We start from the raw sequence: 70,690 nt of genomic DNA, 5'->3' as shown, positions 1-70,690 counted from the left end.
TCGTAGCATCAATAATCTGATCAATACGAGGGAGAGCAAAAGGATCAGTCAGACATGCTTTGTTTAAGTCTGTGTAATCCACACACATACACCAAGTGCTATTCTTCTTAAGTACCAGCACCTGGTTATCCAACCACTCAGGATGAAAAACTTTAATGATAAACCCAGCTGCCAAGAGCCAGGCTACTTCTTCTCCAATGGCCTTCCGTCTCTCCTCATTAAAACGGCGAAGAAACTTCTTGACCGGTTTAAACTTTGGATCAATATTAAGAGTGTGCTCAATGAGTTCTCTCGGTACACCCGGCATGTCTGAGGGCTTCCATGCAAAGATGTCCCGGTTCTCACGGATGAACTCGATGAGTGCGCTTTCCTATTTCGGATCCAGATTAGCACTGATGCTGAACTGCTTAGATGAGTCGCCAGGGACAAAGTCAACCATCTTGGTGTCATCTGCCGACTTAAATTTTAAGACTGGATCATGCTCTGTTGTTGGTTTTTTCAAAGACGTCATATCTGTCGGGTCAACATTATCATTATAAAACTTTAACTCCTCCATTGCAAAGACCGACTCAGCATAAGCCACATCATCCTCTTCACACTCCAAGGCTATCTTCCGGCTCCCATGCACTGTGATGGTCCCCTTATGACCCGGCATCTTGAGCTGCAGATAAACATAACAGGGCCTTGCCATGAACTTAGCATAAGCCGGCCGTCCGAACAGGGCATGATAAGGGCTCTTGATTTTCACCACCTCAAAGGTTAATGTCTCTGATCTACAGTCATGATCATCTCCGAAAGCAACTTCCAGAGCTATCTTACCAACCGAATATGCCGATTTACCAGGCACCACACCGTGGAAAATAGTGTTTGACGGCTTAAGATTTTTATCTGTCAACCCCGTGCGACGGAAGGTCTCATAATAAAGGATATTGATGCTGCTCCATTCGTCCATGAGCATTTTGGTGAACTTATACTCTTTAACCTAAGGTGCGACCACCAATGTTAGATGACCCGGATTATCAACCCTGGGTGGATGATCCTCTTGACTCCACACAATGGGCTGCTCAGACCAGCACAAGTAACGGAGTACTATCGGTTCGACCGAGTTTACTGCCCTTTTATGAAGCTTCTGATCCCATTTTCACAAACTCGTGATGAAGACGTGGTACTGCTCACTATTCAATTGTTTCGGGTTACTCTGATATCCGGATTGCTGCTGCTGACTCCCCTGACCTGGCTGTTGATGGTAGCTACCAAGATTGCTTTGATTGCCTTGATGACCTTGGAACCTAGAGTTTGAACCGCCACCACCATAACCCGGACCTTGAGAACCGGATCCTCGACCGCCACCCGGTCCATGGTTGCCTTGAAAGGAAATTGAATTTTTGAAGTCCTTCATAATGAAACAATCCTTCCAGAGATGAGTAGACGGTCTCTGTCGCGTACCATGCCTTGGGCAGGGCTGATTCAACATATGCTCAAGATTAATGCCTGATCCTCCAGTCTGCGGGGGTGGTCTACCCTTACGACCCTGGACATTATTTTGTGCATTGGTATTTACCACAAAGTCCAAGCTGTTATCAGCTTTGCGCTTACCATTACCTCCTTGATTCGCCGCCGGGTTATGCTGTTATCCTTTGGCATTGCTGATCCTCTTCCCCTTTCCTGCCTTATCATCCTCAACCTTAGGGTCTTTGGTACTATCAGGGTCAGCATATTTAACCAGAGCGCCATGAGTGTCCCCATGTCATTACAATGACGTTTGAGCCGCCCCAGTTTCTGCTTCAAGGTGTGAAGCGACAATTGTTTTCCAACATCAACACAACTGAGTCGGCATTGACATGATCCGACGAGTGCAAGATCGTTGAGACCCGGCACCCAATGGGTTGTTGATTCGGTGGCTCACGAGGGCCCGAAATACTGTCGCCATCAGAACAGCCCCCAAGCCAGCCATCTGGCAGTTGATACAAAGACTCTGTCTCACCGGTGGATGACTCGCCATCAGAATAAACAACGGTTGACGGTGTCCTGGACTAGGGGGTACTCACCACGTCGTCTCCCGATCAGTTGGATTGGGCCGAAGACCCCCAGGGCCATTTAATCATGGGCCAGTTCGGACAGCTGATGACATGCACAAGGAAGATTCCACAAGACTTGGTGATCAAGACAAAGACTCCTCTCCACCGGCGTATTCGACTAGGACTCTTGTTATCCTAGGCCTCTGGTGCATTATATAAGCCAAGGTCAGGCTAGTCGATAGATCATTATGATATTACTCATCATACCTCTAGGGTTTAGACCACAACATGTGATCTCGAGGTAGATCAACTCTTGTAATCCTTATATTCATCAAGATCAATCAAGCAGGACGTAGGGTATTACCTCCATAGAAAGGGCCCGAACCTGGGTAAACATCGTGTCCCCTGTCTCCTGTTACCATCGACCTTAGACGCACAGTTCGGGACCCCCTACCTGAGATCCGTCGGTTTTGACACCAACATTGGTGCTTTCATTGAGAGTTCCGTTGTGTGGTCGGCAAAAGGATCGATGGCTCGTCTACAGACCAACTGCGACGTCGGCGTCTTCGTCGCCACCTCGACTGGTCACCTTGGCTTGACCGAGGACTGTGCCCCACCACAATCATTATGTTCGGACGAGGGCCTTCATCAACATCAACTCCGATCTCTATCATGATCATGGAGGAATTATCCTCGGAGCTCGGGGGCTCAACGTCAACATTGCCCTCGGGCGACCGTGCTGTTTTTCAGGACAGCAAACTTGTATCCACTGCCACCATCTCCTTGAGCATAGCTTTGACGATTCCTTCGGTGGAATTGTGTGGAATTAAGTCTACAATAGCCATGCAAAATTTTATCGAGTTCCGATGGAGGAATCTCCGGCAATCTACGATATACCGGAGCTCTGTCAAATCTGGACGGGAATCCAGGAGAGTTTAGGGAGTGGTCTCCAGAGCCTAGATCGGAGGTCCTTTGGAAGATCCAACCGTTCATCTGCTGCGGAATTCCCATATCCAACACCCCTTCAATTTCAGCTCGATCCGATGGTTCAAACTCCGGGAACCTTCCGATGAGTGGACCGCTTTTTCAGATCTGTTTTCTGCGCGAGAACGAATCTGACCCGAGTTCATCTTTTTTATGAACGCGATTTCGGACATCCTTTTTTAAGGAAGTTTTGTGTGGGGTATTGTGTTTTGTTCCCAAACACATCCCACTAATTTTAAGGTCTTTTCTAATATGATCTTCACCATCGCGCAGGTGTCAAACCAGCCCGTCAACGTTGCTCAATGGCTACCGACCTGCGCTAGACATGTTGTCGCTTTGTTGAGCCGATCTCAACTTCTCCGGATCATCATCTGGGCAAGAACAAGAGTTCGACATTGCGAAGGATAAATCATCACCAACATCACTACCCCACGGATTACACGGAGCGGGCACATCGGCATCGCCGCACGGTCACTTCATCAAGCCGGCATTGACCGCGTCACAAGTTACGACCTGCGCCGGCATGGCCGCACTGTTGCTTTTTCAAGCCGATGTCCATCACGCCAAACTGCTTCAACACCTCGGCTGACATGGCAGCTGCAACATCTCCTTACCGACCTACTTTGTCACCTCGGCTGGACCGGGGGCTTCGCCATCCCTTCTTCAACCTACTTCAGAGACTTCGGCGTCGTCAGCCGACCAGCTTCGTCACGTTAGCTAGACCGGGGGCTTTGCCTTGGCGAGCCAACCTTTACCAGCATCGTCATACCATCACTTCATCGCCCATCATGCAATGGGTGCATGGATCGATTCCCAATTTTTGGAGTCACTTTTCTTCGGACTGCTACAACAAATAAACCAGGTCTATCAAATGATGACCGCATTAACGACGGTCGTGTGGTGGTTCGGTCAGTTTCGTACATAGTTCGGCGAACGCCGCATCCGGAACTCGGACCGACCTGTGAATTCAGATTTTGCCACGCCTTTAACGCATCACGCCGACGTCCTGCATGGACATTGACTTCGGCGCCAGGCCACATATCTTTAAATGGATTATTTTGCATAAATTAATTACACGAGGATTTTTATATATTTATATTATTATTGTTGGCCTGCACTATTTTACATGTGCAGGTAATGGACTTCGATTGCGTCACGTGGTCTCTTCGGCAAGCCGACGCCGTCATCCCAATCAGCGTAAATCAGCTCGCGTGATCACCTTGATGGTCGTGTTGCCATACCGACGTGTTCGGTTGCCTCGGTGACTTCGGCATCGCCGAGAGAGCTCTAGCTCATCGAGTGTTTGGCACACAGGCCATATTTCCTTTATTACTCACTTTGCATAAATTATTTATTATGCAACAATTTTTTTAATTTATTATTATTACTATTATCTCTGGTTTGCATTATTTTTTGTGCACATGCAAATGATCCGGGTCTGGCAGTGTTGTCACCTCGGCTGGACGGGGGGCTTCGTCAATACTTCATTAACCCATGTCGGGGACTTCAGCGTCACTCTGTCGGCCTGCATTGGTCGTGCTATGTCACCACTTCGGAGTGCCAAGCTCTTTGCTCCGCCAACTCAGGACCGGCTTGGAGAATGGAATCTTGTCCCACATCAAGCTCAGACCGCGTCATCAATGTCGAACACATTGACCAGCTAAGTCTCTTTCATGCTCAAAAACTTTCAATTTTAAATTTTGTTCGGTTCGACCAAGCATTGTACTTTTTTGGCAAAAAGTTATTTATGAAAAACTTCCTTGTCAAAACTTTGTTTGTGACACAAAAATTCAAATACCCCGTTTATTTAGGGGCTTCCTTTATGAAGTCTTTCCTCTTGCATATGATTATACTTGTATGGCTTCGTTCCTTGTTCGTGTATTACGCCATAATATGCACCGTGTTGACTTAAGTGTTTCACAAGCTGGGTTGCCTGGCTCCTGTGCTTACCCCCATGTCCCCGATTATTCGGCTAGGGAGTAAAGGGGGCACCTCTATGATTGTCACGATCGGGTCATCCGAGCTCGGACCTCAGACTGGGTGAAGCCGAAAGCTAGTGCTCTTATTGTTTTCAATTATGGTCGGCACACAACGGAACTCATGAATACAAAAAATCTATTGCACAAGTCTCATAGTAACAATGAGCAACCGAAGAAAGGTATCGGTGGAGGTACTATTTTCTTCGAACATGCTTCTTACACTTCGTCAGTAATATAGCATAAGTTCCCTCAGGTTATCGGAAACACCGTCGATATTCTCGGCAGGTGGAGTACATAACACTTTTCGGCCCTTGACCGAAGAGGGAGAAGCCGACGGTCGGTTAAGACGCGTTTAAAGTTTGGGTGAACACAGATATGATATCAGTACTTCGGTACAAACAATCATTATACATAAAATTCTTTTACCCAAGTCACTTGGGGGCTCTTAAAATTTATATGAGTTATTTTATAGTAAATGTGTTTTCTTCTTGGTCATTGCAAAGTCTTTTTCTACCGCTCCTTTTTCGACTCGAGTGTATGGTCAATAACCGGATAGCATGTCTTCTCTCTTAAAGCCGCTCGAGTTTAGTTTGCCAAACTGACCTCGGAGGAGTACTCCGCCTTTGGGATAAGGATCTTGAAGCGGTAGGCTGGCCCGCGTGAAGTCTTGAGATCGGATGTGCCATGTTAAAGCACGACAGAAGCACAATTCTTTTCCAATTTTTGGATTGGCACCGAACACTTGATCTTGTTCGGGCGTCAAGTTTTTACTAATGTTTTTTGGTTTTCCAAGCTTATGGCACTTTTAAACTATTTGTGTGTTTCCAGCATAAGTCTCATAGTGCAATGCTGGACACCTTTAGAGATTCGGCAAAAACATTCTCGGATATTGCTATACATGCATCGGTTTCAAATTGTGTCTTCGGTCAAATAGTTGGGTTGCCTGGCTCCTGTGCTTGCCTCCTACATTCCACGTTGTTCGGCTAGGTGTGCAAAGGGAGAACCACTGCGATTGTGCTTCCGGCTTGCATGGTTAAGCACCTCGGTGGAGAAAGCCGAAAACTGACTGTCACAATAAGCGTAAACTGGTCAATGATCCGATGAATATGTTAAATGACGGGCCGATCATAACATGGGCCGAAGTGTTTACGGCTTGACCTTGGCTGTCGCCGAACACTAACCGGGGGCTCGTAGCTAGCTTCCCCAGTTTAAAAGCACATATGACTAAGTGAAAGTTATAAAGCCCGCATATCTGATTGCCTCGTTTCTGCTCACACAACTGCCTTCGAGCACCGAGACGTCGGCTAAGGGTTGTCTTGTTATCGCGGAGACACCCTGCATAGTATCTACAAAGGGGTAGAAGCCGACGATGGGTCACTTTCAAGTGATAAACGGTCGCAAGGGAGTCAAAATAAATATATCATCGGCGTTCGTATTTTATATACGAGGGAGTACCTTCCATAATCATCGTTATAAAGCCATAAATATGCATCAATCTGACTTAAGATTTTGGCCAAGCTGGGTTGCCTGGCTCCTGTGCTTACCCCTACGTTCCCGATTGTTCGGCTATGTGGTAAAGGGAGCACCTCTGTGATTGTTACTACCGGGTCATCCGAGTAAGTACCTCAGACTGGGTGAAGCCGAAAGCTAGCAATCTTAAAGGATCACATTGGTCGGCAACGACGGAAGTGAAAATTTTGGTTCATTAATACCATAGAGTTCGGGAACTTTCCCCGAACTAAATCCTCAATATTTTCTCCCACATTGATCGGAGGTGAGGTTTCATGATCATGATAAGCATGACGATCCCATGATAAGCTTATTATTACAAATATTAAAGGGGCACATCGATCCCCTGATCTGGTGTTGCCACCCGACTAGTGTCTTGGGGGCTACTGCATTGCCTATTCAATGCAGAAACTTTTAAGTGCAATACAGTTTCTGAGGAGATTATGATCCTCAAGTTGGTCGGCCACACCCAACCTGAGTCTCGAGGACTGATCACGCCGCTTTTTGTGTCCCAAAGTATTCTGCCGAGCTAGGACTTGATCCTCAAGACGATTTTGCGAATCAACCCGAGTCTCAGGGGCTACTGGGATCAACGGTTTTATGTCATCCTTCAGGTGTATCTCGGGTTTTAGACCGACACACACCTTGAGGGATACTGGTTATACATATTAACATCAAATAAATTTACACACATCAGAAATAAAATCCGCAAACAATCAGCCCATGACCGAGGTGCTGAACCACCTCGAAAGCATTTTGGGATATAGCTCGGATGCAAGTGGCTGGCTCCATAGAGGGCATTTTCGGCATTAAGCTCGGCTAAACTCCTTCAACTTTTTTGAACCAATGTGATCTATGACACCTTGGATATATTCGAGCGTTGGAGGTCGGAAGCGGTCCGACGTTGGTGCTCGGCTGCAAAAGGTACCTCGAATGCAGTCCGGCGTTGGAGCTCGGATGCAATAGGACACCGCCGCATGGGCAACACTTCAAACCCGATGTGTGGCATAAAAATAAAAAGGCATTGATAAAGGCCAAAGACTTAAAGGGCTCCTCGGATACCCGACGTGTAAACTCTTTGGATTCACTTCGGCGATCCTCAAGATTAAAGATGAGAAGATTTGTTGAACTAGTTTTCAAGACCGACGGTCGAAGATGAAGAATAGTTCGGAAGAATCGAGGAGCGTCCCCAACTTGAAGACCGGTTCAGGGGGCTACTGACGGTATCTTGGACTAGGGGGTACTCACCACGTCGTCTCCTGATCAGTTGGATTGGGCCGACGACCCCCAGGGCCATTTGATCATGGGCCAGTTCGGACAGCCGATGACATGCACAAGGAACATTCCACAAGACTTGGTGATCAAGACAAGGACTCCTCTCCACCGGCGTATTCGACTAGGACTCTTGTTATCCTAGGCCTCTGGTGCATTATATAAGCCAAGGTCAGGCTAGTTGATAGATCATTATGATATTACTCATCATACCTCTAGGGTTTAGACCACAACATGTGATCTCGAGGTAGATCAATTCTTGTAATCCTTATATTCATCAAGATCAATCAAGCAGGACGTAGGGTATTACCTCCATAGTGAGGGCCCGAACTTGGGTAAACATCGTGTCCCCTGTCTCCTGTTACCATCGACCTTAGACGCACAGTTCGGGACCCCCTACCTGAGATCCGCCGGTTTTGACACCGACAATGGTCTCATCACCAGATGCTAGCATGTCTTCAGATTCCTCTCCATGGATAAATCTCATGAAGCACGGTTCATGGCAGGCCAAACCCAGGCGGGTCTCGCACGCTGAGCCGTCTCGACGATGTCGGTGCAGATGTCCGGCTCAGGGCCCGGTTCGCCGATCTTGCCTATGAAGACGTGGATTCTGCCAAAGGGGACCTGGTACCCGTACTCAATTGAGCCGGCCTCGGGGCCCCAGCCTGCATCGTCGATGTAGAGTTTGCCGCGACGACTCTTGGTCATCCGGCCCACGGTGTATCCCTTGATCCCTTCGAAGCTGCCCTTTAAGAACTCGAAACAATCATGCGATAGCCCCATGGTGGGCGCCAACTGTCGTGGAATTGTCACGACAGATGTCCTAGTGTGAGGACTTAGTCGTGTAGCCATCGCGTTGAGGTTAGCTTAAAGGGGTTTGAGGGAGTCCTGGATTAGGGGGTGTTCAGATAGCCGGACTCCTGGACTATGAAGATACGAGATTGAAGACTTCGTCCCGTGTCCGGAAGGGACTTTCCTTGGCGTGGAAGGCAAGCTTGGCGATACGGATATGTAGATCTCCTACCATTGTAACCGACTTTGTGTAACCCTAACCCTCTCCGATGTCTATATAAACCGGAGAGTTTTAGTCCGTAGGACAACATACCCAACAACAATCATACCATAGGCTAGCTTCTAGGGTTTAGCCTCTCCGATCTCATGGTAGATCTACTCTTGTACTACCCATATCATCAATATTAATCAAGCAGGACGTAGGGTTTTACCTCCATCGAGAGGGCCCGAACCTGGGTAAAACTTCGTGCCCCTTGCCTCCTGTTACCATCCGGCCTAGACGCACAGTTCAGGACCCCCTACCCGAGATCCGCCGGTTTTGACACCGACATTGGTGCTTTCATTGAGAGTTCCTCTGTGTCATCGCCGTCAGGCTTGATGGCTCCTACGATCATCAATGGCGATGCAGTCCAGGGTGAGACCTTCCTCCCCGGACAGATCTTCGTCTTCGGCGGCTTCGCACTGCGGGCCAATTCACTTGGCCATCTGGAGCAGATCGAAAGCTATGCCCCTGGCCGTCAGGTCTGATTTGGAAGCCTAAACTACACGGTTGACATCCGCGGGGACTTGATCTTTGACGGATTCGAGCCACTGCCGAGCGCGCCGCACTGTCACGACGAGCATGATCTAGCTCTGCCGCCGAATAGTGCCCTGGAGGCCGCACCCGCATTGGCTTCGACCCTTAATTTGGAGCCAACTGCGCCGATCGAGGATGGGTGGTTGGACGCCGCCTCGGGGGCTGTGATCCCAATGGCGATCGAGCCGAACACCAGCCCCGCACTCTGCGAGACTCATGACTCCAAGGAGCCGGACTCCTCTACGGACTCCGAACCCTCCGTGCCCCTGCCGATCGAATCCGATTGGGCGCCGATCATGGAGTTTACAGCCGCGGACATCTTTCAGCACTCGCCTTTCGGCGATATTCTGAAGACACTGAAGTCTCTCTCTTTATCAGGAGAGCCCTGGCCGGACTACGGTCAGCAAGGTTGGGATTCGGACGACGAAGAAATTCAAAGCCCACCCACGACCCACTTTGTAGCCACTGTCGATGACTTAACCGACATGCTCGACTTCGACTCCGAAGACATCGACGGTATGGACGCCGATGAAGGAGACGATGAAGAACCAGCGCCTATCAGGCCCTGGAAAGCCACCTCGTCATATGACATATACATGGTGGACACAGCAAAAGAAGGAGATGGCGATGGAACAACGGAGGATGACCCCTCCAAGAAACAGCCTAAGCACCGGCATCAGCGGCGCCGCTCAAAATCCCGCCAAAACAAATACGGTGATTCCAGCACGGGAGATAATAATACTCCGGAAAGTGCCGAAGAAAACCCCCTCTAGCAAGATTTAGCACAGGAGGATGGAGAAACCAGCCCTCATGAGAGAGCGGCAGACAGAGAGGTCGAGGACGATAATTATATGCCTCCCTCCGAAGACGAGGCAAGCCTCGACGACGACGAATTCGTCGTGCCAGAGGATCCCGTCGAGCAAGAGCGTTTTCAACGCAGGCTTATGGCCACGGCAAGAAGCCTCAAGAAAAAACAGCAACAGCTTAGAGCTGATCAAGATTTGCTAGTCGACAGATGGACTGAAGTCCTTGCGGCCGAAGAGCATAAACTCAAACGCCCCTCCAAGAGCTACCCAAAGCGCAGGTTGCTACCCCGATTAGAGGAGGAAGCACTTGATGCAACTGACCGGCCACCTCGTGGCCGTGACAGAGAGGCCTCTCGGCCCTCCACTCAAGCCGCACCCCGTACCAAGTCACGGGAATATGCGCCGAACTTACGAGATATGTTGGAGGACAAGGCAAGGCAAACAAGATCGATCTACAGATCGCGTGGGCGCCCCACGGCTCGAGACGGTAACCGTCACGCCGGCCACAAATTCGGCAGGGCCGAACATAGTAGACAAAGCTCATTGGAGCTACGTCGTGATATAGCCCAGTACAGAGGCGCAGCACACCCACTATGCTTCACAGACGAAATAATGGATCATCAAATCCCCGAGGGTTTCAAACCCGTAAACATCGAATCATATGATGGCACAACAGATCCTGCGGTATGGATCGAGGATTATCTCCTTCATATCCACATGGCCCGCGGTGATGATTTCCACGCCATCAAATACCTCCCACTCAAGCTTAAAGGACCAGCTCGGCATTGGCTTAACAGCTTGTCAACAGGATCAATCAGTTGTTGGGAGGACCTGGAAGCCGCATTCCTCGACAATTTCCAGGGCACTTATGTGCGACCCCCAGACGCCGATGACCTAAGTCACGTAATTCAGCAGCCAGAGGAATCGGCCAGGCAATTCTGGACACGGTTCCTAACAAAGAAAAATCAAATAGTCGACTGTCCGGACGCTGAGGCCCTAGCAGCCTTCAAGCACAATATCCGTGACAAGTGGCTTGCCCAGCACCTTGGACAGGAAAAGCCGAAGTCTACGGCAGCACTCATGACACTCATGACCCGCTTTTGCGCGGGAGAAGACAGCTGGCTTGCTCGTAGCAACAATATGACCAAGAACCCTGGTAATTCGGATACCAGGGACAGCAGTGGCAGGTCGCGTCGCAACAAGCAGAAGCGCCGCATTAACTGCGACAGTGCTGAGGATACGGCAGTTAATGCCGGATTCAGAGGCTCTAAATCCGGTCAGCGGAAAAATCCATTCAAAAGGAATCCTAGGGGCCCGTCCAGTTTGGACCGTATACTCGATCGCTTGTGCCAGATACATGGCACCCCCGAAAAGCCGGCCAATCACACCAACAGGGATTGTTGGGTGTTCAAGCAGGCAGGCAAGTTAAATGCCGAAAATGAAGACAAGGGGCTGCATAGCGATGACGACGAGGAGCCCCGGCCGCTGAACAACAGTGGACAGAATGGTTTCCCCCCACAAGTGCGGACGGTGAACATGATATACGCAACCCACGTCCCCAAAAGGGAGCGGAAGCGCGCGTTAAGGGACGTATACGCAGTAGAGCCAGTCGCCCCAAAGTTCAACCCATGGTCCTCCTGCCCGATCACCTTTGATCGAAGGGACCATCCCACTAGCATCCATCATGGCGGATTCGCCGCATTGGTTCTAGACCCAATTATTGACGGATTTCATCTCACTAGAGTCCTTATGGACGGCGGCAGTAGCCTGAACCTGCTTTACCAGGATACAGTGCGGAAAATGGGCATAGATCCCTCGAGGATTAAGCCCACCAAAACAACCTTTAAAGGCGTAATACCAGGTGTAGAGGCCAACTGTACAGGCTCAGTCACACTTGAAGTGCTCTTCGGATCTCCGGATAATTTCCGAAGCGAGGAGTTAATCTTCGACATAGTCCCATTCCGCAGTGGCTATCACGCACTGCTCGGACGAACCGCATTCGCCAAGTTCAATGCGGTACCGCACTATGCATACCTTAAGCTCAAGATGCCAGGCCCTCGAGGAGTAATTATGGTCAATGGAAACACCAAACGCTCCCTCCGAACGGAGGAGCACACGGCGGCCCTTGCAGCAGAAGTACAAAGCAGCCTCTCCAGGCAGTTCTCCAGTCCGGCCATTAAACGACCGGACACCGTCAAGCGTGCCCAGAGTAACCTACAACAAGACCGCCTGACACGATCCGAGCAGGCGTAGCAATGCGGCCCCAACCCCAGCCCTCGCAAAAATGCGACACCAGTACTTCACGTACATAACTACGCTCTAGAAATACCATGGGTACAGGGGGAGGGGCACCATCACGGCATGCCCGAAACACGGCTTAAACCGCACCAGGGGCTGCCGATTTTTTAATTTTCTCTTACTTTCAGGACTCCACTCTTCGGAAGGCCTGTTCGGCAGTTCAATTGCCGCACAAACGATGCAAGAACCAGGGAAGCAGACAAGCCACGCCGCACTCCCAGGTGGTCTCTATCACGAGCAGTATACCTGTTTCACATACTATCCCGCAGCTTGCCCCTGGAACGGACATGTTACATAGTCCAACCTTTTGCTTATCGCATTATTTGTATCGTTCTGCTTTGATCGCAGCCCTCTTTAATAAACAGTGCATAGCTTTTGTCTATTTTTGCATTACTCTTTATATATATATATATATATATATATTCCTTAACGACATATTGCACCCGTACACTTTGGTACGGCCTAAATACGCCAGGGGCTTTAGTACCCCTCAATATGGTGTGAGAAGTCCGAACACTTTAACAAGTGCGGCACCCCGAACTTATAGCATTATATGCATCGGCTCCGAATCATGTCTTGAGTCAATAGTTGGGTTTGCCCGGCTCCTATGTTTTGGTGCCTTACATTCCGCTATATCGGCTAAGGTAGCACTAGGAGAACCACTGCGATTGTGCCCCAGTTGAGCTGGGTCGAGCACCTTAGTGGAGAAAGCTAAAACTGACTGTCATGATGAAGCGAGAGCTGGTCGCTATTCGAGAGATTTTTCGAGTCCCTAACGACTTATGCCGCTTAGAGCGAGGAGCCAACTCTATCCGGCCAAGGCATGGATAGCGCCCCGAACTCGGTCTTCCGAATACTAGGGGCTTCGCCAAAATTTAAAATTATAGAATTCTATGGCTAAGTGAGAGTGTTCACGCATTATAGTCCGATTGCCTTGTTCGTTGGGCTGAGCGCCTCCCTCGAAGGACCCAAACATGGGAAAAAGAGCGCTCAGGTTTATCCCCGAACACCCCAGCACTAGTGGCATGGGGGAAGAAGCCGACGACTTGCCATCTCTCAGAATTGATAAACAGCCGCACAGAAGGTAATATTTTAAATTCCAACAGCATTGCTTAGCGCATATGAACAAGTTTTCAGCGCACAGGACAAAACGAGCAAGTTTCACTCAAAAATTACATCCCTAGAACATTCATCCGCCACAAGGCAGGCACCCTTCAGAACATCCTTATAATAACTCTCGGGCTTGCGATGCTCTTTCCCCGGCGGTGGCCCGTCCTTCACAAGCTTCTCAGCATCCAGCTTGCCCCAGTGCACCTTAGCACGGGCAAGGGCCCTACGGCACATTCAATGCAGACGGAGCGCTTGATGACTTCGAGCCTTGGACAGGCCTCCACCAGCCGCCGCACCAGCCCAAAATAGCTCCCAGGCAGAGCCTCTCCAGGCCACAGCCGAACTATGAGGCCCTTCATGGCCTGTTCGGTCGCCTTGTGGAGCTCGACCAGTTGCTTCAGCTGGTCGCTCAGGGGCACGGGGTGTCCGGCCTCAGCATACTGAGACCAGAACACCTTCTCTGTCGAGCTGCCCTCCTCGGCTCGATAGAATGCGGTGGCATCGGACACACTCCGGGGAAGATCTGCGAACGCTTCTGGAGAGCTCCGGATTCGGGTAAGTAACAAGTAACTCACGTTTATGTGTTTGCTTTGCATAAAGAATGCCTTACCCGCCGCTATCTTCTTCACCTCATCCAACTCCTGGAGGGTCTTCTAGGATTCGGCCTTGGCAGACTTGGCATTTTCAATAGCCACCGCGAGCTCGGACGCTCGCGTCTTTGAGTCAAGCTCCAAACTCTCATGTTTTTCCATGAGAGCATGGAGCTCTTGCCGCACCTTGCCAACCTCGGCCTCATACTTCTCCCGCTCGGTGCGCTCCGTGGCTGCCCTCTTCTCGGCTTCGACCAGCGCTTGCTTAAGGGTCGCCACCTCAGACATGGCCCCTATAATAGCCATGATAATCCTGTCGTTTTTTGCAATTGCACCTTTATATATATATATATATATATATTTAAACAAGGTATTTCTTACCTTCATTGTCCTCGAGCTGCTTCTTGGCACGCCCGAGCTCTTGCTTGGACCGCTCGAGGTTCTGCTTTAGCGTGTCCACTTTCGCAGTCAGTGCGGCGGATGCAAGCAGAGAAGCCTGCATACGCATATTGACTCCTTTTTGTTAGACTCCTGCGAATTTTATTTGATCCTCTATTCGGCTTTTCTTCCCGAACGCCAAACAGAGCATCAGGGGCTACTGTCTATGCGGTAATATTATTTACACATTCTTTACTTACCTCAAAGCCTATTAAAAGGCTAGTACAATCTTCAGTCAGTCCGCTCTTGGCAGACTGAACCTTCTGGACCACTGCACTCATGATGGTGCGGTGCTCCTCATCGATGGAGGCGCCTTGGAGCACCCCCAATAGATTGTCCGACGCCTCCGGTTGGACGGGGGTCATCGGCATGGTGGGCTTTCTCCTCTTGGAAGGAGGTCCCCCGCCGGACTCTGGAACCTTTGAAGGTTTCGGAGCGGTGTCCGGCCTAGAGCCGGACTTGGAGCCCTGGGGGGTTTCATCCCCTTTACTCCTGGAGTCCGGGAGGTCGCCTTGCGGCGCCTCCAGGACCACCTCCTCCCGGCTTGGAACCTGTTGGGACAACACTTCGGTGTCGTCCGTAGGGCGGGGGGAGGAAGCTGTCGGAAGCGAGTTCACATCCGACGAGTCCAGTGAGCCGCTCGACGATGCGTCGAGCCGGTCTTTGGGTGGGCTGCATAAACATATTCGACATAAGGGAAAGTTGTGCAATAAACGAATACTATGAATTACTCTGGTATCCAGATACTTACGATTTATCCAGGGGCTTGGCCCTTGGCGGCCACTCCTCTCCACCATCGTCGGCGTCGGTGGAGTAGTCCGGAGGAAGGGTTTTCCCCTTCTTGGACCCTTCGGCCTCCCCAGCTGGGGCGGCCTTCCTTTTCTTCCCTTCCCCCGCTGGAGGGGGAGGGGTCTCTGAAGGAAATATGCCCTAGAGGCAATAATAAAGTTATTATTTATTTCCTTATATATCATGATAAAAGTTTATTATTCATGCTAGAATTGTATTAAACCGGAAACATGATACATGTGTGAATACATAGACAAACAGAGTGTCACTAGTATGCCTCTACTAGACTAGCTTGTTAATCAAAGATGGTTATGTTTCCTAACCATGGACAAAGAGTTGTCATTTGATTAACAGGATCACATCATTAGTTGAATGATCTGATTGACATGACCCATTCCATTAGCTTAGCACCCGATCGTTTAATATGTTGCTATTGCTTTCTTCATGACTTATACATGTTCCTATGACTATGAGATTATGCAACTCCCGTTTGCCGGAGGAACACTTTGTGTGCTACCAAACGTCACAACGTAACTGGGTGATTATAAAGGTGCTCTACAGGTGTCTCCAAAGGTACATGTTGGGTTGGCGTATTTCGAGATTAGGATTTGTCACTCCGATTGTCGGAGAGGTATCTCTGGGCCCTCTCGGTAATACACATCACTTAAGCCTTGCAAGCATTGCAACTAATGAGTTAGTTGCGGGATGATGTATTACGGAACAAGTAAAGAGACTTTCCGGTAACGAGATTGAACTAGGTATAGGATACCGACGATCGAATCTCGGGCAAGTAACATACCGATGACAAAGGGAACAACGTATGTTGTTATGCGGTCTGACCGATAAAAGATCTTCGTAGAATATGTAGGAGCCAATATGAGCATCCAGGTTCCGCTATTGGTTATTGACCGGAGACGTGTCTCGGTCATGTCTACATTGTTCTCGAACCTGTAGGGTCCGCACGCTTAAGGTTATGATGACAGTTATATGATGAGTTTATGCATTTTGATGTACCGAAGGTTGTTCGGAGTCCCGGATGTGATCACGGACATGACGAGGAGTCTCGAAATGGTCGAGACATAAAGATTGATATATTGGAAGCCTATGTTTGGATATCGTAAGTGTTCCGGGTGAAATCGGGATTTTACCGGAGTACCGGGAGGTTACCGGAACCCCCCGGGAGGTATATGGGCCTTAGTGGAAGAGAGGAGAGGTGGCCATAGATGGGCCGCGCGCCCCTCCCCCCCCTTGGTCCGAATAGGACAAGGAGAGGGGGCCGGCCCCCCTTCCTCCTCTCTCTCCTCTTTTCCCCCTCCGCGAATCCTATTCCAACTAGGAAAGGGGGGGAGTCCTACTCCCGGAAGGAGTAGGACTCCTCCTGGCGCACCACCTCTTGGCCGGCCACCCCCCCCCCCTTGAGCCTTTATATACAGAGGCACGGGGCACCCCTAGAGACACAAGTTGATCCACGTGATCATATTCTTAGCCGTGTGCGGTGCCCCCTTCCACCATAGTCCTCGATAATATTGTAGCGGTGCTTAGGCGAAGCCCTGCGACAGTAGTACATCAAGATCGTCACCATGCCGTCGTGCTGACGGAACTCTTCCCCGACACTTTGCTGGATCGAAGTCCGGGGATCGTCATCGAGCTGAACGTGTGCTAGAACTCGGAGGTGCCGTAGTTTTGGTGCTTGATCGGTCGGGCCGTGGAGACGTACGACTACATCAACCAAGTTAACGCTTCCGTTGTCGATCTACAAGGGTACGTAGATCACACTCTCCCCCTCTTGTTGATATGCATCACCATGATCTTGCGTGTGCGTAGGAAATTTTTTGAAATTACTACGAAACCCAACAGTCTCTTCTTCCTCCTCCTCGTCTTCATGGGAGGAGTGCGTCTTGGAGTCGTCCGATGAGGGATCTGACACCTCCAGGCGCCGGGCACTCTTTCGAGTCCCCGTGGCCCTCTTCTTGGCCTTCTTCTCCGGCACCACATGGGGTGCCGGAACCAGCAGCTTCGCCAAGCGAGCGTCCGCTGGGCCTTCGGGCAAAGGAGCCGGACAGTTGATCTGTCCGGATGTCTCCTGCCAATCCTGTCAAAGGTAAGGGAGCTTAGATCCCGCATGGAGTCAAACTATGAAAAAATGATACCCTGTAAAAGGAAAAAACAGCTTACTGCATGAGCGTGATGCTGCGTACTGAATCCGCGATCCTCAGTAGCGGATGCGGGGGCCTCGGCGCCCTTGAAAAGCACCTTCCAGGCATCTTCGTACGTCGTGTCGAAGAGCCTGCTCAGAGTTTGGTGCCGCGCCGGGTCGAACTCCCACAGGTTGAAAGCCCGTTGTTGACATGGGAGGATCAGGCGGATGAGCATAACCTGGACTACATTGACAAGTTTGAGCTTCCTGTCCACCAGGGTTTGGATGCATGTTTGGAGTTCGGTCAGCTCTCCTTTTTTACCCCACGGAGGTGAGCCGCGTAGGGGGTCCGGATCGAAACTCGGGGGCTGCGACCCATTCGGGGTCACGTGGCTCGGTGATGTAAAACCACCCCGATTGCCACCCCTTCAGGGTCTCCACAAAGGAGCCCTCGAGCCATAAGACGTTGGGCATCTTCCCCACCATGGCGCCTCCGTACTCCGCCTGGTTTCCGCGCACCACCTTCGGCTTGACATTGAAAGTCTTGAGCCATAGGCCGAAATGGGGGCGGATGTGGAGGAAAGCCTCGCACACGACGATAAACGCCGAGATGTTGAGGACAAAGTTCGGGGCCAGATCATGGAAATCCAGGCCATAGTAGAACATGAGCCCCTGGACAAATGGGTGGAGAGGGAAGCCCAGTCCACAGAGGAAATGGGGGAGGAACACTACCCTCTCATGGGGCCTAGGGGTGGGGATGAGCTGCCCCTTTTCGGGAAGCCGGTACACGATGTCGTTAGATAAGTATCCGGCCTTCCTCAGTTTTTTGATGTGTCCCTCCGTGATGGAGGAGACCATCCACTTGCCTCCCGCTCCGGACATGGCTGGAGAAGGTTGAGGTGGGGAGTGCGGACTTGGGCACTGGAGCTCGAGTGTGCGAGAATGGATAAGCAAGGGAGGAAGAAGGCGTAGGTGAAAAGGTGGATCCTTATCCCCTTATATGGGTGGACGCAACTACGTGTCCCCACCAGCCTGGTAAAACTCGCTTATCTCCAAGCGCCGTAATCAATGGCACGGTTGGGTTACCCACGTCCGTATTGATGAGAATCCCGGAATAAGGGGACACGATCTCTGCTTTAACAAGACGTGCCAAGGAAACCGCCTCGCATGACGCGCTGAGGTGGGATAATAAAACGACTCAGATAAAGGCTTGGCCGTGGTGTGTCACACTACGGAATACGTCAGCAGATTAGATTTGTGTAAATATTATTATCTCTATGGCAATATGTGGAAACTTATTTTGCAGAGATGGACACTATCTTTGTGTTCAAAATCTTCTATGAAGTACTTAGAGGAGGAACCCACCTTGCAATGCCGAAGACAATCTGCGCACCGGACTCGTCGTCATTGAAGCCTGGTTCAGGGGCTACTGAGGGAGTCCTAGATTAGGGGGTGTTCGGATAGCCGGACTATACCTTCAGCCGGACTCCTGGACTATGAAGATACGAGATTGAAGACTTCGTCTCGTGTCCGGAAGGGACTTTCCTTGGCATGGAAGGCAAGCTTGGCGATACAGATATGTAGATCTCCTACCATTGTAACCGACTTTGTGTAACCCTAACCCTCTCCGGTGTCTATATAAACCGGAGGGTTTTAGTCCATAGGACAACATACCCAACAACAATCATGCCATAGGCTAGCTTCTAGGGTTTAGCCTCTCCGATCTCGTGGTAGATCTACTCTTGTACTACCCATATCATCAATATTAATCAAGCAGGACGTAGAGTCTTACCTCCATCGAGAGGGCCCGAACCTGGGTAAAACTTCGTGTCCCTTGCCTCCTGTTACCATCCAGCCTAGACGCACAATTCGGGACCCCCTACCCGAGATCCGTCGGTTTTGACACCGATAGGGTTAATCGGGACAAAGGACACGGGGAGTTTATAATGGTTCGGCCCCTTACGATGAAGGTAAAAGCCTAGTCCAGTTTGTGGTTGGTATTGCTAGGGTTTCGATGAGCAGGGAGCAATTATGCTTTACCCGGCTCTCGATCTGTTCTTTCCTGCCCTAACCCGCTGCTAGGTCGTCCCCTTATATACACGGGTAGACGCCCTACGGCCCTCAGAGTCTCGGTCGGCTTATACAATGTATCCGGCTCGGTGACCTTTTACACATGCCTTACAATACAAGTTTACATATATGACGGTTCATACTCGTGGGCTTTAAGCCGCCTTTGGGTCTGGGCCCTTTACTAAGCCTATCTATGGATCGTCATGTGACCTTGGGCTTCATTGCGATGAATCTTCATAGGGTTGACCCGGCCCCTCCTGGGTGGGTCATACCTAATAGTCGTATCCCCAACATAGACTAAAGGCAACTTGTGCCCAAACCATTACAAGATATGAAATAAACACATGCGACTAAGTCAACTTCTTCCATAGCAACGCCTCCAAGAAAGAATAAATGCCCTTGTGCCATCATCATGTCTGGCCAGAGGCGGCCTAGACAGGGATTTTCATCCTGGTTGTCGAGGTCAGTCAATCAAGACCAGTACAACAACTAGTAGATAACACCTTCAACAAGGCAATGACGCAAGTTCGTCACCACTTCGCCCAACCAATAAAGGTCGGACCAAGAGTTTTCACTCTAAACATGAAGCGGTGTTCTAATCAGCATCTTGATGGAACGTTCGATAGTCACCTCCGCCACTACTACACACCAGGGCCGAAATGCACTAGCAGATTGATGAGATGTCTTCCCACCTTAAACCACCGTCATGGCTGTCAGGTGGACGCCATGTCTCGGCACAGAAGTGGCCGCTGCCACTCCACACCAACGTGAGTCATGCTTCAGCATCCATATCCATCTGAGCCATTGCTCTAGTGCTAGAAGCCGGCAGGGAACCATCAGTTTGCTTGCCCATCAGCGCCGAACTCTTCTGCTAGCGCCTCAAGCCTCCTTGTGCGATGGCCTTAAAGACCATGGAAAAGGGCTCTAGAAAACATGCATTGTGTTCGCATGGTGGCCATCTTCCAGATGGGGGCCACAAATATGAAAGATTGGAGTAAGATTTGGGAGGTGCTTGCTTCTATTAGTCTAAAATCTAAGGGATTTAGTTGCTAATTTCCACGTAAAGACACGAACTTTGGGGTGGGATCGGTGCTTTCAAGATAATGATATTCCATATGTTGTCGCTGCCATTTATGATAACGTTGGTACCTGCAACTTGCTCGTCATAGACAACATTAACCGCCAATATGTATGCAGAGAACATGTCGTTTCTCTCCAATATCCAAGTGATTTAGTTATCTTCTTCACGCTTGTGTAGACGAATCCTAATCACATTGTCAACATTTTTTGGTGTGAAAATTTGTCTCGCAAGGTTCTCATTCTATCAGTGGTAGTCATGGTCAATTAGCTCAGAATTCTAGCAAATCCGGGATCTAGGAGGGTTGTTGGTGATCTTCGGTTATTTCTTGAGATCCAATTGTCCCTCCAGATGAAAACTTCTTGACCATTTTAAATCCGCCAAATGCTTCCTTTCATGATGAGATCCAGTCCATGCATAATTCCTTGCCATCTGAGGATGCATTTTTTTATTAAAGGTCGTCTCTGTTAGCTCTGCATTTGGATAATACTTTGCTTTCAAAATATTTGCACACAAGTTGTCCGAGTATGTGATCAAGCAACATACCCTTTTGGATCTTTGAAGCCCATCCCTCCTTGACCTTTGCGGCGGGTGAGGTTTCCCAACTTTTCAAATGCAGATGTTACCGGTCCGCTTCATCCCATACTATAAATTCCGTATAGTTTGTTTGAGATCTTCACACAGGTTTGTGGAGAATTTAAAAGCACTCATGGCATAGCAGGGGATCGCTTGAGCCACAAACTTTATGAGAACTTCTTGGGCCACACTCGACAAGTACTTCTCTAACTAGTCGATTAGTCTCTTCCCCATTCTATCCTTAATTTATTGGAAATTACGTTCTTCATGCGACTTCCGAGACTGCGAGGCCCAAGTATTTCTCCTCGAAACCTAAGACAGGCCATGCTCATAATATTAGCTATATGTTGTGTGTCAATATCTAAGCACTTGTGACCGAATCTGAAAGAGCATTTTGAGGGGCTAAGAAGCTGAGAAATAGCTTTATCATATTTGTTGACTATCGTCTTAGTCTTGTTAGTTTACTTGGCACTTTATTTGAAAACAAAAGATTGCATCTGACTAAAAGGAGGTGCGAGACACCCGAGCTTTGACGACAGACCTTTAGCTCATGCAGCTAGCCAAAATCAACATTTCTCAATAAAAAATGAGATAAAAGCATGGTAACCAACTAATCATGCTTGTCCACGACAACAGTGAGCCCAAGCAGACAATGGGTTCATCATCACGAAAATGGAGTCTAGGACACGTTGGCTCGATATGGCCAGAGTAACAACTCAAAGGCCAACTAATGTTGTGGAGGTGAAGGCGAGAGAGAAGATGTAGGTGCGAAGAGTTTAGTGTTGGAAAACCCAGGAGAAGATACATGGTAATTAGGTGGAGAAAGAGAAGGAGCGAATCGTAGGAGGCGAGGGGGTTAGACTCATTTAGTGAAGTTACTTTTTTAACATTGATTTTACCTTTTTACAAAAGAAGTTTAAAATAATAATTCAAGTGCATACGTGGGGAGTGGCTTCTACGCAATGAAACAATGGATATCCTGATACACAAAACATTTGACATCTGCCATGTGTCGTACCATGTATCCTTTGTTGCTGGACCTAGCCCCGTCCTTTGATCCTCTTTTGTTCCTCCACTGACGCCATCGTAGCATCTAGTGACCTCACACCTCTCTCTTATCTACATTACTCTCTACTATGTCTACTATCGTGATTCTTGTTGCCTCTGACCACAAAAGAAAGAGCACTAAGTGGTGGCTCATGTAAGTTATTGTCGTAGGTGGCAGTGGTCAACACTAACGGTGTTGGGATGGTGCCACTATCGTGACATTAACCTTTTTTCCATTGTGCCTCCATCAAAGCATGATACCAAGCCACTTCAGGGATGCCTTTAGTCGCTTCCTTGTATGTTTTCCAAAGCTTGCGGAAAAGAAGAAAATAGAAACATGAAGAATGGGGAAGTCTAGTCAAGCTCGAGAGAGAAACATGACCATCTTGTGTCATCATGTGAACATGTGGAGCATGAGGGGAGGGGAGGTTGTTCCTCGCCAATGTGTAAAGGCTAATCGTCTTTTCTTCTTCCATAATATCAAACATAAAATGAAGAGATTCAGCGTTTCATGAGATGCACGTGAAGTGGGCCCCGATGAACCTTTTCCGATCTTCATAGATGTCGTGGTTTCAATATCCATAGCCACCGCGTCATGAAACATGCGGGTGGTTCTAGGCGACCGGTTGCAAGGTGTGACCCCCTAATTGAAAAAAAAACACTCGCGAGATTTCAAACATAATCTAAAGAGATTCGATGTTTCATGAGATGCGCATGGAGCGGCCTAGTGAACCTTTTTCCGATCTTCATAGATGTCGTGATCTTCAATATTCACAGCCATCGTGCCATGAAACACGCACATGATTCTAGGCGGCCGGTTGCAAGGTGTAACTCCCTAATTGGATTTTTTTTCACTCATGAGATTTCAAACATAATCTAAAGATATTCGGTGTTTCATGAGATGCACGTGAAGTGGGCCCCAATGAACCTTTTCAGATCTTCATAGATGTCGTGGTCTCAATATACATAGCCACCACGTCATGAAACACGCGGATGGTTCTAGGCGACTGGTTGCAAGGTGTAACCTCCTAATTGGATTTTTTTTCACTCTCAAACATAATCTAAAGAGATTTTGTGTTTCAAGAGATGCGAGTGGAGCGGGCCCCCGTGAACATTTTTTCGATCTTCACCCCCCCCCCCTCCCCCTCCCGAAGATTTCAAAATCTAAAGAGATTTGGTGTTGCATGAGATGCACGTGGTAGGGCCCTAATGGACCGTTTAGATCTCTAATCTTCACATCTACCATATGATCCTTCGATCTTCGTAGTTGCACGCCGCGAAACACCCGAGGGGCTCCAGGCCAACGGTCGCAAATGTGTAACCCCTATTTTGAAATTTCCGAAATTCAAAACATAATAACCTGCTGAGTCCCGGTGTTTCACAGATGTGCGGGGCGCGCCGATGGGGTTTCGGGCCATCCGACTCCCGTGATATATGAAAAAAAAACCCGAGCAAATAAAAGGTTTCAAAATTTCAAACAATTTTGGAAAGAAAGAAGACGCACGCTATTGTTTTTGACAGTAATCTTTACCCACTAATAAAGCGGCTATCGCTTTTGGTCGTACGTCATTAAAATTACCTTCAAAGTTGATAAAAATTACCCACCAATGCCACCCGTGAGTGGTAAAACGATTCAATTTTTCGGACCAAAAATCGCCGCCTGCTTCGCTATTTTAAAAGCACGCGACGAGTTTAATATAGAGAACGACGGACAGCATGGTGGTTGGCGGACCGCTACTCTTTCGACGAGATCTGTGTTCGATCCCCAGCTTCCACAATTTTCATTTTTCTTTTCTCATTCTGTTTTTTTCTTTTTTCTTCTTTAAATTAATTCGGGATTTAAATATTCTAAAGTTGCATCTTTTTAAAAAAAAGTATGAGCAATCATAAAAGATATGTGAATTCAACAATATTTAGAAAATCATAGAAAAATTGCAGATTCAAAAAATGTTGGTGGTTTTGCAAAACTGTTTGCAAAATTAAAAAAAAATCACAATTTGGAAAAAATGGCCGGGAAATAAAATCATGTTTATGATTTTGAAAAAATGACCACGTATTCAAAACATATTCGGGAATCTGAAAAGAAATATCCATGACATTTTAGAAAATGTTAACAAAAATAAAATAAAATATTTGTTTTTTATAATTTGTTCCCCATTTTTTGTAAAAAAGTTCATCGACTCAAAAAATGTTTGTTGAGTCAAAAAAAGTTAATGAATTCCAAACCGGTTCATACAGTTAATTCTTTTTGTACACAAAACTAATGTTCATGATTGTTTTTTGAAAAATTCAAAAATAAAAAAAAATGTTTGTTGATTCCAAAAACTGTTCACTGATACCAAAGTATTTTATGTCTAGGATTTGATTAGTTTTTCCAAACTCTTTATATGTCATGGCGTTGGGAGTAGTTCGTGGTCAATGAGATTTGTTTTTAAAGTTTTAAACATTCCCTTGCGCAACATAATGACAAGTGTGGCATGCACTGGCAAACTCATAGCCTTGGGATTTACCACGTCGAATGCATTGTAATCACGTGGACATCGCGACCATCATCAGCTAGGGTGAGAAAAAAATAGAAACATTGGTGAGCCACTATGTTAAATAGAGTATGCTCATATATCAGGATACTGAGTCATATTTATTTGGTTAGCCATAATTTTTTTGTCCCTCGTTGCAACGCACGGCCATATTTGCTAGTGATCATCGAATACACTGTTGAAAACGAAATGACAACTGCGTGGCTGTCATCATAAAGAAGATACTCTAAAATAAAACCCGGCGAGAAGAGAACCCGTCTTCCTGGGACAGCGACTCCAGTGTGGTGGCCATAGATTATCCCTCTCCCGGAGAGAAAAGGCAGGCGCCACCATAAATCCCCCGTCTCCACACACCAGTCCGGTAATCTATCATTGGCTCCAGCCGATTCACGCACACTCGCCGCCGTGCCGAATTCCCTTCTTTTATCCACGTAGATGCCGCAATTATCTCCCTCTCATGCGCTTGCTGCCTCGCAAGTTGGATGCATTTGATTTGATCCCCCCGTCCCTGTGTGTGCCTGTGGGGTAGCAAGAAGAAGTAGAAGTAGAAGTAGAAGAAGAGAGGAAGAGGCTGCCGCTGCCACCATCTTTATCGGCTGGCTGGATTCCTCATCTTCTCCCTTCCTTTCCTTTCCTTTTCCTTGGGGCTTCTCCGAGAGAGACCCACCTCGCGCCCTCCCTCCCTCCTCTGTCTGGCTGGTCCCCGCTCCCGGGGAGCAACCCTTTTAGTGCAAGATTCAATCTGCTCCTGCTCCGCTCCTGCTCGCCCTGCCGCTCCCTTGCTCCTCCTCGCCCCGCAGATTCGCCGCCCTCCTCCTCTTCTCCTCGCGCCGCGCGGCGGTTCTTGATCCGGTCCGGTCCTGCCGCGTGCCGCTGGGCGCCGCTGCTCCGGCTCCGGGTCCGGCCAAAGGTTGCTGCTTGCGGGGTCCGTGGCGGCGGGCGGGTGGCTGCGTTCCGGCGGCGGCGGCGGCTCGATCTGCGCCGGGGCTCAGATTTGATCGGCGTGGCGCGCTCCTGGAGCCCGGGGTTCCGATTCGGCCGCGCTCCCGGTGTGCTGCCCCAATTCCCCGACTTTGATGAGGCTCTCGCACTGTGAGACCTACTGCGCCTCCCCCCTCTGCTACATCCCCTGCCTCCCCAAATCCAAAGATGCACCACCAGCCGCCGACGCCGTCTCCGCGCCGCCCTGCCCGGTCGAGGACAAGCCGCCCCAGGTCCAGAAGATTGAGGTCGTCGCGCCGGCGGCGGCGGCGGCCGACAAGGATGAAGACGGCAAGGACCACAAGGAGCACGAGGACGGCGAGAAGACGGCGGCGGTGCCACTACCCAAGAGCAACCTCAAGAAGGCCAACTGCGGCGACGACGGCGTGTGCGCCCCCAAGGGCAATGTGAAGTGGCTTGATTTGCTGGGGAAGGATCTCACCGAGGTCAAGGAGTTCGAGCCAAGGTATACACACCACACCACCATCTTCCTCCATGAACTTTTCCAACTGAATTGGCTTGTCTTGCTGCTGTTGCCCATTCACCAGGATGAATTATTGTCTTGTGACGTGTATGCAATTAACTAGGCGAATGTTTTGCATGCTCCGATTTTAGTAACCCAAGGTGTGCACCAAAGACCCGATCCTCCCGGGATATTTAATCATATTGCGCGTTGTGCGAGCGTTGACATGCGCGAATGAAGCCATTCCCCGGTGCCAGATGCTTTCCTTAATCTATCTACAATGATGTCTCACATTGCATTGTTTTGTTCTTCCTAGAAATCTGCTTCTTGATACGGGGAGGGTACAGGTCGGTCACCCAGTATTGTACTACAACTTGGAACGACTCGGTCATAATATTTACTTCGGGCACGTATAGATAGATAGGTCTTACTGCCCCGGCAGCCCGAGAGACATCCTTCTGATGCACTGCATTTCTATATGCTTGGTTTTGGTGGGGAGTAGATGACAGGATCAACTTTATACATGTGTTGGACTTGGTATTTAAACGAGTCTTGTTTATTCCGAAAATTTAGCTATGACTTCTGAAATGTTGTCAGCTAGTTATGTAGATTGTGTTGGCATCAGTAACCTTCTAGATTCTAAATTCCACCATCTAAACTTTAGCAAAGTGGCCTCAGGGCATGCTTTCCACCTGTGTATAATAGCGTAACTTGTATGGTCAATAATTTTGGAGCTAATCTACCACTAGATTATCCTCCTTTTTAATATAATTATATTGTCGGAGTCTCTCCCCTACAGTTTTCTGATCAAAAAGTAGTTCTGGGGCTATATCTACTCGACCATATTCATGATATTGATTTTTCGAGCCACATGATTTCAGTAGTCTTTTTCCGTTTAAAGAGGATTGAAATGACAGCAGCTCTCCACAGAAACTTGTAGTGCAGCATTGTCCTAGTCTCACAGACTCCTTGTCAACAGTGGTTTACCAACCAAACTGTAAAATCACTGGTCATCACTACTACTACTACTACTACTTAGCAACAAGAAAATTCCTCATTGCCTCGTTATTTCGCTATCACCTTTTTGCCAAGTGACAACTTTTGTTACAGTTTAATTCTAATAAAAAATGCTTCATGGAACTATATCATGATGATTCACAATTGAGTGGCATGTTCCTATTTCACCGGTCTTATCTTGAAGCAAGCAATAAAACAACAAAGCAAACCTCCTTTTGTGCTCCTTTATCGCGATCGACGGGCCTTGGCGTGTACGGAAATGAATTCTTGAGCGACTTTACCTTGTAGAGATATTATGCTTGTTCTCATTGCTGGCTGATTGTTGACTTACTTGACTGCTTTTTAAACTCACAGTGTGTTTCTCTCCTATGATGATTTCAGCGAATCCGGAGACTCAATGGACGACGAAGGCATCTCGACGTGCGTGTGCGTCATCCAATGAACCCAAGAAGGAAGGCTCATGTACATTTCTGTGAAAATTAAGGGGCGCCCAGCATTCGTTGCGTGTACCAGTTTCATCGGTGCACGCCGCCATAGCTGCTTCGTAGATGTAGTAGAGGGGTGGGTGGGGGTTTTCTGCTGTTTTTATGAGTCTCAGATCCGTCGTGGGTGCGTGTTTTTCGGTGTGGGGTGGAGCTTTGTCCTGCTGGAGTCGATACAGTACGTTTGACGCTCCTCTCGGTCGGGTGGTGTTGTAGTTCAGGGTTGAGACTTGAGGGTATTGCTTCTGTAAAGTTCCCAATACAAAAGATGATATTCATCAGAGTCGGAAGACATAGAGATGATGCTGTGCTGTGCTGTGCTGCTGGTTACTTGGAAGAAGAGAACAAAGGTGCACATGCTTATATGTGCTGGGAACATGGGGATGTAGTGACCTTTTGCACATGGGTGTGCCCACTCCATTGTGCAAAAAAAAAGAAGGTTCTAAAAGAATACTATGCACATTCTGGAAAAAAAAATGATACTCCCTCCGATCCATATTACTTGTTTCAGATTTGCCTAGATACAGATGTACTCCCTCCGTTTCAAATTACTATTACTTGTTTCAGATTTGCCTAGATACAGATGTACTCCCTCTGTTTCAAATTACTCGTGATACATCAATACCCGCGACAAGTAATTCGGAATGGAGGGAGTATCTAAATGTGTCTAGGTACATCCGTATCTACAAATATATGAATCAGAGGGAGTATAAATTTTTTGATAAAAGGAGTCGGCGGCAAAATTGGAAGGAGGGTATGTTTGGTTTGTGTCAAAAACCGACCTTGACAATTTAAAAGTTCCATTTTGTATGGGAAGGAGGGTTACGTTTGGTTTATAGCCAAAATCAAGAAAATTTTGGCCATGCCAACCTTGCTCTCTCTCATTTATTTTTCCTGCAGACATTGGCCGAATGACAGAAAAGCAGAACCTTATCCAGAGTTTAGGCCAGCCGAATATTTGGTGGTGCGAACTTTGGCTCAAAGCAAAAGTACCCACGCCCACTCACGCCACCATATCAGGCCAGGTACAAGAGCAACCACCCAGCACTGAAACAAAACTTATTACTCATATTACAGCGGGGGGAAACACTAAAACTGCCAGCCGCGCCGTTCGCAAATGCCATCCCTAAGAAAAGGTCTTCTATCCTGGAAACATGATCTATTCCTAGTTTTCCATAAAGCTCCAAAAGTAGCCACAGCGCCTACCCACCATAACTAAATTCTCTGTCTCTACCAGAAAAGGCAACAAGGCCAACAAGATTTGCAGGCATAGAGTAGATCCCCCCGGCGAAACACGTGTTACGCCGAAGGAGAGGTGAAGAACAAATATGCCCTAGGCTCTAGCGCCCCCATGCCCTTTCCACCGACACACTTGTTACAATCCACACATATTTTGCCAATAGAAAGGCAAAGAACAAATGCTCTAGACTCTAGAGCCTCATGCTCTCCCCCACAAAACTCAGAGATCATCCCCTTTCCAGCCCAAGCCCATCCTTTTCAAATTATCATTAGGAAAACCAACAGAAAACCTAACCACAAGCCAACAGAAAACCTTAACCTTTAAAAGTAAATGCAGTTATCACAAATGCTTAATCCTGAGACTGATCGAGTATGCATACAGTGAACTAACAACTGTTAAAACCCCAGAACTGGTGAGTGTCCACTTAACCCTGTCAGGTTCCTCTGACAAGCCAACCGGACGACAAACTGTCTTCAGGTTCTAACACATTGTCCAAAGTCCCCACCTTCAAAAAACCTCCCGATAACGCCACACGTGGAGAGTTCTTCTTATCACAACTGGACAAATCTTGCATGGACAAGATCTACATCGCAGCAGCAGCAATCTGGGAGCGCCTGTTCTCAACAAACTGCTTCCAGAAGATGTCGAACTCTCCGGCCTTGATCGCCTCCCGTATCGACCGGAAGAACCGGAGATAGTGATGCGTGTTATGTCTGCAAAAAATTGGTAAAAGCAGATGTCATTCACTCGATAAGTCTTGTTGCTCTGCGGAAATGCATGACTGGGTTTCGACTTGGCTTACATCTCCAGTAGAATCTGAGCCAGCATCTCGTGGACATTGATCAGATGATTGAGGTAAGCACGGGTGTGATTCTGGCACGTGAAGCAGGTACAGCCATCGACTATCCGTGACGTGTCTTTCCTGAAGGAATGTACCCCAAATTCTGAGTCACTTTACAAGGATCAACAGATTTTACATTCAGACATAAAGTTTATTCAACATCTGTGAAGCACTGAGAATTGTAATTGGGATCAATACCCCTGCTTTTTTTAACTTCAGGGCACATCAATAGTAGTTTGCATACTTCATTGCATTTTATAAAGAAGATACTACGTACACATTTATATTTACATGTGTAGTAGGAGAAACCAGTGGTTTTCTGAACCTTGTCTGAGCTTCTACTTTTCAAGTGAAATTCAACTAACTAGTAAACTCACATATATCTTTTGAAACATATTGTAGGCTACAGTAGTCATTAGTCAACATCGATGAACAAAAATTCAAATAGAATTTCAATAAGCAAGTGAAGACACACAAAATATAATTAAATAGCCATAGCATGCTGTGCTATTTCAGCACAACAGGTACCTACCGATATGTTGTTGCACGCAGGTTAATCTTTGCAGAATCTCCAGCACTACTGTCGAATACACCATTCTGCATCTCTCTTTCAACCACGTCAACGGGGAAGATCAGTGCAAAACCACCCATAGTAAGTTGGTAAATGTACCTGTCATTTCAGAAGTATGAAAAAAAAGCATTTGATCATCAACAAGCTAATGGAACTATAAATGCTACAGGACAAGATGAATTTGCATACGTGGAGTCGAAAAGGTCGATGCCAGAAGCTACACCCTCCAAGACCTCCTCTGGAAGACATACAAAGTACTGAAACTGTCAAACTTGTTACAGACGAAACAATGCAACAATAATGTTCCAATACAAACAAAACTCAGAAAGGGCTAGGAGAAGCTTAACATATTGGAAAACAAACATGAGTCAATATACTAAAATTCTAAAAACAACCATTACTTACTAACATGCTGTGCATAATACAACTAACGTTATAAGATAAGATTATATACATTAGTGTAACTTCACCAGCTCTAGTCTCTAGATTATGAATTGTGATGATGTCATGATAATAAGACAAATGTACTAACTCACTATGGGTGAGACCAAAAATAAAGCAAAACTTTCAGGCATGACCCAGATGAGCAGAGAAGACAACAAAACAACTAATGATCTCTCGATGAGAGCCATAGGAATTAACTTAAATAATTAAACACATCAAAGATGTATCATAAGCCGACTGAAGAAAGGAAAGAAAGGATGCATCACAGGCACCTGGAAGCCCAAGCCTAGAGACAATACGAGGTTTCCCCAATGGCAAACAATCCTGAAACAGAAACAAAATGGCTAAAACAGCATGAACACAAGACAGTACACTTCTCAACAAATTTAAAGAATACTTCTGGGAGTATGAAAAACAGCTTCAGCTTGTAACCACAACCAAAGGCTATAACAGCTTGGTCAGCCCAAGCCTAGACCAAATTCTTGCTTGAAGTTTTCATGGTGCTATAGCATTATAACAAAATACAGGTTGATGTAACTGTCCCCACATGTATAGTATAAATTCAACGCTACCTTAAAAGAAATCGGAACTCATAAAATAGCCTGATGCTCTAACATGCAACATCAACAGGTTGTCTGACTTACTTCAGCAGGGTCAATCAAAGAATATTTAGCATGAAACAAACATTATTAGACTAGAAGTCAGCCAAGCAACTTATGCTGACAGATTTCAAATGCATTATTAGTTATTTGAATATGCTCGTCTTCAGTTTTGCAGGTTTTCGTTTGAAACATGTTTTTTAACAAGTGGAATTAATTTTACACTTGAGAAATTAGCAAATGCAGGAGAGGTAAGCGGGCAGCAACTTTGCACAAATTACATAAGGGCATTATATTATCATCTTTGCAGTAATATTTATAGAAGATAAAGAACATGATTCTCACTGTTACTGCATTGAGTAAACTGCAACGTTCTTCCACACTCTCTCCAAGGCCAAACCCTCCAATCCAAAAGCCTGTATCCAATGTTGCCACAAAGATCAGTAGAAGCAGCATGCGTTGGGCTTTTTAAAGTAAATAGGCATCAAACCGTTTTCTGAATTAATAATGTAAAATTTTTGAGCAAAAGGTTAGGCTTCATCCTCATCTAAGGGAATGAGTAAATAAGCAATAAACTACTAAAGGTTAGCAGTAGGAGTTGATAAATAGAACTATACCTGATACATTCCTCTTCGATACTTCAGTGGCACACAGTTTTCGTTGTTCTATACTAGACCCCCCAACAACTACACCTAAAGAGTTTCTCCCAGAAGCCTGAAATCATGAGGAACATAAAATAAAATAAATAAAAGCTGTATAAGACCAAAAGAAATATTTCCATCCATATATAGAAAAAAGCAACACATGGGTCCTAACACGGTATTACAAGAGAAAATTGCATCTAATTTCGCATTTTCCTGTTATGAATCTTGCAACAGAGGCAACTAGTAGTGCAGTCAAGTGTCTCATGGGCTTACTGAGCTTGAAAAATTATTTGTAAGTGTCAGTTAGGCATCCATTTATTTTTAACTGTGCTCTAAAGAATTCAAAAGGAATTTGCAAATCTTCCAATATAGCAAAAGAAACATATAAGCAAAATTCTGGAGAAAAAAAAAGTTCAGGTGGAAAAACCTTAACATCATACCGCATCCAAAGCAATACATGCGTCAAGCCAGCGTAGTGTTCGCTCAACAGATGTTTTGTTCCGTTTCTCATTAACCCAGGCTGGAACCTCATCTGCCAAGCTTGCCCACAAATTAGGTTGCAAGCAGGAAATCAACTCCATATAGTCTGATGGTTTGACCTAAAATGTTTTAGGAAAATGAATTCAGATGCACGTATCAAAATATGTATTCTTGAAAGTTGAAGAAAGGATTACATCCACCGACCAGTTTACGACCCGCAGGTGTTTCAAAAGATGCACCAAATTTATTGGTCGCGTCACTTGATGGTAAACACTCGGTAGACTCACCAGCCGCGGCTACGAGGATATGATCAGGCAGACCCAGCATACGATGCAAACCACCAATATTAGATATGGTTTTTGATGGAGGAACCTCTATACTGGTGAAACCAAAAAGAAACTCATTTAGTCAAATATACTCAGAAGAAAGGGAGCCATCCTATCCCAGGAGAGAGGTTTTAGCTCTTTGATGGTATTTTGTCAAACAGAATACATGGCCAGCACAGAAAAGAAACAAAGGGGGGTGGGGGGCTTACAAGTGGGTTGGGCAGACATTGAGGAGGAGGGAGTCTGGAAGGGGGAGGGAGGAAAGCAGGTCAGGAGACATAAACGCCGGCAGCCCCTTGCGTGTGGACAAAAGCAGCGCTGGCGTCTCAACACCGCTGCTTCCAATCTGGAGCAACCCCGCGCGAGCCTTTGCTCCACTAGCGCACACTTTTGTCACCGCAAACCGCATCCTGACCTTCACTTCACTACACAACCTGCAGTATATTGCCCTGGTAGGTGCAAACCAGAACGTGCACTGTTATCCTTGATCTGTGCTACTCTTCTGAATTTGCTGACGACGACAATGGATCTGCACATGTAAAATTCGGCACTTAGTACAAAACACTGCCATCAGTCTGGTCAGTATAACAAAGTGACAGTAACGAAGGCGCGCATTCCTTCCAAACGAAAAGGAGATGTCGTGACTTATCACGGTTTATTTAGACACGCCCCTTAATCAAACAGACAACTTTTCGCGTTACAAAATCTGTTCCAAACAGCCAACAAAAGATGCCAAGTTTGCTCCTACGCGCAGCATGATGTCCTCCGGAGAATTTGCTAGTTATAGGCTTAATTAAGGCCAAGGGCCTGCAAGGAAGCATGTTGTACAAGAGAGACTTTCAAAACACAAATTACACACTAAGCTTCCCATCATTTGCTTGGTCGAAACTCGTTCTGGCAGACATATGGTTTACGCGATGTTCGCAGCTAAAACTGATAACCAATTGGCCATTTATTTAGCTTATTATTAAACTGCGGTTGCAGGCATGCTCAGATACAGATACAGATACAGGGGCAGCCTTAACGTTGGGGAATGGGGGGTTAGTTAAACCCAGACCTGCTGTAAAATAAACTTGTATGGTTCTACCAGTACTGCGCGGAAGCAGGCGAATCCGCGAGAGACCAGGTAATAATCGAAATAGATTGGTTAAAGCAGAGCAGATAACAGGAAGAAGAAGTCTGGGAAGAATCCAAGAGGGCTAGGGTTCGTCACCAGCAGAGCAAACGAATGCAGGCAGGTCCGGAAGAATCTCCGCTCCTCGCCGGTCTGGGGGGGAACCGAGGAATAGGAGGAGGACTCCGGGAGAAGAATCGCTTCGAGGTGGCGCGCCGTCCGGAGTGCGCCGCCGCGAGCCAGGGGAAGAGGAAGAAACACAAGGCTGAGGGTGAGGTGCTGTTTTTTCTGGTTTTACCCAAAAAAAACGTGCACGCGGGAGCTCCAGGGCCGACGGGTGGAATTGGATGGATTGGGGAGTGCTTTGCCAGAAATTGGCACCCAACAACTGCACAAATTGGGTAGGCCGAGTTGATTTTCCATAGTTTTATTTTAGGACGAGGATTGGATTAGGTAGGTTTTTCACCCGGCAAAAAAAAAAAGGATTCGGTAGGTTTTTATCCTTGCCAATAGTGGCGTTCGCGAAAGCATCAACGTTGGCAGCTACGGGCCTTGCCAAAATTCAAATCCCAATTCCAAATAAGCATTCCCAATTCAAAGCAAACGTATATAGAGAAAGAAAAAAAAGACAAATCCAACATGAATAACGCCAGAAAGGATAAAGCGAAAATGATACTATTCGTATCTTAGTTTTTTCTCCACTTGTATTCCAAATTCGATTCAAAATTTCTAGGGATTATAGACCCATATCTTGTGAACACTACAAAAAGGCATACTTTTTTATTCAATTCTCATTTTTGCAATGGTACCTTGTCAAGTGTGTATCATACCCCTCACAAGGTAGTAGGAATTGTTGCTTCATCGACATAGTTTGAGAAAGAGAAGACGGGAGTACAAAAGAACAAACCAAGAGACTAATGCTCAAGATCATGCTTGGCACCACTCTCATCGTCATCGCCCCCCCCCCCCTTCTCTCCCCCCCCCCCCCCCCCCTAAAGATAGGTCGGCGTGCGGAACGCCAATCCACAAGATCAGAGCTGTCGGTCAGTGGGACAAAAGCTCCAGATGCCTCCGTGTAGTCAATCAAATTAGTTATGGCATTCACATTGAGTTGAGGTTTGAACCATATGACTTCCATTCCGTACGATGTCATCTCATTGTTGATATGTTACCGCCAAAAGGACACATAAATTGAATATATGACAACCAAAGCATGACTCTAAGTTTTTACCTATGATTTCTTCCGCGCAAAAAGCCAAATAGATCTCCATATACAAGAGAAACCAGAGGGAGCTACCAATGATGTCGGTGGGTGGGATTTCTGCATCCGCCTCTTCTTCTCCCGATGTGATCTAAATGCGCAGCCGCATTTGTGCTACGGCTTACTCCCGGGCGCCAATATGTCTTGCTTATAGCAAGACGTAGGGAAGTATTGGGGAACGCCAGATGGGCCGGCCCAAGTGCACACAAAGGCCACAACCTTGTTTTTTCATGTTTTTTCCTTTTTACTTTTCTTTATACTTCCAAATAAATATATTACAAAAAACACATTTTATTTTTTGACAAAAATGTTAACAAAGCATTTGAAAATTTTTAAATGTGTATAAATAAAATTTTCTCATGTATACAGAAAAGTATACAAAAAATATAAATTGTGTGGGAAGAATTTTAATTTTTTTACTCCAGCACTTTAAAAAATGTTAAAATAGTAGTATTTTAAAAGTTTTAATCATGCATTTGAAAAATGTTCAATGTGTACAGAAAAAATGTTGACCGTGTATTAAAAAAAGTTAAAGTTCTATTTCAAAAAGTTTAACAAGCATTTTAAATATCTTAAATTTGTATATAAAAAATGTTTACCGTGTATTCCTAAACTTTTATTTAAAAGACTTTTAATCAAGCATTTGAAAAATATTAAATGTGCATAGAGAAAATATTGAAAATGAATTAATAAGCTGTTAATCTTGTATTTGAAAAATGTTAATCAAGCATTTAAAAAACGTTAAATGTGTATAGAAAAAAATATTGATCTTATATTTGAAAAATGTATTAGAAAAATACCAAAAATGTGTAGAAAAAACAGTGAAAAAAGAAAAATGATGAAAACGAGAAAGAAACAACAAAACCAAAGGAAAAAGAAAAAACACACAAAAAACAGGGAAAATACAAAAGCCTGAGAAAACCACGAAGAAACGAAAAAACCTGTAAGAAATGTGAAAAAAATGAAGAAAAACGATGAAGAAAATGGAAAAACAGAAAACCATCTATATCTATACTTATATTATTATTAAAAGAGCAAACATGAATTCCCCTAAAACCACACCACAAAGTGTACACAGAAGTACCAGAGACGTTTGATCGATCCCACTAATTTACATCCAACGTTCTATATTACATCAAGCATCTACCGCACAAATCAACGATCTGGATTAAATGTTCTGCCAGGGCAGACTACCCTGCCCACGTCCTGCAGCCCCCCTCCCACGATCTACCTCAGGCAAACAAGCCGCCACACAACAAGCCGCTAAACGCATCTGAGCCCCCATTCATCACGTTCACCTCACCTGCCCGGACTGCGCCCCCGCCTCCCTCCCCACCGCCGTGCTCCCTTTGCCTTCGGATCGCTCCCCTCTGTGGTTGTACGCCGCCCGCCGCCCGCGCAACCTTCCTTCACCCCGCTCGACGTCGTCTTGCCCGTCCGCCTCTCCTATGGCGCACGGCACCTGCCGCCGGACCCGCCCTTCCACCATCTCCTGTGTCGCCGGCAGAACCTCACTTCGTGCTGCTCGCCATCGGATTGGCCCGCCCTTGCGCCTCTCCTACGACGCCAGCCTCCAGCTCCGCCCTCCTCCATCTCCTATGGTGCACGCCGCCCGCCGCCGGCCCCGCCCTTTGGCATCTCCTATGGCGCGCGGCGCCCGTCCGTCGGCCTCTCTTGTGGCTAACGGCTGTTGCTGCTCGATGTCTCGAACAACGCTACAGAGTGGCCCTGCCACGCCTTCATCGTATACCTCATCGGTAAATTTCTTCCAGTTTTTTCTGTTTGATTTGATATACTGTGCTCCAAATTCTAAATTTTGAAGGCTATGGATGGAATTCCCCTTTCATTTCATATATTGCAATGTAGCATTTTAGTTCAAAGTTCGGAAACTGGATTCTGTCTATAGTTATTCTCATGTCCCTCATGACTCTCTGCATGTGTACTTCTTCTCATGTTAAACTAATGTGTGATACAAGGTCTTTGCATTTTCAATGATCCATCCCTTGAGCCATATGATCTGTCAGATGATGACACTAATTTACAGAAGAATTTCACACATCTAAGTGATCTTGCAGCTGCACTGCGAAAATATGACCATCGTGATGGTGTAAGTTTCCAGTTAGTGCTTTGAATACCTACCAGACAAAACTACTGGATGATCCTGAGCTTTCTTTCTTTTGTCTTCACAAGGTTGAAAGCGCTCTTAGTTCTGCTGAAAAGCTTGTGAGAGCATCACCTGATGAGCTGTGCCACTGCTCGGGTGATCTTGTTCAAGCACGTGTACATGTTCCTTGTTCTCGTGTCAAGGTGGAAGGCGAGGAAGATTCTGCTGAAGAAAACCGACAGAAGGCATTAGTCGCCTTGCTGGTAACCAGCCCATTTGAATCATTTTCACCTTGCATTTTCTTCAGGGATTTGGTCCATGTGCATTTTCACATAATTTGTAACAAACTAATTCATACATTCGTTGCAGATGAATAACCAACCAGGCGCAGATCCATTTCAGTCTTGAGCATGCCCCATTTACGGACCTAACGAGCACTGGTAATAATCAACATCATCCCGGGAAAAACGAAATCTGACATTTTATTCTGAATTTATCTAACACTATGGGAATACGGTAAATGATAACAGTCAGAAATCTGACATTATGAAAAAAACTAGACCATTAGGGAGAAAAGCCCCTGCTGTTTTCTATCTAATAAAGAAGGAGATGTCAGACCCGTGTAAGAACCGAGGTTCGAACCCGCACCGTCTAGGAGGCAGCACTGCACTCTGACCATTGAGCTGAGAGCTCATCTACCGAAAAATCTGACATTAAACCGGTAGGTCCCGACATCAATTGCCGGGTGTGTTCTATATGAAAGCTTGGGATTTACCCTGCTAATGTGCCAACTTTGGTTTTAGTTCAGGAAGAAGAAGGTTGTGCACAAGATGGCGTTGAGTGTAACTGGCTTGAGGCTTTTCTTAATTCCTTGGTTCTTTCTACCAAAAGTACTTGTATTAGGACGTTTTCTACACATTTGGGATAGATTATCAAGAAAATTTGTCTAAAGTTTGATCAAATTCATTTAGATTCAGTTTAATTATAGGGCTGTTCATTTTTTACATTGATTTTATCATGTTATAAACTTGTCATACCATATAGTTCTTAAAACTGCATATGTTTTCCTACTGCAGGTGCCACTTGTTGTCACAATTGCAAAGAGACGGTGCATGTATGCATATTTTAACTCTCATGAGTACTTGTAGAAGGAGAATTGTACAATGCTGGAAGATGTTATTTGCATATGCAAAGTGGGATCATATCTTTTGAATGATTCCGTTAGAATGAGGTCACTCCTTGACTAACTCGAACTTGAATCATTTGCTTTTTTTTTATCATGGTTGGAGATGTGGTGTAGCATGAGCAGAAGCTAATGGACGTGTCAGCGAGCCCCGAGGGAGATGCCCCCTGCAACATGAAGAACACCATCTGGACAAAGGGGAGGTACACAGATGGCCAAGGATGAAAGGAGGCGTGCAGGTCTGCGTTTCACAGTTATCTCTTTCAGCACCAGCGATTAAATGGTATGTAGCCGGTTAGGCGTGCTTGCCTGAAATGTGCTTTGTTAGTTCTAGAGCCATGCTAGCTTTGTATGTTGTTCTTGCAGCCTCAACGAGCTAATTCTATTTAAAGCTAATGTTGTTCAATCCTTCTAATTTTGACTATGTGTTCTATCCTTTTAATTAGTGTTATTCAGATTTTTTCTTTTTTCTGTTGCCATTCAGATACAAATGTTATGAGATTTCAGGAATTTTGTCATATCTCCCAATCGCCTTAATTTTGTAAGTTGTGTTCTAATTCAATTTTGATTTTATTTTCAGAAATGCCTACTTTAAAGCTGTGTGAATCCATTATTTTCCTTTGAGTTTGCTATTGAGGTGACTTGGAAACCTTTTCTTTAACTTGGTGGATGTAGTTGTAGTGATGGAGACTTGCCTGAATGTTGCTTTCCTGGGCGTGAAGTGCCTTGAATTATCATAAATTCTGTATAAATGTACGTACCTGTCTGCACCTGATGGTGATCTGCCAAAGTTTTGTACTTTCGAGGTAAATTTGTTACATGGGAAGATTCCTCAATGGCAATAATATACCATGATAGTGATAATTGATATGCATCCTACGCTGAACAAGAGCAAGACAGAAAAGAATAAAATATTCTCTTCAAAGTAATTATGGATTGTTTTCAGTGATTTTCAATTCCAAGTAATAAAGAATATAAGGTTACAATTCATCACCTGAAAAACAGATCTTTGTAGTCATAGTAATGTCTTCTCCAATTGACCATACCCTTAAGAATTTGATGAAAATGGATATATCATCAAGAGCCTTGCAAGCAAATTTATCTACAACAGGAAACACACAGTGATGACATATCAGATATTCCCAATCACTATATGAAATGTTTAATGTTCACTTCCCCTTGTAACGTTAGCTTATCTAGCAAATTTCTGTTATTCTATACATCTGATTGGTAAGTTTCAAATAGTACATGAACGAGATATCCTGCTATAATTAGAGTAGGGATCGACACTAATTAAACCTCTTGACACGCTCATTTGAAAGCAAGTATATTTATGCAGCAACGCCTTATTACTCCTACAGAAGATACCATTACTGCTGCTCATAGGAAGAGATATTACACCATCAGTTGAGTTTAGCTAAATCTGCAGCTTTCGTTACAATGCATGAATCTTATTTATCTTGCTTCAACTGAAGGAAAAAAGAGAGGATGAAGTAGCCGTCTTCCAGTCATCTGGCAAGCAACAGTCCAGTGCATATTGCATTGCAGACCTTGTTAGCAAGCATCATCGAGTGCCATTGTATCTTGAATAACACAATTGTACAGGGATCTTGAATAGAACATCAAACAGAGGCACACCTAATTGAAATTACATTGGCACATTAGTACACGGTAAACTGCACAGTATGAATTAAAATTTAATTGCAAAGGATAATCCAGAGAGTTGACACGAAGTAATGTCTAAGGACTAAGATCAAATCAGAATTAATCCTGATGGTCAATACAGAAATGAGAATTCATTTCACAAAAATATTGCTCATACCAGTGGAGGCATCGAACTGTGCCCATATGTTTTTGCGCACCCACGCCCCGCTCCTTGTTGTCTTGTTGCGGGCCTCCGCGCTGGGTCGCCTATGAGCATGCCGAGCTCGAGCCCATCCTTGGGCACTTCGGCCAACGGATTCGAAGGACGGAGAAGAGCACAGGCGTGGAAGTGTCGCGCCTCCGACAGAGCCTAACGCTAGGATGCTCGCGAGCATGCCAGGCTCAGGGACCTCCTCGGCCACTTGGGCGACCGGATTCGTCGAAAAGGCGGGGAAGAGCAGGGGTTGCGAACCTCTGGTTGGCGGTGGGGAGAGGGAGCTGGCGACCAAGGAAGAATGGGGAACGATGGGGAGAAATGTCAGGGGCGGTGGGATTTTTTTTATTTTTTTACGTGAAGCGGTGGGAAGGTAGGTGACGGTCTGAGGGGCCTAACTGAGGAGCCGGCTCCCTGTCCATTGATATGGGCCAGAAAATTACCAAAAGTCCAATCAATCCAGCCCAGCCGTTCGTCTGATGCCGAGCGCTCGGCTGAGTTTTTTTACCGGCTAATTAGCAATTGCGTTCTTGAATCGGAAACCAAGCTAGCTGCTAGGTAGGCCACGAATGAATCATATCCAAAATTGAAGTATTTGTAAAGGTGTAGTTAGATTTCAGTTGACTTTGACTAAGTTGAGTGATATTAGCATGTTTATTTTTTTTTAAAATCACCTTTTTTATTTGGATTTATGTTTTCTAAATTTAATACATGAATATATTTGTCATTTTTTCAATTGCGACTCAATTAATTATTTTTATCTTTCTAAAAACAATCCAATATTTTATAATCCCTCTAAAAATACATGAAGACGGAGGAGGATCCCAAAGATAAATACTCCTATTACTTCTGTACATTAATATAAAACATTTTTCAGTTTAGTTTACAGAGGGCGTAGTACATAATGTTGTTTAGTTGTTGTTTTTTAAAAAATATGTAAAAAATTATAATAAATTTATGTGATCATGATTTTTTTCATGAAGACATATCTGTGGATCGTGTATTACACGCGCGCTTTCATTGTTGGGCATGAGACATATTTCAATGGCTCGGTAAAAAAAGCCCACTAATAAGATTTAAAATAGATTATTATTATTATTAATTATAATACGTGCGTTGCACGTGCACGCTTACTAGTAAAGAAAAACAAAAGAAAACGGAAAAAATACCGGGGGAAACCAATCCAATGAATGAACGCAGCGAACGCAATTGGAATCCAGCGAACGAAAAAAACAGTGAATATGTGCTGGCCCAGTGCCACAGGTGGGAGGAAATCCTTCAGCGAGACGGGACGAACACTCACGTGAAGCAGGATAAATTTCGTGCCAAGGCCCAAGACCATGACGGGCTTGAGCGGGCTCGGGCCGAGCGGCTTCGGTCCAAGAGAGAGAGAAGGTGAGACACCCCTCAAAAAAAAAGAGAGAGAAGGTGAGACTTGTGAGCTTGGCGCGGTGGAAGGAAAGGAACGGGAGGAGGGAGAGAAAGAGAGAGAGGACTCCGCAAGCATGCAGATGGCCTTCAGCAGCTTCCTGCTCACCCCGCCGTCGCCCCCGCTGCCCAGCCCCGCCGCGGCCGCCGCCTCCGCCTCCGCCTCCGCCTCCACCTCGTCCTCCTCGTACCCAGTGGCCGCGCACCGCGGCCGCCGCCCGCGGGGACCTCGCTGCCGCTGCGGCCGCTCGCCGGAGGTAACCCCCGCGACCACCACCAGCAGCGGTTCCGGCGACCGCGGCTCGTGCGATGAGGAGGACGCCTCCGCCCCGCCTCCCCTCCCCGTCGAACCCGTCGGCGGGGTCGCCTCCACGGACAGCCTAACCGGTGAGCCACGCGAGCTTAACTGACGACAGAAGTTATCTGCAAGACATTTCGCGAGTGGTTGTGCGGTTGAGGATATTTCGGGGGAGGGGGTTTGGATTGCAACAAGAGGGATAAGAAAAACCACGCGGAAGCTAGTTCTGGAGTGCCACGGCTATGAATTTCAACCGATTAGCATTGCTGAATGTTTGGGGCTTACACATGGTGACATAGATCTCATCTGATTTTCTTACATGCTGTACTCTATGCAGGAGGGACTAACTTCTTTTTTGCTCCTGCATCAAGGCAGAGTAGAGTTATCATCTGTGTGCCTTGAATTGCATTATATCGAGCCATCGAACATTTGGGGATTGTTGCTCTTTCCCTGCCTAATGGTCCTTACAATTTGTAGCATAAACTTATTAGAAGGATTGTTGCCGTGTTTCCTGGTGGGTGGCACACCGCCTTAGCATAAATGTTCATTATAACATGGTGGTCATGCTCTTAATTTCCTAATCTTGCCTGCCTACTGAGTTAGTGACTCGTGTAATTTATCATCTGAGCTGGTGTTTTTGGTTGGTACTTCTTAGACAAAGCTACTTAAATATTTAGTTTTGGACACTGTTGTGAGATGCACCATCATTCCTATTATATTACCTACTGTAGGAAGTGCGACACCAAGATATCAGGCAACTTCGACTAAAGGGGACACTAGGAATGAAGATCTTGAAAAATGGGAAAACAATCAACGCGGGACAGATGGTTTATCCAGTAGCAAGTCCAAGTCAGCTTACTCCAAAGCATTTGGGGTGGATTTGTCCCCAGATAATGTGGCTGTTGCCACTGTTTATTTTGTGCAAGGAGTTTTAGGTCTTTCAAGACTAGCTGTCAGCTTTTACTTAAAAGATGATCTTCAACTTGATCCAGCAGAGGTATGACCATCACCATCTTTACCAGATGCTCTTTTTCTGCTAACGTTTTAAGTCTTGGGCAATACCTGTTGGCACAGAGAATAATTTGGTTCCTGTTATCTAGACTGCAGTTATAACTGGTTTCTCAGCTTTGCCGTGGTTGGTCAAGCCTCTTTATGGTTTTATCAGGTATCACCGACATATCAAATCTCGTTCCTGCAGCTCTTTTATGTTGTACACACTTAAATCATGAACTATATTGTTGTGATTTACGATGCAGTGATTCCGTCCCTCTCTTTGGTTATCGAAGAAGGTCGTACCTCATTCTGTCAGGACTCCTTGGAGCAATTTCATGGAGTTTGATGGCAACAATTGTGGATGACAAGTACAGTGCAGCGCTCTCTATTATTCTTGGATCTCTTGCAGTTGCCTTCTCTGATGTTGTAAGTGAGCAGAAAAAGTATGTTCACAATATTTTATTTTTTCCTTTGAATTGATCATCAATTATGCTGGTGTAGTAGTTCTCGAAATAGGCTTTCACCCTGCTTTATAAATAAAGCAAACATCCTGCTGGTGTAGTAGTTAGTTACTCAGTTTTGTTTAATCCTTGACAGTTTGACATTCAGAAAATGATAAACCCCTTTAGGAGTACAGCTCGAATTGGTCCATAATGGGATGGTCTGATCCAATGCTTTTACTGTTTCAAGTGGAGCACAACTTGCTAGCATTTCCGTTAGGTTTGGTCATCCCCTGTAGCAGCAGTCATATGCACGTGCTATCATGACACAGCCTGATAATAGGAGGATTATGTAATTCATGATGCTCCGAATATATTTTGAACTGTTTTTTAAATCATAAGGAGCTCAACATAGATCATATATGCAATTTATTTTATGTTGATATTTGATACATTGTTCAAAGAACTCAACTCAGTATGGGCCTCACTTGTCAAAAGTTCAGAAAGAATATCTGAAATATATTCTAAAAACAGAAATATCTCCTTCTGTACCTAATGAGCTCATCTTTGTGTTTGACCCATGTCAAGATACTAGTGTTAGTACTCGTAGTTTGTTTTGTCATTAACGAGAAGTGAAAATACTGCAGGTGGTTGATTCTATGGTTGTTGAGAGAGCTCGGGGTGAGTCACAGAGCACATCTGGATCTCTCCAGTCACTGTGTTGGGGATCTTCAGCCTTTGGGGCAATTGTGAGCGCATACTTCAGTGGTTCTCTTGTGGATACTTATGGTGTAAGGTTTGCTCCTTGGCGCGAAGGAACTTTGTAAAAGCTAATGACACCTCTCATATTACACTTCACTGATCAGGTGTTTCACTAAATGCAGATTTGTCTTTGGTGTTACAGCATTTTTACCCCTGATGACATCTGCTGTTGCAGTTCTTGTAAATGAAAAGCGTTTGCCTACTGAGGAACGTTCCATCTCACTTTCAAGTTCAAGGTTGATTGAAAGCTCTAAGCAGCAGATCAGGCAGATTTGGACTGCTGTAAAGCAACCGAACATTTTCTTGCCTACTTTGTTCATATTCCTTTGGCAAGCGACACCACAGTCGGATTCTGCCATGTTTTATTTCGTGTATGTTCAACAGACTCGATTATTTGATTACTTGATTGCTATGGATTGTTCTGTTAGACCTGGCTCTATATTCTGTAAACATACTTTTGGATTCTGAAGAAAAATATGAAGTTTCTAAGATGCTAGTGTTACAAAACTCTAAATACAAAAGGGAACAGGACCGTAAGCTACTTGGTTGTACATATGTACCTTAGTATTTTGTGTGATCGTCATCTTTTTAATATGGCTGATTATGTTACTCTATTGAATTTCAGCACAAACAAGATTGGATTCACTCCAGAGTTTCTAGGGCGTGTCACACTCGTTACATCTGTTGCATCCTTGCTGGGCGTCGGAATATATAATTCGTTCCTGAAGGCAGTTCCACTAAGAAAAATCTTTCTTGTGACAACAATTTTAGGTTCTGCCCTTGGAATGACACAGGTCCTCTTCTCTGCGTACTTATTCTAGCAGTCCTACTTACTCTTTGTTGGCAAATCATGCTTAGGTCTTGTGTGTTTCCACTTCCAGGTTCTTCTTGTCACTGGGCTCAATAGGAAGCTGGGGATAAGTGATGAATGGTTCTCCATTGGGGATTCCTTGATTCTCACAGTCCTTGGTCAGGTATGGAACACTATTGCAATGATTAGTTAACTCGGGGACTACGCATTTGCATTTGCTCCTTTTCACATTTATGATTACACTCTTCTGACACAAACACCAATGATGTCCAAAATTGTTTGTTAGGCTTCGTTCATGCCCGTGTTGGTGTTGGCCGCGAGATTGTGTCCTCTGGGAGTGGAAGCGACATTGTTTGCCACACTGATGTCCATTTCCAACGCGGGAAGTGTTGCCGGCGGTCTGGTGGGCGCGGGCCTAACTCAGTTTCTAGGAGTCACCAAGGACAACTTTGAAAATCTGGCTCTGCTGATCGTCATCTGCAACCTCAGCTCTCTGCTGCCTCTGCCTCTCCTGGGTCTCCTTCCAGATGGATCACCGGATGCCGATAATGGGCAAACAAAAGTCGATTGAAATATTTTGAGCTTCTCTTAGGGATTATAGACTCAGAGAAAGTCAGATCCTGGCGTGAACTCGATCACCAGGGCGAGACGGGATGAGAACTGCAGAGATGTCAGATCCTGGCGTGAACTCGATCACCAGGGCAGACGAGATGACAACTGCAGCTAACTTTGGGCATTTGCTGGCGTGGTGCACGGTTGATTGTTGAGAAGAGCGCACCCCCAGCAGAAGGTGAAGTTCTAGATGACCGCACACCACGCTGCTCTTACCTGTAATAAAACTCCGCACCATCGCAGTCAAGATTCATGGTAATCTACATGCAAATTTGATGATGTTAGCTCGGCTGGGAAGAAGATGTGTCGTCTTGCATCACCGTTGATTCTCTGACATCTTTCTTAGGTAAATTAAACGCGGTAGATGAACGCGAAGACTGGCTGCACCAATGACTGCATGTATATACTACATTATCTCACTTTGCTATGCATGTATATACAGATATCCTTTCTTAAAGAAAGGAAACAAATGTGGAATGTGGAGCGAGTTTCGTACTGCTACATATTGCAGTCGATGCCAAAACCGACTGTGTAAGGGGTTATCCCAGGTAGCTTTTGTTGGGACGGACCGTAAAAAATATGAGCCGATTGTGAGTGTGGCACCATCGTGGGCGGTTTATGTGGACAGCTGACTGCTTTTGTCTGAAGATTGAAATATTGATGAAGGAAGCTCTTTTAGTAATGATAGGAAGTTTAACTATTACAATCTGATCAATGCACAAATGAATGAAATCGTCCAAAATCAATCCTGGAGTCTCGGCAATCTACCGGCTCCCGTGTACGACATGAGGATTGGCCTACGGGCATGCACCTTTACCTTAATTCTTCTTTCTTTCTTCCCTGATCTCTGGATCTCCACCTTTGTAATGCTTTTATCGCTGCTCTCAGCTATCTTTCAAAAAATACTGGGTTCCCGTGGACGACATCAGGATGTGCATGCGGCGGTGAGCTTTGGGGGATGAAAGGAACAATGTGCCGCCAATGACGAAACGACATTCATTGGCAACATCATGCAGCAAAATTTTCACATTCTCTACGACCTGGCCAGCGGCATCGTATCTTCCAGCTGGAGGAGTGCACCTCCCTCTAATGGAGATAAGGCTTGTAGACATGCCCCTACCAGCTAGATTTGAACGAGGCTTTGCATAAATATACAAATCATAGACATGCGTATGAGTATCGCTCCGCTGCTAGACTTAAATAAGGTTCAAGGCATAACAATGTAACAATGTAAAGTTGGCTTTGGTTTGCTCCGCTATCTCAGATACAAATTCAAAGTTTCTCTCCAGGAGATTCATGGCAAGAACCGGAGTAAGATACCAGGTGAGATTATATAGATGGAGCATGCATGCAAGCATAAATTCATGAGCGCGAGTTCCTTCACACATCTACTCTACTGTTCATCCTAATGCCATGATTAACCGGTGTTCAATCTTGTTCATGGTAAACACACGCATTGGTGAATCAGTTACACACTCATGCTTGAAGCATGATAGGCATTAGCCTGTGTAATATATATACCATGCTTAATTAACGTGTTATCTCTAGAAATGTTATAATTGGTGTGAGCATGAGCAATATATTTAGGTGGGGGAGCTCCCCCATTCCGCAGAAAGCATCTAAAACTCCCTCAAAATTTTACTCTCAACGACGATGATATATGTATAAGGTGTGCGCTATTATATGCAGTGCGCTCTCCACCCACATGCACTACTAAAATGTGTTGTCTTAAATTTATGTCACAAGGTTGCAAAACTATCATGGATCTGTTTACAGGTATGTGGTTACTGGAATATGTCGTATTAAATTTGTTTTTAATCAGATGAGAACTATTTTAAAAAGAACGATTAGCCAAATAATAAAATAGACAATAGCAAGGTAGGTGGACAAACACTATTACTAGAACACAAACAAATAAAAACACTATTTCTCTGGGGCAACATGGGCCAAGCTTGTTCTTAGAACCCGTTGTTCGATGTGGTGTGAGCCAGACTCGCTCAGTGGGCTCAGTAGGTATCCACTCCCAACTCTAACAAAGTGTGGGCTGAGTGTAAGGAGAAGATGGAACATGTTTCAGACTTCAGAGGATTGCTCGGATCCAACAAAGCCCCTAGCGAATAGCCAAAAAAAAGAGAGAGAGAATTCACTAGTTGAGGATGAGGACTACCTTACGCAAAGGTTACCTCAAAATCGACTGATGCAATGAATGTGTACCACTCGTCACCACCAAATAGTTTTGAGATGTTTTTATGAATGTTCGTTACACTGTCATGATTGAAGATCTATTATTTGAGATGTTTCTATGGATGTTCGTTATACTGTCATGATTGAAGATGAATAGATGTGAAGTTTTTATAAAAAAAACACTATGCTTGTTCATTTTGCTGTTTACCGTTGCAACTTTGGTGTCACTATTTGACAGGGACTTGAGGAGAGGAGAAGCTCTGAGAGCAACTCCAACGGGTCGACTCAAACGGACGGCGATTTCGTCCGCTTTTTGTCTGTTTGGATTGGCCAGACGGATACGGATGTCCGCTTTTGCATTTGGGTCGGCGTGTGCGTCCAACGCTGGCCTGAACCCATTTTTGACGGTGCAAAAGAAAATTGAACGCATGCATACTAAAAAGAAAAAAACAGCATTAATTAAACATTAAAGCCGGTCACGAAGGCCGACGAGAGTTCACGCGTCCACATTTGCATTTAAAAAATAATATGATAATAGCCTAAACTACGAGGCGGCGCGCTGCCCTAGGCGTCCTCGTCGTCGTCCTCCGGGTCCGTGAGGTCGATGAGCGTCCGCGCCGGCCCGGCCCAGGAGAACACCGTGTTTCAGAGCGCCGTCATGTCGGGCTGTGCCGGCGCAGGCAGTGACGACGCGGGGGGTTGTGCGGCCGCCTGTGCAGCCGCGGCCTGGCGCGTCTCCTTCTCGGCCTCGCGCTACTCCTCCTCGAGGTCGCGCTCGAGCATCTCAAGGTACTCGCCGTCGCGGCGCTCCTCGGCCACCCTGATCTTGCGCCAGTGCTCGAGGTACGCCTGCTCCCGCGCCAGCGTCGCTCCCATCCAGACCGGCGGCGCGCGTACCCACTCGCGCGCTACTCCCGTCCAGGAGTAGCGCTCGATGGGGGACGGCTCGGGCTTCGGTTCCGGCTTGATGGGGGACGGCGGGGCCACCGGCGGCACCACGCTGTCGCCCGCCGCGGAGAGGGCAAGGGCCTGCGCCATTGCTGCCTCGTACCGAGCCTCCTCTTCCGCCTCCGCCCTGCGCCGCTCGTTCTCCTCGCTCTCCCGGCAGACGGCCGCAAGGGTCTCCTGGTAGGCGTCCTCCGCCGCCTGGTCCTCCTCGCGGACGACGAGCGCCGGTGGCGGCGACCTTCGGTCGACCTCGCGCACGCCCCGTCGCCTCGCCTTCTCGTGCTCGAAGGCGAATCACCTCGCCCAGTTGGGTGAGTCGGTTGCGTAGGCGGGGTCGCTGCGCTGCTTCGGCGTCAGCAGCGCCTGCCGGCGCTGCACCTCCTCCGCGTGAGCACGAGCCGACCGCGGCGCTGCCGGCACTGGGATCCTATCTGGATTCAGATGTCAGTCGTGCGGCAGCGTCACGTTGGGATACGGCAGAGGCTGGCGGTGCTGCCAGTGCCACTCCACCTGGTGCACTGGCACGTTCACGCGCTGCCTCTGCCGGCGAGGCGCCGGCGCCAACGAAGGCGTGAGGAAAGGGGTGGCGGGGGACTTGCCCTTGGCCTTGCTGCCGCTGGCGCCGGAGAAGAGGCCTATCTCGTTGTGGTTGTGGTGGCTAGGGTTGCCGGCGACGAGGGAGCAAAAGATGGCAGATGTGGACGGCGAGTTTGGATGAGGACGGTCCCGCCGCACGGTCGGCTTAAAAAAAACGAGCGTCGTCGCTGACGCGTGGGCCCATCGTCATAAATTAAGCTGACCACATGAGCAACGGGTAGTTGGACGGCCGCCATGTGAGGACGCGACGAACCGCAAGAAGGCGCGCAAAGCGTCCGTTCGGCGTCCGCGCCGACGAATTAACGGCGCAAATTTGGGCTGCAAATGCGTCGGCGCGGACACGACATGGACGTGATTTGGATTTGGATCGGCGCGTTGGGCCACCATTTTTGTCCGCGCTGATCTAAACGGACGCAGGCGGATGAAATGGGTCGGGCTTTGGAGTTGCTCTGACTGAAGGAGCGCTGAACTCTGAACTAGTGATACAGGCATACAGCTGTGTGTCGTTCGTGTCGTCGGGCGTTTGGGTTGCACATTTTGACGACCGTCGATCAATCAATCGACCAGACATTAACATGGTTGCCTGCTTCTTTTCGGCAGCAGAGGAAGGGATGAAGTGAGTAGGACTGCTCTGTCTGGTGCGGGAACCACGTGAAGGGGTTCGACCGGTTGGGGAAAACGTCTCTCCCAGTCCCAGTCACCCTTCTTCTTCTTCTTCTTCTTCTTCTTCTTCTTCTAATTATTCTTCGAGGCTTCCAGCCGTTCACCAAAGACACCAGAGAGAGAACGCAGGGTGCTAGTTCGGCGGCTTCGGCCATGGAGCTGGAGCTGCCCAATGGCCCGGTGAAGCGAGAAATGGTTGTGCATGAAGCAGCCGTCCGAGGAGGAGGAGGAGGAGGACATGGCGGCGACATGAGGATGAGGATGGATGTTACCGTGAGGATCAACGCCGACATGTTTCACTGCCCCATCTGCTTCCGCCCCTTCAAGCCTCCCGTCTTCCAGGTCGGACCAATTATCTTTACTCAACACCCGATTAGTCAAATACAGCAGCTGCAGCTGCACGTACAGATTTTATTTCCTTCCCTCGATGAATGGATCTATGCAGTGCGAAGGCGGGCACTTGGCTTGCGGCAGCTGCGTCGTGGAGCTCCCCTGGCAACAGTGCGGCAAATGCGAGCACGGCGGCGACTTCCACGCCTGCCCCTTGCTCGACACCTTCGTCTCCTCGGCCAGCGTCCAGTGCGACCACCACGGCTGCGGGCGCTACGTCACCTACCACGAGGCCGGCCAGCACCGGAGCGCGTGCCCGCACGCGCCCTGCTCCTGCGCGCTGCCCGGCTGCGGCTTCCTCGGCCCGCCGCCGGCGCTCCTCCTTCACCTCAACGCGCTGCACTCAGTGCCCGTGCACGACGTCCCGTACAGCAAAGCGCTCCTGCTGCAGGTACAGGCGTCGCCGGAGCCGCGGCACCTTCTTCGCGGGGAGGAGGACGGCCGCGCGTTCCTCCTGGTCGCCGGCGCGCACGGCCTGGGCGCCGCGGTCACCGTGTCTGTCGTGTGCATCAGAGCGGGCGCGTCCCCGTCGCCGCGCTACTCGGTCAAGCTGTGGGCCAACGGGCCACCGCCGCCGGCCAACCGCAAGATGGACACCATCTGGGCGGACTTTGAGGCGACGAGCAGCACGTCGCCGGGCACCGTCGCCCTGGAGGAGCTGACGTCTTTCTTGACGGTACCACCGCGGTATCTACATGGGGCTGGGGCGTCCAAGGAGTTGCCTCTCCACGTTCGCATCGACAAGATCACCTCCTGATCTCTTCCACTACTCTTAATCTTCCAGTGGGCATATGCCTAAGAAGTGATGTATTTTGGTTACTTGGTTGTACTCCTTTGGTCGCAAAATTCTTGTCTTAATTTTTTTTAAATAAGAATGTATTAAGTCATATTTTAGTATTAGATACATCCTATCTAGACTAATATAACACAAGAATTTTGAGACGGAGGGAGTGCGTAATACATGTCTTGTGGCAGGTATTTTGGTTGTAATACTTTGAGATCAGACGAGGTACTTCGCTAGTTCCGACAGTGGAAGGGTAGTTTGAGGCTGTTGGATTCATTGTAAAACTTTTGGGCAGGAAAGAAACCATCCTCCACAGGTTCTGGGGCTGCTCTCACTCTCAACTTTTCTGGGATCTGCTCCGCATCAAGCACGGCGTCGCTGTGGCCGCCCCGCCTCTCCACTCCGAAACTCACACGGCGCTGGCTCGGTGGCTTCTATCTTGGTTCGCTGAAGCGGGCGATGATGAGCGGGCGGCCATGGTTCAGGCGATCTATGGTCTTTGGCTCGCGAGGAACGAGACTCGGGAGGGCAAGCGGATTGCTGCTCCGGAGGAGATCTCCGTTAGGGTTCTTCGCTGCATGCAGGACTGGCGCATGGCCCATGATACTCCTGCCCGTGTCCCGATGGACAAACCTACTCAGCGCTGGGAGGCCCCGGATGCTGGTTGGTTCAAGGTCAATTCTGACGGGGCCCTAGCCAGAGGAGGTGCCAAGGGTGGCGGTGGTGCTATTATCAGAGATCATAACGCGGGGTTTGTGGCGGGAGCATGCTATTTCTTCCCTGACATCTCTGACCCGGAGGCTGCTGAGATTATGGCTAGTTTGGAGGCGGTGGACTTGGCGAGGGATCTTCATGTTCAGCGCATCCATCTCGAACTTGACAGTCAGGGCATCGTTGGCATGATCAACAGCCCCAACAAGAACATGTCTCTGGTTGGGCCCTGGATCGAAGAGCTCAAAACTCGCCTTCGTGGTTTTTTAGACTCCAGAGTTACCTGGGTTAGGCGCACGGCTAATATGCCTGCCCACAAACTTGCTAAGTTAGGTGTTGGTGACGAGAGGTGCTATGTGTGGCTTGAGGTTCCTCCAAGTTGTATTCTGGATGCTGTCTCGGATGACATTCCGAGCTTAGTTTAATTATATTCGTGTTTTCCCTCAAAAAAAACTTTTGGGTAACTAGTGAACGTAAATGCGATGGAAAGTATATTATAACTAGTAGAATGCCCATGCGTTGCCACGGGCTATTAATTTTTCTTATTGCGTCTATGAATACATTGCAAATCAAATTCTGCATGTATATATTTTGTCTGATTGCGCATATAATGTATCTTATATTCCGCATGTATAAAAAAGATAGCCTACAACAATTACAAAATAATTGAAATCCACATCACCTGCAATGTACAATGTATATATAGGGTCATGTAATTATATGTTACAAACTAAGATCTACTTGATGCAATCAAGATATTCCCTTACATGATCAGGAATATTATTTTTAGTTTCATTTGCACTATACTTCAGCAAATGTAATAAAAAATTATTTCTCAACTCATAACCATCATGCACAACAATATATATAATTAGTATGAAGATTTAATCAAGTTTTTTTTTAGAAATTGTTCATTCAAATCACGAATCAGTACAGAGTAGGTGACCCTTACAAGCACACTGAAACGCAAAAACAAAGGACCATGAACATCTAGAGTACCCTAAGACAACCATAACACAAAAAAATCTCCGGAGCCCAGTGTCATCATCCCTGAATCTTGAAAGAAGACCCCCGCAGCAGAAGGATATGCAACCAGTCGCAAACAGGTCATCATCTTCGACCACGATATAATTGCCGCCACGCTGCTTCCTCCTTTCTTGACACCAGCGCTGAGAGGACATGGCCATCAATCCAACACACCTGCAACAGCCGTCACCATCTTTGGCTTTGAGTACCGCGAAAAGTGTCCCTTCCGGAAGAAAGAGAACTCGAGTCATTCGACCGGTCCAGCACCGCGGCCGGGCCATCTGCCCGGGCAAAGCAGGATCTCCCACCAGCATCAACGCAGAGGAAGGAGAAGAACAACAACAGCAAATCGTACCAACAAGGAAGAAGAAAGGTCTTCATCTCCCTACCTCCATCGCCCATCTGAGGACCCAAACGGCCAGTGCCTATGGACCTCCAACCATCATAGCCCGCGACCTCGACGAGATCCGGAGATCCCCAACACCGCTGGCTCCTAGACGAAGACAAAAGCCTCGCCTGACCGCGAACGGAGCCCGGAGAAACTTATTCCGACGCGACACCACCGCAACGGCCTCGGCAACGTCTCCCTCAACCCTAACCCTACCACACACCAACCTAGCGAACAGACCCAAGGTTCCCCCTCCCTCCCGCCGCCGAAGCGGCCGACCGAGAGAGAGGGAACCGGCGGCGTCACCGGCGGCGCGCAAGGGACCCCTAGTCGTCTCCTTGATCGCCTCGAGCGATCCAATTTTTCTGGGGGTGCGGTTGCGTATCTGACCTGACTGTTACGTGAATGACCACGCACCGTCGAAGATTTAATGAAGTTAACGTGTACCTATAGATTTCTCGTGCACATTTGGGGTCTATTTTTTTACCAATAAATCACTCAACATCTTCTTCTTTCTCCACCAACTATCTCCGTAGCCCAGGTTCACGTCCACCACCTCAATTAGTGACATATCGGGCTCTCATTCCCTCATTCCACCTCAATCAAAACACACTTTGAATTTCAAACACGTAACTATGCACTTGTGCTATATTTCACACTAAAGCTCTTTATCTCTTCACCCTGTCTCATTGTAATATGCAAGTGCCCTCTCTCCTTACAACCTGACTTTCACACACTATATATATATCTGTCTCTCGCCCCCCTTGTGTCTACCACTCTTCATATATCTCTCTCTCCCCTTCCCTCTCCAAACATCGCTCACTCTCCCACCCTCTACTCTCTCTCTCTCTCTCTCACTCGCTCGCTTGCACGCACACACACAGAGGTTAATTTTTCTCAGTGTTAACATTATATGGCTATAGTATGTCCTAGAAGCTTATACATTAAAGGAAAACCTTAACCTTTGCACGGCTAGGACAACTGTTCGAACTTAATCTTGGCTCATTTACTCCACTACTCTAGAGCACCCGAATTAATGGTTATACTCTATACAACAGACAAAAATGACTTCATAGGTTAATTTTTTTATCCACTGCTAGACTTGGCATTGGCACCATAGCAACAATTCAGATACTTATTCTTGTCTATATTATAATTTATTCAGAAAATGAGTCAAATTAACACTAAGATGAATACAGAAGGATGTATGACAAGAGATATAACATTACATAGATTGTTTTTCGAAGCAAATAATAGTTAGCAATTGTTGCACGTCAACCAATCATAAAAGTCCTCCCGTCCTACTCTGCCTTCGTCCCGCCTCCCCACATTACTTGCCTCCCAGTACCGAAACCTATTTGGATACTCCCATTTCGGGCTTTTCCACCCTCCCACTTTTACTTTTCATGTATGTTGCCGCACACCATTGACACCGTACGGCGGCCCGGTCTAGGAGTACACCCCGTTGCCACCAGACAATGTCACCAGCCGGGAGTACACCGGTTGGTCCATGCTAGTCAAGATTTTCGAAATCCTTGCCTTCATTGCAAAAGAGCTTCTCAACCAGTGGCTCGCTAGCAATCTCCCTCAAATCCTACAAGAGGTTAGGTACAATTTGTTGGGGAACGTAGTAATTTCAAAATTTTCCTACGCACACGCAAGATCATGATAATGCATAGCAACGAGAGGGGAGAGTGTTGTTCACGTGCCCTCGTAGACCGAAAGCGGAAGCGTTAGCACAACGCGGTTGATGTAGTCGTACGTCTTCACGATCCGACCGATCAAGTACCGAACGCACGGCACCTCCGAGTTCTGCACACGTTCAACTCGATGACGTCCCTCGAACTCCAATCCAGCCAAGCTTTGAGGGAGAGTTCCGTCAGCACGACGGCGTGGTGACGATGATGATGATGTTCTACCGACACAGGGCTTCGCCTAAGCATTGCTATGATATGACCGAGGTGGATTATGGTGGAGGGGGGCACCGCACACGGCTAAGAGATCCAAGGGATCAATTGTTGTGTCTATGGGGTGCCCCCTGGCCACGTATATAAAGGAGTGGAGGAGGGGGGAGAGGGCCGGCCCCTATGGCGCGCCCTGGAGGAGTCCTACTCCCACCGGGAGTACGATTCCCCCCCTTCCAAGTAGTAGGAGTAGGAGTCAAGGCAAGGGAAGAGAGAAGAGAAGGAAGGAGGGGGCGCAGCCCCTCCCCCTAGTCCAATTCGGACTAGGCCTTGGGGGGGGGGGCGCCCAACCTCTCCTCTCTCTTTCCCCTAAAGCCCAATAAGGCCCATATACTCCCTGGCGAATTCCCGTAACTCTCCGGTACTCCGAAAAATACCCGAATCACTCGGAACCTTTCCGATGTCCGAATATAGTCGTCCAATATATCGATCTTTACGTCTCGACCATTTCGAGACTCCTCGTCATGTCCCCGATCTCATCCAAGACTCCGAACTACCTTCGGTACATCAATACACATAAACTCATAATATAACCGTCATCGAACTTTAAGCGTGCGGACCCTACGGGTTCGAGAACTATGTAGACATGACCGAGACACGTCTCCAGTCAATAACCAATAGTGGAACCTGGATGCTCATATTGGCTCCCACATATTCTACGAAGATCTTTATCGGTCAAACCGCATAACAACATACGTTGTTCCCTTTGTCATCGGTATGTTACTTGCCCGAGATTCGATCGTCGATATCTCAATACCTAGTTCAATCTCGTTACCGGCAAGTCTCTTTACTCGTTCCGTAAAACATCATCCCGCAACTAACTCATTAGTTGCAATGCTTGCAAGGCTTATAGTGATGTGCATTACCGAGTGGGCCCAGAGATACCTCTCCGACAATCGGAGTGACAAATCGTAATCTCGAAATACGCCAACCCAACAAGTACCTTCGGAGACACCTGTAGAGCACCTTTATAATCACCCAGTTACGTTGTGACGTTTGGTAGCACACAAAGTGTTCCTCCGGTAAATGGGAGTTGCATAATCTCATAGTCATAGGAACATGTATAGGTCATGAAGAAAGCAATAGCAACAAACTAAACGATCAAGTGCTAAGCTAACAGAATGGGTCAAGTCAATCACATCATTCTCCTAATGATGTGATCCCGTTAATCAAATGACAACTCATGTCTATGGTTAGGAAACATAACCATCTTTGATCAACGAGCTAGTCAAGTAGAGGCATACTGGTGACACTCTGTTTGTCTATGTATTCACACATGTATTATGTTTCCAGTTAATACAATTCTAGCATGAATAATAAACATTTATCATGATATAAGGAAATAAATAATAACTTTATTATTGCCTCTAGGGCATATTTCCTTCAGTCTCCCACTTGCACTAGACTCAATAATCTAGTTCACATCGCCATGTGATTTAATACCAATAGTTCACATCACCATGTGATTATCACCCATAGTTCACATCGACATGTGACCAACACCCAAAGGGTTTACTAGAGTCAACAATCTAGTTCACATCGCTATGTGATTAACACCCAAAGAGTACTAAGGTGTGATCATGTTTTGCTTGTGAGGGAAGTTTAGTCAACGGGTCTGCCACATTCAGATCCGTAAGTATTTTGCAAATTTCTATGTCAACAATGCTCTGCACGGAACTATTCTAGCTAATTGCTCCCACTTTCAATATGTATCCAGATTGAGATTTAGAGTCATCTGGACCAGTGTCATGTTGGAAATATGCCCTAGAGGCAATAATAAAATGGTTATTATTATATTTCTTTGTTCACGATAATTGTCTATTGTTCATGCTATAATTGTGTTATCCGGAAATCGTAATACATGTGTTAATACATAGACCACAACACGTCCCTAGTGAGCCTCTAGTTGACTAGCTCGTTGATCAAAAGATAGTCATGGTTTCCTGACTATGGACATTGGATGTCATTGATAACGGGATCACATCATTAGGAGAATGATGTGATGGACAAGACCCAATCCTAAGCATAGCTCAAAGATCGTGTAGTTCGTTTGCTATAGCTTTTCCGAATGTCAAGTATCATTTCCTTAGACCATGAGATTGTGCAACTCCCGGATACCGTAGGAGTGCTTTGGGTGTGCCAAACGTCACAACATAACTGGGTGACTATAAAGGTACACTACAGGTATCTCCGAAAGTGTCTGTTGGGTTGGCACGAATCGAGACTGGGATTTGTCACTCCGTATGACGGAGAGGTATCTCTGGGCCCACTCGGTAATGCATCATCATAATGAGCTCAATGTGACCAAGTGGTTGATCACGGGATCATGCATTACGGTACGAGTAAAGTGACTTGTCGGTAATGAGATTGAACGAGGTATTGGGATACCGACGATCGAGTCTCGGGCAAGTAACATACCGATTGACAAAGAGAATTGTATACGGATTGATTGAATCCTCGACATCGTGGTTCATCCGATGAGATCATCGAGGAGCATGTGGGAGCCAACATGGGTATCCAGATCCTGCTGTTGGTTATTGACCGGAGAGTCGTCTCGGTCATGTCTGCATGTCTCCGGAACCCGTAGGGTCTACACACTTAAGGTTCGGTGACGCTATGGTTGTTGAGATATTAGTATACGATAACCCGAAAGTTGTTCGGAGTCCCGGATGAGATCCCAGACATCACGAGGAGTTCCAGAATGGTCCGGAGGTGAAGATTTATATATAGGAAGTCAAGTTTCGGCCTTCGGGAAAGTTTCGAGGGTAATCGGTATTGTACCGGGACCACCGGAAGGGTCCCGGGGGTCCACCGGGTGGGGCCACCTATCTCGGAGGGCCCCATGGAGCGGAATAGTAATCTGTGACTTGTAACACCCTTGATGCAACTATATCTCCCACGTGTCGAGGCACGACTTAGAGGCATAATCGCATTGAAGGCATATGTCGCAAGTCAGGCAATCATCACAAACATCCCATGTAATATAGATAATAAAAGGGATAACATAGTTGGCTTACACTCGCCACGTCAATCAAGTACATAAATAACATTACATCATCCAAACACTCATGGCCCGACTACGGCGCCAAAATAAAAGACAACCCAACATGCGACACGGTCCTGATCACCCCCAACAGGGCACCACTACTGATCATCAGGAAAGGAAACATAGTAACGTTGAGAGTCCTCGTCGAACTCCCACTTGAGCTCGAGCGCGTCACCTGGAGCGGAATCATCAGGCCCTGCATCTGGTGTAATAGTAATCTGTGAGCCACAGGGACTCAGCAATCTCGCACCCTCACGATCAAGACTATTTAAGCTTATAGGTAAGGTAAGGTACAAATATATGTGGAGCTGCAGCAAGCGACTAGCATATATGATGGCTAACTTATTCGCAAAAGAGAGCGAGAAGAGGAGGCAAAGCGCGAGCGAGAAACTAAAGGACAACCTGTGCAAACATTACTCCAACACCGTGTCCACTTCCCGGACTCCGCCGAGAAGAGGCCATCACGGCAACTCACACGGTCGATTCATTTTAATTAAGTTAAGGTTCAAGTTATCTACAACCGGACATTAACAAATTCCCATCTGCCCATAACCGCGGGCACGGCTTTCGAAAGTTCAAATCCCTGCAGGGGAGTCCCAACTTAGCCCATGACAAGCTCTCACGGTCAACGAAGGAATAGACCTCCTCCCGAGACGTTCCGATCAGACTCGGTACCTCGGTTCTTCAAGACACTTCGACAGGTTAAAACAAGACCAGCAACACCGCCCGAATGTGCCGACAAATCCTGATAGGAGCTGCACATATCTCGTTCTCAGGGCACACTCAGATGAGCGCTCCATACAACTAAAACCAAACCCCGAGTTTCCCCGAGGGGGCGCTGCACAGGACTCTAATTCGGACCAACACTCAGAGGAGCACTGGCCCGGGGGGGGGGGGGTTAAATAAGATGACCCTCGGGCTCCGGAAACCCAAGGGAAAAGAGGCTAGGTGGCAAATGGTAAAACCAAGGTTGGGCATTGCTGAAAAAGCTTTAATCAAGGCGAACTATCAAGGGGTTCCCATTATAACCCAACCGCGTAAGGAATGCAAAATCCGGGAACATTGAAGGAAATATGCCCTAGAGGCAATAATAAAGTTATTATTTATTTCCTTATAATCATGATAAATGTTTATTATTCATGCTAGAATTGTATTAACCGGAAACATAATACATGTGTGAATACATAGACAAACAAAGTGTCACTAGTATGCCTCTACTTGACTAGCTCGTTAATCAAAGATGGTTATGTTTCCTAACCATGAACAATGAGTTGTTATTTGATTAACGAGGTCACATCATTAGTTGAATGATCTGATTGACATGACCCATTCCATTAGCTTAGCACACGATCGTTTAGTATGTTGCTATTGCTTTCTTCATGACTTATACATGTTCCTATGACTATGAGATTATGCAACTCCCGTTTGCCGGAGGAACACTTTGGGTGCTACCAAAAGTCACAACGTAACTGGGTGATTATAATGGAGCATTACAGGTGTCTCCAAAGGTAGATGTTGGGTTGGCGTATATCGAGATTAGGATTTGTCACTCCGATTGTCGGAGAGGTATCTCTGGGCCCTCTCGGTAATACACATCACATAAGCCTTGCAAGCATTACAACTAATATGTTAGTTGTGAGATGATGTATTACGGAACGAGTAAAGAGACTTGCCGATAACGAGATTGAACTAGGTATTGGATACCGACGATCGAATCTCGGGCAAGTGACATACCGATGACAAAGGGAACAACGTATGTTGTTATGCGGTCTGACCGATAAAGATCTTCGTAGAATATGTAGGAGCCAATATGGGCATCCAGGTCCCGCTATTGGTTATTGACTGGAGACGTGTCTCGGTCATGTCTACATTGTTCTCGAACCCGTAGGGTCCGCACGCTTAAGGTTACGATGACAGTTACATTATGAGTTTACGCATTTTGATGTACCGAAGGTTGTTCGGAGTCCCGGATGTGATCATGGACATGACGAGGAGTCTCGAAATGGTCGAGACGTAAAGATTGATATATTGGAAGCCTATGTTTGGATATCGGATGTGTTCCGGGTGAAATCAGGATTTTACCGGAATACCGGGAGGGTTACCGGAACCCCCCGGGAGCTATATGGGCCATAGTGGGCCTTGGTGGAAAAGAGAAGAGGCTGCCCTAGATGGGATGTGCACCTCCCCCTTCCCCTAGTCCTATTAGGACTAGGAGAGGTGGCCGGCCCCTCCTCCTCTTTTCCCCCTCCGCGAATCCTATTCCGACTAGGATTGGGGGGGGGGAATCCTACTCCTAGAGGGAGTAGGACTCTCCTGCGCCCTCCTCCTTGGCCGGCCAGCCTCCCCCCTCTACTCCTTTATATACGGAGGCAGGGGGCACCTCTAGACACACAAGTTGATCCACGTGATCTATTCCTTAGCCGTGTGCGGTGCCCCCTGCCACCATATACCTCGATAATACTGTAGCGGAGTTTAGGCGAAGCCCTGCTGCTGTAGTACATCAAGATCGTCACCACGCCGTCGTGCTGACGGAACTCTTCCCCGACACTTTGCTGGATCGGAGTCCGGGGATCGTCATCGAGCTGAACGTGTGCTCGAACTCGGAGGTGCCGTAGTTTCGGTGCTTGATCGGTTGGATCGTGAAGACGTACGACTACTTCCTCTACGTCGTGTCATCGCTTCCGCAGTCGGTCTGCGTTGGGTACGTAGACAACACTCTCCCCCTCGTTGCTATGCATCACATGATCTTGCGTGTGCGTAGGAATTTTTTTGAAATTACTACGAAACCCAACAGTGGCATCCGAGCCAGGTTATTTATGTTGATGTTATATGCACGAGTAGAACACAAGTGAGTTGTGGACGATACAAGTCATACTGCCTACCAGCATGTCATACTTTGGTTCGGCGGTATTGTTGGACGAGACGACCCGGACCAACCTTACGCGTACGCTTACGCGAGACCGGTTCCCTCGACGTGCTTTGCACAGAGATGGCTTGCGGGCGACTGTCTCTCCAACTTTAGTTGAACCAAGTATGGCTACGCCCGGTCCTTGCGAAGGTTAAAACGGAGTCTATTTGACAAACTATCGTTGTGGTTTTGATGCGTAGGTGAGATTGGTTCTTACTTAAGCCCGTAGCAGCCACGTAAAACATGCAACAACAAAGTAGAGGACGTCTAACTTGTTTTTGCAGGGCATGTTGTGATGTGATATGGTCAAGGCATGATGCTGAATTTTATTGTATGAGATGATCATGTTTTGTAACCGAGTTATCGGCAACTGGCAGGAGCCATATGGTTGTCGCTTTATTGTATGCAATGCAATCGCGATGTAATGCTTTACTTTATTACTAAACGGTAGTGATAGTCGTGGAAGCATAAGATTGGCGAGACGACAACGATGCTACGATGGAGATCAAGGTGTCGCGCCGGTGACGATGGTGATCATGACGGTGCTTCAGAGATGGAGATCACAGGCACAAGATGATGATGGCCATATCATATCACTTATATTGATTGCATGTGATGTTTATCTTTTATGCATCTTATCTTGCTTTGATTGACGGTAGCATTATAAGATGATCTCTCACTAAATTATCAAGAAGTGTTCTCCCTGAGTATGCACCGTTGCGAAAGTTCTTCGTGCTGAGACACCATGTGATGATCGGGTGTGATAGGCTCTACGTTCAAATACAACGGGTGCAAAACAGTTGCGCACGCAGAATACTCAGGTTATACTTGACGAGCCAAGCATATACAGATATGGCCTCGGAACACGGAGACCGAAAGGTCGAGCGTGAATCATATAGTAGATATGATCAACATAATGATGTTCACCGATGAAACTACTCCATCTCACGTGATGATCGGACATGGTTTAGTTGATTTGGATCATGTGATCACTTAGAGGATTAGAGGGATGTCTATCTAAGTGGGAGTTCTTAAGTAATATGATTAATTGAACTTAAATTTATCATGAACTTAGTACCTGATAGTATCTTGCTTGTTTATGTTGATTGTAGATAGATGGCTCGTGCTGTTGTTCCGTTGAATTTTAATGCGTTCCTTGAGAAAGCAAAGTTGAAAGATGATGGTAGCAATTACACGGACTGGGTCCGTAACTTGAGGATTATCCTCATTGCTGCACAGAAGAATTACGTCCTGGAAGCACCGCTGGGTGCCAGGCCTGCTGCTGGAGCAACGCCAGATGTTATGAACGTCCGGTAGAGCAAAGCTGATGACTACTCGATAGTTCAATGTGCCATGCTTTACGGCTTAGAATCGGGACTTCAACGACGTTTTGAACGTCATGGAGCATATGAGATGTTCCAGGAGTTGAAGTTAATATTTCAAGCAAATGCCCGGATTGAGAGATATGAAGTCTCCAATAAATTCTATAGCTGCAAGATGGAGGAGAACAGTTCTGTCAGTGAGCATATACTCAAAATGTCTGGGTATAATAATCACTTGATTCAATTGGGAGTTACTCTTCCAGATGATTGCGTCATTGACAGAATTCTCCAATCACTGCCACCAAGCTACAAGAGCTTCGTGATGAACTATAATATGCAAGGGATGAACAAGACTATTCCCGAGCTCTTCGCGATGCTGAAAGCTGCGGAGGTAGAAATCAAGAAAGAGCATCAAGTGTTGATGGTCAACAAGACCACTAGTTTCAAGAAAAAGGGCAAAGGAAAGAAGAAGGGGAACTTCAAGAAGAACAGCAAGCCAGTTGCTGCTCAAGAGAAGAAACCCAAGTCTGGACCTAAGCCTGAAACTGAGTGCTTCTACTGCAAGCAGACTGGTCACTGGAAGCGGAACTGCCCCAAGTATTTGGCGGATAAGAAGGATGGCAAAGTGAACAAAGGTATATGTGATATACATGTTATTGATGTGTACCTTACTAATGCTCGCAGTAGCACCTAGGTATTTGATACTGGTTCTGTTGCTAATATTTGCAACTCGAAACAGGGGCTACGGATTAAGCGAAGATTGGCTAAGGACGAGGTGACGATGCGCGTGGGAAACGGTTCCAAAGTCGATATGATCGCGGTCGGCATGCTACCTCTACATCTACCTTCGGGATTAATATTAGACCTAAATAATTGTTATTTGGTGCCAGCGTTGAGCATGAACATTATATCTGGATCTTGTTTAATGTGAGACGGTTATTCATTTAAATCAGAGAATAATGGTTGTTCTATTTATATGAGTAATATCTTTTATGGTCATGCACCCTTGAAGAGTGGTCTATTCTTATTGAATCTCGATAGTAGTAATACACATATTCATAATGTTGAAGCCAAAAGATGCAGAGTTGATAATGAAAGTGCAACTTATTTGTGGCACTGTCGTTTAGGTCATATCAGTATAAAGCGCATGAAGAAACTCCATACTGATGGACTTTTGGAACCACTTGATTATGAATCACTTGGTACTTGCGAACCGTGCCTCATGGGCAAGATGACTAAAACACCGTTCTCCGGTACTATGGAGAGAGCAACAGATTTGTTGGAAATCATACATACCGATGTATGTGGTCCGATGAATATTGAGGCTCGTGGCGGATATCGTTATTTTCTCACCTTCACAGATGATCTAAGCAGATATGGGTATATTTACTTAATGAAACATTTGAAAGGTTCAAAGAATTTCAGAGTGAAGTTGAAAATCATCGTAACAAGAAAATAAAGTTTCTACGATCTGATCGTGGAGGAGAATATTTGAGTTACGAGTTTGGTGTACATTTGAAAAACTGTGGAATAGTTTCGCAACTCATGCCACCCGGAACACCACAACGTAATGGTGTGTCCGAACATCGTAATCGTACTTTACTAGATATGGTGCGATCTATGATGTCTCTTACTGATTTACCGCTATCATTTTGGGGTTATGCTCTAGAGACGGCCGCATTCACGTTAAATAGGGCACCATCAAAATCCGTTGAGACGACGCCTTATGAACTGTGGTTTGGCAAGAAACCAAAGTTGTCGTTTCTTAAAGTTTGGGGCTGCGATGCTTATGTGAAAAAGCTTCAACCTGATAAGCTCGAACCCAAATCGGAGAAATGTGTCTTCATAGGATATCCAAAGGAAACTATTGGATACACCTTCTATCACAGATCCGAAGGAAAGACTTTTGTTGCTAAATTTGGAAACTTTCTTGAGAAGGAGTTTCTCTCGAAAGAAGTGAGTGGGAGGAAAGTAGAACTTGATGAGGTAACTGTACCTACTCCCTTGTTGGAAAGTAGTACATCACAGAAAATTGTTTCTGTGACACCTACACCAATAAGTGAGGAAGTTAATGATAATGATCATGAAACTTCGGAACAAGATACTATTGAACCTCGTAGATCAACCAGAGTAAGATCCGCACCAGAGTGGTACGGTAATCCAGTTCTGGAAGTCATGCTACTAGATCATGATGAACCTACGAACTATGAAGAAGCGATGGTGAGCCTAGATTCCGCAAAGTGGCTTGAAGCCATGAAATCTGAGATGGGATCCATGTATGAGAACAAAGTATGGACTTTGGTTGACTTGCCCGATGATCGGCAAGCAATTGAGAATAAATGGATCTTCAAGAAGAAGACTGACGCTGATGGTAATGTTACTGTCTACAAAGCTCGACTTGTCGCGAAAGGTTTTCGACAAGTTCAAGGGATTGACTACGATGAGACCTTCTCACCCGTAGCGATGCTTAAGTCCGTCCGAATCATGTTAGCGATTGCCGCATTTTATGATTATGAAATTTGGCAGATGGATGTCAAAACTGCATTCCTGAATGGATTTCTGGAAGAAGAGTTGTATATGATGCAACCGGAAGGTTTTGTCGATCCAAAGGAAGCTAACAAAGTGTGCAAGCTCCAGCGATCCATTTATGGACTGGTGCAAGCCTCTCGGAGTTGGAATAAACGTTTTGATAGTGTGATCAAAGCATTTGGTTTTATACAGACTTTCGGAGAAGCCTGTATTTACAAGAAAGTGAGTGGGAGCTCTGTAGCATTTCTGATATTATATGTGGATGACATATTGCTAATTGGAAATGATATAGAATTTCTGGATAGCATAAAGGGATACTTGAATAAAAGTTTTTCAATGAAAGACCTCGGTGAAGCTGCTTACATATTAGGCATTAAGATCTATAGAGATAGATCAAGACGCTTAATTGGACTTTCACAAAGCACATACCTTGACAAAATTTTGAAGAAGTTCAAAATGGATCAAGCAAAGAAAGGGTTCTTGCCTGTGTTACAAGGTGTGAAATTGAGTAAGACTCAATGCCCGACCACTTCAGAAGGTAGAGAGAATATGAAAGATGTTCCCTATGCATCAGCCATAGGATCTATCATGTATGCAATGCTGTGTACCAGACCTGATGTGTGCCTTGCTATAAGTTTAGCAGGGAGGTACCAAAGTAATCCAGGAATGGATCACTGGACAGCGGTCAAGAACATCCTGAAATACCTGAAAAATACTAAGGATATGTTTCTCGTATATGGAGGTGACAAAGAGCTCACCGTAAAAGGTTACGTTGATGCAAGCTTTGACACTGATCCGGACGATTCTAAATCGCAAACCGGATACGTGTATACATTAAACGGTGGAGCTATCAGTTGGTGCAGTTCTAAACAAAGCGTCGTAGCGGGATCTACATGTGAAGCGGAGCACATAGCTGCTTCGGAAGCAACGAACGAAGGAGTCTGGATGAAGGAGTTCATATCCGATCTAGGTGTCATACCTAATGCATCGGGTCCAATGAAAATCTTTTGTGACAATACTGGTGCAATTGCCTTGGCAAAGGAATCCAGATTTCACAAAAAGACCAAACACATCAAGAGACGCTTCAACTCCATCCGGGATCTAGTCCAGGTGGGAGACATAGAGATTTTGCAAGATACATATGGATCTGAATGTTGCAGACCCGTTGACTAAGCCTCTTCCACGAGCAAAACATGATCAGCACCAAAGCTCCATGGGTGTTAGAATCATTACAGTGTAATCTAGATTATTGACTCTAGTGCAAGTGGGAGACTGAAGGAAATATGCCCTAGAGGCAATAATAAAGTTATTATTTATTTCCTTATAATCATGATAAATGTTTATTATTCATGCTAGAATTGTATTAACCGGAAACATAATACATGTGTGAATACATAGACAAACAAAGTGTCACTAGTATGCCTCTACTTGACTAGCTCGTTAATCAAAGATGGTTATGTTTCCTAACCATGAACAATGAGTTGTTATTTGATTAACGAGGTCACATCATTAGTTGAATGATCTGATTGACATGACCCATTCCATTAGCTTAGCACACGATCGTTTAGTATGTTGCTATTGCTTTCTTCATGACTTATACATGTTCCTATGACTATGAGATTATGCAACTCCCGTTTGCCGGAGGAACACTTTGGGTGCTACCAAAAGTCACAACGTAACTGGGTGATTATAATGGAGCATTACAGGTGTCTCCAAAGGTAGATGTTGGGTTGGCGTATATCGAGATTAGGATTTGTCACTCCGATTGTCGGAGAGGTATCTCTGGGCCCTCTCGGTAATACACATCACATAAGCCTTGCAAGCATTACAACTAATATGTTAGTTGTGAGATGATGTATTACGGAACGAGTAAAGAGACTTGCCGATAACGAGATTGAACTAGGTATTGGATACCGAGTAACAAAGGGAACAACGTATGTTCTTATGCGGTCTGACCGATAAAGATCTTCGTAGAATATGTAGGAGCCAATATGGGCATCCAGGTCCCGCTATTGGTTATTGACCGGAGACGTGTCTCGATCATGTCTACATTGTTCTCGAACCCGTAGGGTCCGCACGCTTAAGGTTACGATGACAATTACATTATGAGTTTATGCATTTTGATGTACCGAAGGTTGTTCGGAGTCCCGGATGTGATCATGGACATGACGAGGAGTCTCGAAATGGTCGAGACGTAAAGATTGATATATTGGAAGCCTATGTTTGGATATCGGATGTGTTCCGGGTGAAATCAGGATTTTACCGGAATACCGGGAGGGTTACCGGAACCCCCCGGGAGCTATATGGGCCATAGTGGGCCTTGGTGGAAAAGAGAAGAGGCTTCCCTAGATGGGTTGTGCGCCTCCCCCTTCCCCTAGTCCTATTAGGACTAGGAGAGGTGGCCGGCCCCTCCTCCTCTTTTCCCCCTCCGCGAATCCTATTCCGACTAGGATTGGGGGGGGGGGGAATCCTACTCCTAGAGGGAGTAGGACTCTCCTGCGCCCTCCTCCTTGGCCGGCCAGCCTCCCCCCTCTACTCCTTTATATATGGAGGCAGGGGGCACCTCTAGACACACAAGTTGATCCACGTGATCTATTTCTTAGCCGTGTGCGGTGCCCCCTGCCACCATATACCTCGATAATACTGTAGCGGAGTTTAGGCGAAGCCCTGCTGCTGTAGTACATCAAGATCGTCACCACGCCGTCGTGTTGACGGAACTCTTCCCCGACACTTTGCTGGATCGGAGTCCGGGGATCGTCATCGAGTTGAACGTGTGCTCGAACTCGGAGGTGCCGTAGTTTCGGTGCTTGATCGGTTGGATCGTGAAGACGTACGACTACTTCCTCTACGTCGTGTCATCGCTTCCGCAGTCGGTCTGTGTTGGGTACGTAGACAACACTCTCCCCCTCGTTGCTATGCATCACATGATCTTGCGTGTGCGTAGGAAATTTTTTGAAATTACTACGAAACCCAACAGATGGTAACGTAACCATCTATAAAGCTCGGCTTGTCGCTAAGGGTTATCGACAAGTTCAAGGGGTTGACTACGATGAGACTTTCTCACCCGTAGCGAAGCTGAAGTCCGTCCAAATCATGTTAGCAATTGCCGCATTCTATGATTATGAGATATGGCAAATGGACGTCAAAAAGCCATTCCTTAATGGTTTCCTTAAGGAAGAATTGTATATGATGCAGCCGGAAGGTTTTGTCGATCCTAAGAATGCTAACAAGGTGTGCAAGCTCCAACGCTCGATTTATGGGCTGGTGCAAGCATCTCGGAGTTGGAACATTCGTTTTGATGAGATGATCAAAGTGTTTGGGTTTACGCAGACTTATGGAGAAGCCTGCATTTATAAGAAAGTGAGTGGGAGCTCTGTAGCATTTCTCATATTGTATGTGGATGACATACTGTTGATGGGAAATGATATAGAATTCATGGAAAGCATGAAGGCCTACTTGAACAAGTGTTTTTCAATGAAGGATCTTGGAGAAGCTGCTTATATATTAGGCATCAAGATCTATAGAGATAGATCGAGACGCCTCATTGGTCTTTCACAGAGTACATACGTTGACAAGATATTGAAGAAGTTCAAAATGGATCAGTCAAAGAAGGGGTTCTTGCCTGTATTGCAAGGTACGAGATTGAGCACGACTCAATGCCCGACCATGGCAGAATATAGAGAAAAGATGAGTGTCGTCCCCTATGCCTTGGCCATAGGGTCTATCATGTATGCTATGCTGTGTACCAGACCTGATGTAAACCTTGCCGTAAGTTTGGTAGGAAGGTACCAAAGTAATCCCGGCATGGAACACTGGACAGCGGTCAAGAATATCCTAAAGTAGCTGAAAAGGACTAAGGATATGTTTCTCTTTTATGGAGGTGACGAAGAGCTCGTCGTAAAGGGTTACGTCGATGCTAGCTTCAACACAGATCTGGATGACTCTAAGTCACAAACCGGATACGTGTATATTTTGAATGGTGGGGCAGTAAGCTGGTGCGGTTGCAAGCAAAGCATTGTGGCGGGATCTACATGTGAAGCGGAGTACATGGCAGCCTCGGAGGCAGCACAAGAGGCAATCTGGGTGAAGGAGTTCATTACCGACCTAGGAGTCATACCCAATGCGTCGGGCCCGATGACTCTCTTCTGTGACAACACTGGAGCTATTGCCCTTGCCAAGGAGCCCAGGTTTCACAGGAAGACCAGGCATATCAAGCGTCGCTTCAACTCCATTCGTGAAAGTGTTCAAAATGGAGACATAGATATTTGTAAAGTACATACGGACCTGAATGTGGCAGATCCGTTGACTAAACCTCTCCCTAGAGAAAAACATGATCAACACCAGAACTGCATGGGTGTTCGATTCATCACAATGTAACTAGACTATTGACTCTAGTGCAAGTGGGAGACTGTTGGGAATATGCCCTAGAGGCAATAATAAAATGGTTATTATTATATTTCTTTGTTCATGATAATTGTCTATTGTTCATGCTATAATTGTGTTATCCGGAAATCGTAATACATGTGTGAATACATAGACCACAACACGTCCCTAGTGAGCCTCTAGTTGACTAGCTCGTTGATCAAAAGATAGTCATGGTTTCCTGACTATGGACATTGGATGTCATTGATAACGGGATCACATCATTAGGAGAATGATGTGATGGACAAGACCCAATCCTAAGCATAGCTCAAAGATCGTGTAGTTCGTTTGCTATAGCTTTTCCGAATGTCAAGTATCATTTCCTTAGACCATGAGATTGTGCAACTCCCGGATACCGTAGGAGTGCTTTGGTGTGCCAAACGTCACAACGTAACTGGGTGACTATAAAGGTACACTACAGATATCTCCAAAAGTGTCTATTGGGTTGGCACGAATCGAGACTGGGATTTGTCACTCCGTATGACGGAGAGGTATCTCTGGGCCCACTCGGTAATGCATCATCATAATGAGCTCAATGTGACCAAGTGGTTGATCACGGGATCATGCATTACGGTACGAGTAAAGTGACTTGCCGGTAACGAGATTGAACGAGGTATTGGGATACCGACGATCGAGTCTCGGGCAAGTAACGTACCGATTGACAAAGGGAATTGTATACGGATTGATTGAATCCTCGACATCATGGTTCATCTGATGAGATCATCGAGGAGCATGTGGGAGCGAACATGGATATCCAGATCCCGCTGTTGGTTATTGACCGGAGAGTCGTCTCGGTCATGTCTGCATGTCTCCCGAACCCGTAGGGTCTACACACTTAAGGTTCGGTGACGCTAGGGTTGTTGAGATATTAGTATACGGTAACCCGAAAGTTGTTCGGAGTCCCGGATGACATCCCGGACGTCACGAGGAGTTCCAGAATGGTCCGGAGGTGAAGATTTATATATAGGAAGTCAAGTTTCGGCCATCGGGAAAGTTTTGGGGGTAATCGGTATTGTACCGGGACCACCGG

General features: G+C 46.5%; 5 protein-coding genes and 2 long non-coding RNA genes across 11 annotated transcripts; 5 read left to right on the top strand and 2 right to left on the bottom strand.

Annotated features, from left to right (window-relative positions):
• Positions 1–25,146: 25,146 nt before the first annotated feature.
• LOC125527240 (uncharacterized) lies at positions 25,147–28,067 on the top strand. The gene is made up of 2 exons (XM_048691785.2): positions 25,147–26,273; positions 27,669–28,067. Exons 1-2 carry the CDS (start codon positions 25,903–25,905, stop codon positions 27,727–27,729), a joined length of 432 nt encoding a protein of 143 aa, XP_048547742.1. The 5' UTR covers positions 25,147–25,902; the 3' UTR covers positions 27,730–28,067.
• Positions 28,068–29,299: 1,232 nt separating this feature from the next.
• Positions 29,300–34,373, bottom strand: LOC125527239 (uncharacterized). Its single transcript, XM_048691783.2, has 11 exons — positions 34,128–34,373; positions 33,124–33,443; positions 32,793–32,967; positions 32,549–32,707; positions 32,082–32,178; positions 31,810–31,880; positions 31,138–31,189; positions 30,611–30,659; positions 30,383–30,520; positions 29,812–29,931; positions 29,300–29,722 (listed from the first exon to the last, which is right to left on the bottom strand). Exons 2-11 carry the CDS (start codon positions 33,321–33,323, stop codon positions 29,593–29,595), a joined length of 1,191 nt encoding a protein of 396 aa, XP_048547740.1. The 5' UTR covers positions 33,324–33,443; positions 34,128–34,373; the 3' UTR covers positions 29,300–29,592.
• Positions 34,374–36,310: 1,937 nt separating this feature from the next.
• Positions 36,311–40,151, top strand: LOC125510938 (uncharacterized). 4 transcript variants are annotated; one of them, XR_007284811.2, is made up of 6 exons: positions 36,312–37,396; positions 37,480–37,656; positions 37,763–38,859; positions 39,061–39,117; positions 39,252–39,382; positions 40,052–40,151. It is a non-coding gene; the product is annotated as an uncharacterized LOC125510938 (long non-coding RNA). The 4 variants fall into 4 exon arrangements; XR_015602815.1 differs by lacking the exon at positions 40,052–40,151 and having other exon boundaries at positions 36,311–37,396; positions 37,763–38,815; positions 39,252–39,330; XR_007284810.2 differs by lacking the exons at positions 39,061–39,117; positions 40,052–40,151 and having other exon boundaries at positions 36,321–37,396; positions 39,157–39,330.
• On the bottom strand, positions 39,334–41,209 carry LOC147973214 (uncharacterized). The gene is made up of 3 exons (XR_015602816.1): positions 40,399–41,209; positions 39,571–40,214; positions 39,334–39,457 (listed from the first exon to the last, which is right to left on the bottom strand). It is a non-coding gene; the product is annotated as an uncharacterized LOC147973214 (long non-coding RNA).
• A 647-nt stretch (positions 41,210–41,856) lies between these two features.
• On the top strand, positions 41,857–46,397 carry LOC125527235 (folate-biopterin transporter 1, chloroplastic). 2 transcript variants are annotated; one of them, XM_087521962.1, is made up of 9 exons: positions 41,857–42,249; positions 42,892–43,157; positions 43,261–43,325; positions 43,417–43,579; positions 44,241–44,389; positions 44,478–44,591; positions 44,981–45,149; positions 45,237–45,329; positions 45,453–46,397. In XM_087521962.1, the coding sequence occupies exons 1-9, from the start codon at positions 41,940–41,942 to the stop codon at positions 45,735–45,737; spliced, it is 1,614 nt and encodes a 537-aa protein (XP_087378088.1). In that variant the 5' UTR covers positions 41,857–41,939; the 3' UTR covers positions 45,738–46,397. The 2 variants fall into 2 exon arrangements, with proteins under 2 accessions (XP_087378088.1, XP_048547738.2); XM_048691781.2 differs by having other exon boundaries at positions 41,858–42,249; positions 44,478–44,726.
• Positions 46,398–49,392: 2,995 nt separating this feature from the next.
• LOC125527236 (E3 ubiquitin-protein ligase SINA-like 4) lies at positions 49,393–51,551 on the top strand. The gene is made up of 2 exons (XM_048691782.2): positions 49,393–50,512; positions 50,616–51,551. Exons 1-2 carry the CDS (start codon positions 50,324–50,326, stop codon positions 51,315–51,317), a joined length of 891 nt encoding a protein of 296 aa, XP_048547739.2. The 5' UTR covers positions 49,393–50,323; the 3' UTR covers positions 51,318–51,551.
• Positions 51,522–52,480, top strand: LOC147973213 (uncharacterized). The gene is made up of 2 exons (XM_087524608.1): positions 51,522–51,535; positions 51,640–52,480. Exons 1-2 carry the CDS (start codon positions 51,522–51,524, stop codon positions 52,478–52,480), a joined length of 855 nt encoding a protein of 284 aa, XP_087380734.1.
• Positions 52,481–70,690: the final 18,210 nt, after the last annotated feature.

The sequence above is a fragment of the Triticum urartu genome, chromosome 5A, assembly GCF_056163025.1.
Source record: "Triticum urartu cultivar PI428250 chromosome 5A, HENAU_Tu73, whole genome shotgun sequence".
NCBI lineage: Eukaryota > Viridiplantae > Streptophyta > Magnoliopsida > Poales > Poaceae > Triticum > Triticum urartu.
This window is presented reverse-complemented; position numbering and strand designations above follow the sequence as displayed.

Bases quoted from the DNA above. Each gene is read 5' to 3' on its own strand.
- LOC125527240 (XM_048691785.2), top strand. From the start codon at position 25,903: ATGAGGCTCTCGCACTGTGAGACCTACTGCGCCTCCCCCCTCTGCTAC. The intron at 26,274-27,668 runs GTATACACACCA...TGATGATTTCAG, and splicing joins GTCAAGGAGTTCGAGCCAAG to CGAATCCGGAGACTCAATGG.
- LOC125527239 (XM_048691783.2), bottom strand. From the start codon at position 33,323: ATGCGGTTTGCGGTGACAAAAGTGTGCGCTAGTGGAGCAAAGGCTCGC. The intron at 31,881-32,081 runs GTATAGTTCTAT...CATTGGATACAG, and splicing joins ATCGAAGAGGAATGTATCAG to GCTTTTGGATTGGAGGGTTT. The intron at 29,723-29,811 runs GTAAGCCAAGTC...AATTTTTTGCAG, and splicing joins GCTCAGATTCTACTGGAGAT to ACATAACACGCATCACTATC.
- LOC125527235 (XM_048691781.2), top strand. From the start codon at position 41,940: ATGCAGATGGCCTTCAGCAGCTTCCTGCTCACCCCGCCGTCGCCCCCG. The intron at 42,250-42,891 runs GTGAGCCACGCG...TACCTACTGTAG, and splicing joins CTCCACGGACAGCCTAACCG to GAAGTGCGACACCAAGATAT. The intron at 45,150-45,236 runs GTCCTCTTCTCT...TTCCACTTCCAG, and splicing joins CTGCCCTTGGAATGACACAG to GTTCTTCTTGTCACTGGGCT.
- LOC125527236 (XM_048691782.2), top strand. From the start codon at position 50,324: ATGGAGCTGGAGCTGCCCAATGGCCCGGTGAAGCGAGAAATGGTTGTG. The intron at 50,513-50,615 runs GTCGGACCAATT...GGATCTATGCAG, and splicing joins TCAAGCCTCCCGTCTTCCAG to TGCGAAGGCGGGCACTTGGC.